The sequence below is a fragment of the Triturus cristatus genome, chromosome 1_2, assembly GCF_964204655.1.
Source record: "Triturus cristatus chromosome 1_2, aTriCri1.1, whole genome shotgun sequence".
Taxonomy (NCBI): domain Eukaryota; kingdom Metazoa; phylum Chordata; class Amphibia; order Caudata; family Salamandridae; genus Triturus; species Triturus cristatus.
Genome location: NC_140580.1, coordinates 229,902,551 through 229,974,639, shown reverse-complemented (window position 1 = coordinate 229,974,639; position 72,089 = coordinate 229,902,551).

The following is a 72,089-nucleotide window of genomic DNA, read 5'->3' as shown; positions in this document are numbered from 1 at the left end:
TGACACCACCATTGATAATAACAAAACTACATGTCCCACAACCCTTTGTCACAGTCCTAGGCCATACCATCTTATTAAAAAACAAAACAAAAACATTTTTCTTTAATGTGGTATGCTTACGGTACAAACCCATAAACCCACAATTAAAATGCATGTGAAATACAATCCCATTAAACCCCCAATTATACTAAACAACAAAGTGAGTGCGCACTAGTTCATCAGTCATGTGCTACACATTCCACTGGCTTTATCAAACGTAGATCAGTGAAAACACTCTGTAAGTGACTCGAACATGAACTGAAACAGCCAAGTAAATGATGATGTTTCCGTTGCCGGTTCTTGTGACTAGTCCGCTCAGAATGGGTGCAAACTGCTTTTTTGAAGGCAAACAATTGGTTTCAAACACAACAGTGGGGTCGCAGCATGCACACCAGTTTATCAATCTCTTCTTTGTTTGTAGATAAGGCTTGTGTTAGCGTGCAGATTAGAGTAGAGCAGGTAACATGGACGTTGACCAACAATAGCAGCAACGAGTTGATGCTTTTCCAATCGCACAGCTTTCAAAGAGAAATTCTCTCAAACTTTTCTTGTTTATACATTTATGTTTTTTCCATCTTTTTCATAGTTAGTCCTGTTTTCATATACTTGTTAACACACACAGGCTGTTCATACTCCCAATTTTTTCAAATTAAGTGGGGACAAGGACAATTCCTTTTTTTCAGCACTACATGAGCTACATGTCTGCCTAGATTCTGTACTGTGTTACCCTGACGTGCAAGAATGTGTACAAACCAGTGAATATCTTGCCAGTACAATTTCGGACCATGACCCAGTATTATTGGGGCTACTGTGGTCCCGTAAGAGACCAAAAATCCCGACCTGGCACCTGAGACCTGAAGCATTGGAGGGCCAGCTCTTCCACACAACAGTGGGTGCCGCTATTGGACAATATTTCATAGATAACGCTAACACTGCGACAAATCAACTAATAGAGTGGGGCACCTTTAAATCAGGTATTCGAGGGCGCTGTATCTCGGAGATGGTAGGAGTATGGAAGGTGCTTGAGAAGGAAAGGCCAGAAAGGAGAGACAAGCAGGAGGAGCTTCTGACAGCCAAAGGATCAGTGGCCGAGCAGGTGGAGAGGTTACATTGCTTCGATTATAAAAATTATGTGATACAGGCTTACTCCAAAAGAAACAAATTTGGGGCCCTGCTGGCCTGGTTGGCTAACCTGGCCAGGAGAGGCTCGGTAATATTAGAGCTGAAAGGACAGGGAGGAGAGACTCACCACATACAACAGGAAATTGATGGCCTGTTTCTGGATTACTACACTGACTTGTATAAGAGCAGACTGGCCCTGACGAATGAGGAGCTTGACAACTTTATAAGCGGCATAGAGCTACCGGTGGTGTCAGAGGAAATAGCAAGGGACATAGAGATAAGCGAGGTGAGGGGGGCCATCAAGAACATGGCCAGGAACAAGATGCCAGGGACGGATAGACTGTTGGTAGAGTTCTACTCAAATATGTTGACCTACTAGCTCCTAGACTGGTGGAACTATATAACTGGGCGAAACAGGTGGAAAACCTGCCTGGGTCAATGAGAGAAGCGGTCATTATCTCACTGCTCAAGCCGGGGAAGCCAGCATGGGACAGAGTGGCATATCGACGGCTCTCTATGCTTAACTTGGATTACAAGATTCTTAGCCGAATTCTGGCTACTCGCCTCCTCCCGCATATGACCACATTGATACACGGAGACCAGGCAGGCTTTATTCCCACCAGAAACAGGACACTGAATGTCAGATGACTACTGCATGTACTGGAGGCCGAATCCTAACTCAAAGAGGAGGCAACCATCTTTGCAGTAGATATTGAGAAGGCCTTTGATAGCCTTGCATGGTCTTACCTTTTCCAAGTGATGAGCAAATTCGGTTCGGGGCCTGAGTTTGTTGGGCGGACGGCACTCCTCTACAAAGATTCCACCACCAGGGTTAAGACGGGCGGTCTGATCTCTGAAGCTTGCAGAATAGAATCAGGAATGCGGCAGCGTTGTCGGCTGTCACCCCTGCTATTTGCCCTGGCTATGGAGCCGTTGGTGGCCCAGGCTAGAACGGGCCAATACTTCCAAGGCCTAGAGATGACCGGGCACATGCATCACATTGCATTGTATGCAGACGATTTGCTGCTGTTTCTGGCGGATATGGGGGAAGCGCACAGGGGGGGCTAAGGAGCTCCTAAACAGACTAGGGAGGGTGGCGGGCTTTAAAGTTAACTGGGCTAAGTCCTGTCTCTTCCCTGCCAGGAGGGGATAGGGTGGGCCCACAAGAGATGGAGGGTGTGCAGTGGGAGGACCATTGCTTGACATATCTGGGTACCCAGATATACCACTCTCAAGGGGACATATTGGAAGGTAATGTAGGGAGAGCCTTGAGGCAGATTCAGAGGGACAGAGGGCTAGGGAGACGCAACCAATGGCCTGAGGCTGATGTCGCGAGTAATACTGAGACTTCCTATTCAGGACCGTAATATCCCCATTGAACTGAAAACAGCACACAAATGCTGGAATAGGAGCTTACGATGAGCTAAGACTAAATGCCCCTATGCCCCAGAAATCCAGTTGATTATGTGCGAGGCGCTGCCTCATGGGGGTGACTGGCGCAGACTGGAGGCCTGGGGAGAACTGGGAAAATCTGCAATGGGGGACCTATATGAAGAGGGTACCCTGAACCCATTCAACGACCTTCGGGAGAGATATGACATACCTGGGGGGTATTTCTTGTTGCACACAGCCCTCATGGCAGCGATACGGAAACACTGGAGGGAGGGACTCACAGAACCACAGACATTGTCAGGGTGCCAATATGTGGTAACAGCGGCCGGAACCTTTAAGCCCGTCACATGCCTTTACAGGCGTCTTACACGTGAGATACTTCCCCCCCCCCCCGAGTGAGTTGCATCAAAAATGCGAAGCAGATTTAGGCAAACCTATAGCTGAGAAAGTGTGGGGGGAGTTGGTGGAAAGGGCATGGAAGAGCACTAGTAATGCTAGGTTCCAATTTGTAAATTTCTATATATTGCACAGAGCTTACCTCACTCCGGGCAAAATTAATAAATATTTTGATACGCAAACAGCACCTTGCCCACACTGCAACATGGAGGGAGCAGAATTCTTGCACATGTTCTGGAGCTGCCCGAACCTGGGAGATTTCTGGGAGGAGGTAACCACAATATTGGCAGATGTGACTGAAAGGGAGATAGCAGTAATGCCTGGGTATTGCCTGCTGCACTGGTTCCCCCACACTGAAAAAAATAAGGTGATGAGTAAGTCCTGGATCTGGGACTGGTCTTAGCTAAAAGGGACATCACCAGCCATTGGAAATCGAGGGGTGGCCTTAACATACTCAGATGGAAAAAATAGTTGGTAAAATGGGCAGAGTGCAAGGGGGCAGACAGGTTGCCAATAGCCAAAAAAACAGGGAGCGAGAAGACACTGGAGACAGCTAGGGTATGGGCAGCATTTGTGGAATTACTAAAGAACCCGGAGGATGAGAGGGGAGAGGACCCAGCAGGAGGGGCCCCTGATGGCGAAGGTTGAACCCCACACTTTATACCCTGTTGTACACCGAACACAGGAGCAGGTTTGCAGTGGTAGTTACTCTTCCACCGTTAGGCCATCAGTATAGATCCATAATGGGAGCCAGCAGGGCAAAGAGCAGGTCATTCCCAGTGTAAGAAACTGGCTCTATATATACTACACCAAAATGAGGTATAGTGTGTATAGAGTCCAAGTGTCCCCAGAGGTAGGCAGAGGTGAAAGTTAGATAGAACCTTACTCTCTGTTTGTGGTAGAGTGGTCGAGCAGTAAGGCAGTATCAGAGGACAGTGTTAAGCATTTGATGTACACACTCAGTCAGCAAATGAATTCACACACTCAATAACTGAACTCTAGGCCAATTGTTTTTGTATAAAAAAAATATTCTTTTATGTATTTTATTTCCAGAACCAAGCAAGCCTGGCACAGGTAAGCAATAAATACTTTGCAGTAATAAATGCTGAATGTTATACAGTTGTATTGCAATTGTATATGTACTTTGGTTTGACTTACAGTATTGTTTCAGGGAAATGCAATCACTGGTAAATACAGTACATAGACGTCAATGGGATTTTCAGTAAAATAGCAGATAAGTTACTTTTGGATTACTATTCTTACTCAGTGCTGTATGCCTGGATGCAGCACTGGGACAGTTCCTGTAAACAGGTGAGTATAAGCGTTTTGGTTAAATCGTACAATTTTAAAGCATTTCTTTAGGTTTGTAAAACTCCATACTTGGAAACTTTTTCAGGAAAAAGTGTCAATGTTATCCTATGGAGGAAAAACAGGTTATCGGTTCTTAGGTAAGTATTCGACTGTGGGAGTTAAGGTTCTGGGGTTAGACTCAGGGGTCCCACAGGGTCAGTGATGCACTGTTGTTGCACCCTCAGCGGCACTAGGGCGCTGGGTGCAGAGTGTTGAGGCCCAATGTTATCCTACGGAGGATAGGGGGTCTCCGGTTGGTGGCTGCTAGAAAGCAGGCCACTGGGTTGTGGGAGCAAAGCTCTTAGGGTTTAACTCAGGGCAAGTAGGGGACCAAAGTAGAACCAAAGGTGCACCCTCAGCGGCACTAGGGCGGCCGGGTGCAGGGTGCTGGTTTGAGGTTGGGTGCCCTGTTGTTTCCAATGGAGAAACTCCGGTACAAAGAAACACTGCAGGTTCGGGACGAGGATCTTCTGGGTGTGACCACCACTTCGAGGGGTAAGTTGGGATGTTGTAGATTGGTTAGGCACCGTCGGTTTGGGCACACAAGGCCGTGGGGCATCGAGTGCAGGGGTACCTTGGGACGTCAGAAAGCCTTACCCGCTCTGGTCGGGGTAGAGGGGATCCTCTGGATTGAGGCTGCAGGCATCGTCTGGAGGCTTGAAGTAGGTCAGGAGTCACCGGATCTTGGGTCAGGATTACCGGGGTGACCTCCTCGTGGTGTTTTTCCACTCGATCTCGGGCTGGGTTCAGCGGGTGTAGAGTTGGCTGGATTCACGGAATCCGGCAAGAAGCTGCAGTTTGAACAAGTCCGGTGTTCACGGGAGATTCAGTCTTTGAAGTGAAGGCAGGCAGGTCCTCCGGGAATTTTGAGGTTGCTGGCTGCAGGACACACCGGGGTTTTCGCAGGAGCAGATTCGAGGGGAGACAGGCCTATAGGGCTGGGGCCAAGTCAGTGGGCGTCCTCCTCTTGTTAGCTCTGCACGGCTCTTCGGTCCTTCTTCTTATCTTCTTTTCTTGTAGTTGCTGGATCTGAGGAAGCAAGGTTCAGGGTGCCCCCTAAATACTAGATTTAGGGACGTTACAGGTAGGTAAAAGGCAGGGACCAATAGGTCCCATCCCTGGGGTGGGTACGCCCCGTATTCTGCCACTCTCCAGTGGGAGGGGCGCAGGAGCCTGTCCCTGGTTGGCTGAGTCTCCCCATCCTCAAGATGGCGGGGACTCGAGGTTGTGCTTCACCTTGCCTCCCCCACCTGAGGGGTGGAGTTGGCAGAGGAGGGCACACCTCCCTTCCTCACTTGTTTTTCCCGCCGGTTCTCCCACCCAAAGTGGGGGGTAGAACCAGTGGGGACCAGTTGGCGAAAGCAGCAAATGGTCTGGAGAGGCTCACAAAGGCGGCATGCCTTTGAAGCTTCTTCTTCGTGAACCCTGCCCATCCTTGGGGAGTAGGCTTGGCACCTTGTCCCAGGATGTGCATTGTTTTAGGCCCCGATAGCAGCAGCTCTCAACCCATGGGTCCAGAAACATGTCTGGTAGTGGCAGCCTAAGCAGCCACTCAGTCAGGTCACTAGAAGTTGGTCGAGTTTCAGGGTGCATCTCTAAGATGCCCTCTGTTGTGCTTTTTACATTAAATCCCACACTGGCATCAGTGTGGGTTTAATGTGCTGAGAAGTTTGATACCAAACTTTCCAGTTTTTAGTGTAGCCATTATGGTGCTGTGGAGTTCATAATGACATACTCCCAGCACCATATACTCTTAATGGCAACACTGCATTTACAATGCCCAAGAATGGACTTGGGCACTGTAGGGGCACAGGGCTCATGCCCTCGTGCCCTCACCACTGACATAGTGCACCCAACTGAGGGGTGGCTGACCGAGACCAGGGCAGTGCTTTGTAGGCATGGCACACAGGTGTCATGTCGACTTTTCACTTTGTGTTGCACCAAAACACGCAGCCTGCAAAGGTAGTGTGTGAGTGTAGTGGTACAGGACCTCTAAGGGTGGCACAATAAGTGCTGCAGCCCTTGGAGGCCTTCTCTGGTCACAGTGCCCTGGGTACCTGTGGTACCAGTTACCAGGGGCTGACCTGTGGCCAGAGATGCCAATTGGGTGTGTTTTGGGGAAAGAACACAGGCCCTGGGAACCTGATTGGCAGGGACCCAGGTCACATCAAGTAAAAGCACATCAGTAGTCTGGCAAAAAGTGGGGGGTTACTGCAACAGAAACCCACTTTCCTACACCCAGATCAGATTGATAAGTGAATGGTTGCACGTGACACGCCTGGAGGGTGGGAAGGGCGGGTGCAAAGTTGGGGAAGATTTACAATGTTGTGCAGTGACTCTATGGACTATTAGCAGAGACCCTGAAGGACTGAATGTGATGTAAACTGTACTATTTGTATTATGTAGGTAGCGGGGGTAGGGGCCTTAGGCCACTGGCATGGCATTCCAGACCACCTTGGGTATGTACGTGAAGTTCATTGAAGAGTACACTTGAATGTATTCAATTTACAATATCGATGTGCCTTATTGAGTGTCTGTTTAAAACTCAATAAAGTCGGTTTAAAAAAAAATCATGAGGAGGAGGGCCTCGAGGACATTTGCTGAGCTGAGGAAATCACACCCACAGGACCTGTGACATCCTCAATCCAGCAAAGTTTAGCTCAGGCAACCAGGAGCCTGCTCATTTAGCGCATTTCTAGCTTCTGGCTGCCTGACCTGAAAATAAAGAGTGTCTGTCAGGGTGACATTTGCTCAGCCTGACAGACACTCTTTATGTCCAAAAGGTGTGGGGTGTGGCCCCTCCGCCCTTAAGGACGAGCCCCTGCGGGCAGTCACTCAGAGGCTGCTGAAGGGGGTGGGGTGCAACTGACATTTGTCCGAATGTGTCTACCTGGATTAGTCCAATGGCGATGGATGGCCCTGGCACCACTGTACAGGAGCTAGTTCTGCATCTACTGGCCCAACCATGCTGGTGAGATTGTCAAGGCAGGTGCAGTCCTGAATAAGCTAATATGGATAGCATGGCAGATGCGTCCCCAGCCAGGCTATTGTGAACACCACAGCCTTTCAGCTCTGATCGGGAAAATTCAAACATCACGGATATTGCAGCATTGACTGGGCCAGTGTGCATGTAGATGTTTAAATTTTGTCAAGGATAACCATAGAAAGACAGGAGACCCTATGCAGAACAAGCTGTGCATGGCTTCACTTTCAGACAGTCCACTTTCCCTAGGTGTTTTTCCAACTAGGAACATGCTGAGCTTCTCCACCTGGGCAGTCTTTCCTACTGCAGGGCCTAGCAGATGCCTTCCCTCTCTCAGCAAGTAGGCAGGCTTCCAGGCACTAGTAAGACCTTCACCTCCTTCAGCAGAAAGGGCAGATGTCAGATGATGTCCCATCACTCTGGGGAGACTGACTATCAGAAAGACAGCAGCCCTGACCTAACAGCAGTCATTCGAGTACTCTCTGGAACACTGCCTTTCTTGAACGGCGAACTAGGAGAAAGTGGAATGGTTTGCGTTTCACTTTTATTCACATTTTCTAGACAGGGGATGTGGATCCTGTGTCCCAAACTTCAAAAGCAGTTTAAGGTGGTTCTCTTTCAAGTGTCCTTCTCAGACTACTCTCTACAGACAGCACTGGGGCTGCCTCTAAACTGGAGCACCCAAAATATGGGCACAATGAAGTGTCAAGTTTCTGCACCAGGCTGCCATCAGCCTCTCTGAAGCAGTAATCAGAGATAAACAAAAGGACGGGCCTGACCCATAAACTTTCACACCATGAACAAAAGAAACTGCAGGCCCACCCTTCATACGTATGCACTACCAAACGGTAGAATTCAGGAAGAGCTAATTAGTAGCTCTTTGCTAACAAAGTCTTCAGGAATTCCTAAAGGTAGCCCTGTCTCCAGTCTTCGATTTCCTCAATTCAGATCTCCACCCCCAACCACAGGAAGTCAGGCAATACATGTTCACTGTCTGTTGAATCTATCATTATCTTCCTTACTGTGCCATGCTGAACCATGGGCAACCAAAATGGATCAAACTTGCTCAAGTGCTCAAATTCATACACACAGAGTCCTACTACTGCACATGTGCCATAAGCACACTAAGCTCACAAGCAAACAACATGCACACAGGTTCTGGGTATTCACATGACAGCTGAACTTTACACAAGAGTGCCTGTAGGCCACTGTCACTGAAGCAAGTAAAGGGTCCGGTTACACTATTAATTTCAAAACAGGATATGCTGCCATCATTGCTTCATGTGCTACACCAAGGATGGAGGCATTAGTCCTCTGTTCACTGTAAGGGCATGCTTGCTGCACCCCTCCAAGCCATAGGACTGGTCCTGTACCTCACTTAGAAAGGGAAAGCTTAGGCTTTCTATGCACACATTAGATCAGAGTGAATCTAGGGCCAAAATAAATGTCAGGATATCAGGCAGACACACGGTTAGGCACTGGGTGTAGGGAAACAGTCCTGTATACCATGCAGGGGACATTACCATCCCAATTAAAAAGCATAGCTTCTTTTCTATCAGATTCCTATCACTGTGCTGAAGTTTCAGTGGTAAAAGTTCCTGAAATGGTGCAGATGACTGCAGTTTGTTGCGTAGTCTCTGGATCAGAATTTGATGCAGGTAAAGTTTAAGACTCAGCTGCTTCTCCAATAGCTGAAACAATTTCAACTTGGTTGAACTCTTCTTGTGGTAACTGCAGAATAGGGAGAGGTTTTACTGGTCTAAACTGGAGACAATATGGCATTGTGGAGGAAATCTGAAGAGGATTGGCCACTTGATGCTTCTTGATGTGATCAGTCAATACTGTATTCTGCTTCTTGGCACCAGACAGTGGTGGCAGAAGAGCTGTACAAGTCCCTTCTACCCCGAGAACTGTAACTGGTAGTCACTAAGATGATCTGAACAGCATTTATTCAGGAATCTTCTCTTGGACCAGGTCTTCTAGTTTTGGGAGCCACCCTTTTTGCAGAGCAGAGTTTGTGTCAGAGTCTGCAGAGCCTTTTGTAGTGGAATATTTTACTTATGTTTTTTGAAGAATCTTCAACAAATCAACATATGTTAGTCTGTCTTTTCAAGAAACAGTAAATTAGGCACAAACAGTTGTAGTTCGAACAGCATTTCCTACGGTGCACGACCTCTTAGTACACCACTTAGCAAAGTATTAAGTGCTGTCTGAGCATGGTACAACTTGTTGTACCATGAAAAGCCTGTTTCTAGCCTTCCACCAGTCAAGGCTTGTTAAGTGTACCCTTGGCATGCTCAACAATTCCATTCAATTGGGGATAGGAGAGATGCAAGTATAGCAGGCAAAATCCCAGAGCAGACACAGCATCAGCAAATACTTCTGTAGCAAGCATTGGCATTGTTGAATGAAAGGTTTGCCCTAGTCTATCGCAACTTGGCACTGCACTGCAAGTCTTTTATGACCATTCAGACATTTGTAGTCTTTTTGTGACCTTACTCACAAGAATTACAAATGTAACTGGACTGCAAACAGTATATATTTAAACAGATTTTCAACAGTTAAATTGTCTATTGGGTCAAGGTATGTGATCACGAGGGGTCACTCAGATATCATAGGCATGGGAATAGGTCTTGAAGCAGCGGAAGTTTTTATTTGTTGATAAAAGGCACATGTTTGATATATTTTTTGTAGCTTTATGCATGTGAGGCCCCAATATTGTTGCAGTATCATTGATAATATAGCACTTATGTCAGCATGGGCAGGTGCTATAACCTCAAAGGTTACCTTGATTAGGTCAATCCTAAAACCTTAATTTGGGACAATCCAATGTGATACCCCTGAAAAAAACACCATAGGAATGTGATTCTTAGTAAAAAGAAATATAGGAATATTTCTCAGGAAATCCTTTGGTCTATTCTTCACTTGTATATTATACAAGGTCCTGAAGAGACACTACATCTTATATAGGGTCGAGACGCCGTCGACTGTTAACAAGGGCGAACCATTACTCAGCACTTATGATTGTATAAAGTGTTGTGAACTACATTGTCTTATTTCCTATGGTCGCCGCAATGTTTAAAAATTGAAACCTTGTACATATGTCACATAGTATGTCACCATTAGTTTAGGTTCGATTATTTATTTTTTCACTGGGACACCTTTCACGATTGTTTACTGATTTTTTTACTGTACTGAAATTCAACTCTAATACTTATGTATACACTGTTTATTTTGCCTACTTAATATATAAACAATTTTACTACCTATTGAAAAAAAAAAAAAGAGGGAGACGGACGCTCCTCTGTTCGAGCAGCACACGGGGAGTTGAGTAATCGGATTCAGCCACAGAAAAGCGCATGTCGGACTAAGTGCTAAATCAGAGCCCCTACCAGGCCACTTGTTTACGATAATTTAAAGCGCTCCAGCCCCAACGCATACAGAGCGTTATTACACGCACAATGGCTCTTCGCAATTGCCCTCTGAGATTCGCAATCGCTGCTGAGGTCCCACGCTGGTTCCCCTATCTTACTTGCCTGCCTGACAATACCCTCCCATGGGCACCCGGCTGGATTCCTTGTGAGTTGATTTCTTTCACTACATTCACGGTGCCACTGTCTTTTTCACATTAGGCAGCGCAGCCCACCCTTCAGGTGTCCCGGTATTTTAAGGTCCTGAAGAGAACCTACATCTTATATAGGGTTGAAACGCCGTCGACAGTTAACAAGGGCGAACCATTACTCAGCACTTATGATTGTATAAAGTGTTGTGAACTATATTGTCTTCTTTCCTATGGTTGCGGCAATGTTTAAAAATTGAAACCTTGTACATATGTCACATAATACGTCACCGTTAGTTTAGGTTCGATTATTTATTTTTTCACTGGGACACCTTTCACGATTGTTTACTGATTTTTTTACTGTACTAAAATTCAACTCTAATATTTATCTATACACTGTTTATTTTGCCTACTTAATATATAAACAATTTTACTACCTATTGAATTCCTGATGTGTACAGCCAGTTTTCTTTCTGACTTTATCCTAACCCTGTACATTGCCATCGTGCACATTCTTATTAGAAAACTCTTTATCATTCCACAGGAGCCATTGTTTCCCCACTAGAATACTTACCCAGGCTCCCCGTGAGTAGGGTTCCCTTGTTCCTTGTTCCCAGGCCTTAGCAGCTAAAGCAGCGGCACAGCTCCCTTCACATGAATCCTTTCACTTTTATGAGCCGTGGGGTATTGTACATTAACTAATGGTAGCTTATCCAGTACGACAGCCACCTCTCCCCAAATTAGGTTACCTTTCATTGATTTACCCTTCAATTTCTTGAATCAGCTCAAGCGCCAATGGGTCTACGTTGTTAACTTTGTAAACAGTGATAGGGCCAGATTCTTGCCTACCTGGTTATCTCCAAGAATCCTCAGCGGTCGCCAGGATCTTTTTATTTGCCAGATAGCGTGGAGGGGATGAACACAATTATCAAAATATAACTGCCAAAATTAGACTTCATTTGGAAAGGACCACTGACTCCGAATCTAAAATTTGTAAGATTTTATTACAACCAAAAACAACTGAACATACAAACACCTCAAAACGAGGTGTAAAAGGTAAATGGGTACTAATACAAAAGATAGCCTACGTAATATTCTCATCCGACTCAAAAAGAAAAGGATTACAGATTCCAAAATCATCAAAAAGGCAATCGTAAGGCCAATGTCTAAATTGGGAATCATTAGTCAAAAGAGAACGTTAGTCTGTCCCTACTCTATCTCTAATGTGACATCCCAATTTAACATTCCCTTCCCAGGCAAGAGAATCAAGGAAAAGGTGACAGAAGTGAAGACTCCTTTAAGGAGTACCTTCACTTAGTCAGAGCTCGTTCTAAAATGCTCCTTCTAGCTTCCCGTCTAAACCTCATCTGCTCAACCCACGGGGCACTGTCCCTAATACAAAACCCCAAAATCATAGAACACGCCCTTCGGCACACCTCCCCAGCCAGGTCTTCTCTCGGTAGTTTTCCACAAAGTTGTCTTGCATCCAACGACGGTTAGCTTGACCTTGGGTCCCAGGCACCTTGCGCAGCAAATGTATCTGTCTCACATTCCAATACACTCCCCTGTTGGCTTCCTAACTCCTAAAACAAAGATCTATTCTCTCTAACGAGCTAAATGTCCTTGCACCTGCAACAGAAACATACACGTAAGCTTTAACATGGCACACGTTTAGCCTAATACATTGCATTGTACGAAAACTAATGATTATTCGTTTTGTTGATTACATTCACAATAACTTGCAACGTTAATCCTCACAAAAGCATTATTATCACCTCTAAGTTAAACAATTACATCAATACATTTCTATGACACTTCTAAACATACATTGATTAATATGAGGGTGCTGACTAACGGTGAATATGATGCACCCCTACAAATTTCAGAATCTTGCAACGCTCTATCGACAGAAAGCAGGTTCTGACAAAATCAGTGTAAAACTAACAGCCAACTGTCACGCTACTAGCCACAGATCGCTCATATACGCTTCTAGCATGCACCCTGTGCCTTACATTCCTGTCGTACATCCCCAATGCCTGACGGCAGTCTGCAGGGTTACAGGAGATTCCCCCATCGCCCCCCCCCCCCATTCCGTGCACCACTAGAAACTTCCGACTCATGCCATCTAATTAGTTTTGTATGCTAGACTCTCTGGCTGCCCGACTGCCGTACTTCTGCAACCTTTTCCCTGGTGGCGGTGGTGAACCCTCCCTGATTGATGGTTGCCTCGCTTCCACAGCCTTTTCCCTGGTGGCAGTGGCGGCTACTTGGGTGTGGAATGCTACCTCTCAACATCCTAGGACCGTCCTGACACGTGGAAACTAACTGCAAACACACGCACCAAGATCTCACGAGATCTCAGGTCTGCAAATGATTGGTGGCCATCTTTGGAGCGCGGTTATTAATTCCGAGCTCCCGAGTACGAGGCTTTGCTTGGCTCCGTCTCCCTGCCAGCACACACTCTTTCTCTCACCTGAGCTGCTTCCTCACCTGGAGCACGTCCTAAGACCTCCCAGGAACCTGGAAAAGACAAAAGAAAAGGATACAAAATGATTGTAGGGTATGTTTTATATTATCTTCATGGCGCGCCATCGCTCAGCAACTGAGGTTGGATTGGTTAAGTAAAGACTGTGCACAAGCCTGAGCCAACTTTATAGAACATTTAGGTTGATTCGCTGAGTTTCCATCAAAACCCTGATTTAAGTTTATTCATTTAAGACTTCTTTCAACATCAAGGACTAAGTGTTTAGGTGTAGCATAGGGAGAGTTAGGACAGGTTCAATGACTAAGGAATGTGACAACACCTGCTAAATCGAAATTGTCCACAAGTAGCATGTAATTCATGACTGTATGCTCGTATACTCTAATCTACTAATGTTGTGAGTGAATTCATGGGGAAATGTATTAATTGTCTTTCTCATCAACAGGTAGTGTATACAGCAGCCATGTCATAGCACAACATTACAAAAGGTGAATCACGCAAGTGACCTGGAGAAGAATCCAAACTCATTGAGTGTCTACTCTCTTTCCAAGCCCCTTCTCTTTGTGTACAATCACCAGTGTAGTTCCTCTCTACTGCTACTGAGGGGTGTTCGCTGAATGATTGGAGGTACAGCTTCGCCGATGAGAATCACCTGGAGTTCAGGTGAGGGACTTTTTTGACCCCAGCCTTCTGAATGGTTTACAAAAGAACTTGGATTTCAACTGTTCATGCAGTAGAGTCACCTAACATTTTAGTATGAGACACTTCAAATTCTCCATCTTGATATTGTCACAACTATAGATACTATCATGCCTGAATTCCACCGCAGGGATATCATGGACTGCAGAAGTATATTCACACCTCAGTGAATCTCAACTTCCAAAAACTATGTCAGAGCACAGAGACCCCGAGGGAAAGTGGAAGGGACAGAAACACAGCAGAAAGTAATGGATCCAGTGGTTAATACCTAAACGAGAAGATAAATATTCATTGCTAGTATTTCTTTAGGGGTCATATACACCTGCAATAAATCCATCTATTAGTTAACACACTCTTTATTGGTTGTCTGTCTCTCTGTAGAGATGGGTATATACATCTGTATATCTAGAAAACAATTTATCAGGAAACACCAATGTGGAATATGAGAGTGACTTTAATACAGCCATTCAAAACATTTGTACAATAATTCTTGGGTATAGTTACCTGGTGATTAGAATATAATCATCAATGTCCATGACATTTCTTTTATGTCAACAAAAATTGCAGAACTGTTTTTTCACACTCTGTTATAGTTTTCTTCCTTTTAACAAATAGGACTGAATGCTGACTTGTAAGTTCAATGAAATAATTCCTAAAACAATTCTGCTTTTTGTCACTAGATGGCAATGTGAATCCTCCATGAACACAAATAGAATAATCTTGTGAGAAGTTGGCCTGGTATATTCTGGTCACTAGTTAAAGTGGCCACCTTGCACCAGTACAATTCGACTCTTATGGTAGATAGGTTTAAGACAACTTTTTAAAGAAAGCTATCCTAGTGGTAGCTGTGGAGAGCAGCCTTCAGGCTAAGTCTCAGAGGAATGTAAAGCAGCTTGTTTTACCTTATAATCTCTTGAATCACTAAATGAAAGGACACCACACAGGTATATATATAAAATATATATGTATTTATTACTAGACACACTCTACTAATCTCTTTATGAGATTAGAAGTCAAGGACATATGCACAAATCAACGTTTCACAACAAATGAAGCACTTATATGGCTGGGGCCCTAGGGGCGTACCAGACCATATACTTAAAAAGAGGTATAAGAAGAACGACTTGAGAAGGGAGAAGGCCTAAGGTCTTCAGAAGCGCTGGGGCCTCACTAATCCACCCAAGGCAGGTAAGTAAAGGAACACGGGAGACGCATGCAGTGTGAGAACACAGCCGTGGATCCCAATAGATTTCAATGGAGCAAGCCGCGGTTGGAATTGTAACGTTTTAGGATACTTCGGGAGAGTCTACAAGCAAGTCACTTACAGGGTAAGTAGTTCTAGAGCCAACACATACAGGAGCACCGTAGTGCTGGAGTTACTTCACCCAGGGAAGGCGGGTGCATAGGTGTCTTTTGGTGTCGGGTCGGGTCGCGGCGTCGTTTTCAATGGGAGCCAAAGAAGACTTGCTGCTTGTGAAGACTGAAGAAGTGTCCGGTGGAATCCAAGGCTGGATTCAGAAGAAAGGAGACCTGAAAGCAGAGGAGACAGTGTTCAAAGTCACTGGCCAGTGACCCAGGGCCAGGAAGCTGGATGCCCACAGAAGTCGGGTGATTTCAGGTGATCATGGGTGTCTTGACTCTTCACCCACGAGGTCCAGGAGGCATTGATGATGACCAGGAGCTGGATTCAGAGTGTCCCACAAAGACTGCAGCTTACTGAGGTGTCGGCAAGCCTTGGTAACAGCAAGTCTTGTGGAAAGTGAAGAAGGTCAGCGGTGCAGACCAGCAAGGTCTGAGGGACTCACCCAGCGAGCGTAAGTCAGGGCAGGCCTGGAGCAACCAGGAGAGTCTTTTAGTTCTGTAGAAAAGTCTTCTGGGGACCCACGAGCCAGCCAGCAAGGGGTTGCAAAGACACCTCAGGAGGATTCACTCACCAGGAGCCCACGGTCATTCGGGATGAGGTAGGCCTCTGATCATCAGAGGAAATCCTGCTGGATATTTGGCCCATACGTGGTCCAAAGCACAAGTTCGTAGAACATCGTGAAGGGGTTGCACTTGACAATAGTGCATGGTACCCGGGTATTGCTGTTCCTCATTACTGGTGGGGTTCAGTCACCTCAGCTTCGCTGGGGACTCACAATGGCCATCGAGAAGTCAGGAAATCTACTTCTGGGGCTGCAGGGACTTCGGACTCCGGCGGGAGCCGGAAAGTTTGCGACCGTTGATGCAAAGTTTTGGTGCCTGCCAAGCAGGGGAGTCACTCCTTGACTCCAAGGGAGATTCTTCAGTCTTCCAAAGGTAGTGGAACATCAAAGGTCCAGGATTCTTCTTCAGAGTGTCATCCAGGGATATCTAGTTTGCAATGGCAAGGGTTTCCTAACTTATACTTCAAGGAAGGGAAGGTCTAGCTCTATGACCACCCCTCTGGGAGGGTCAGGGGAGTGGGTGGCTACACCCACTTCCCTTTGTCCAGTTTCATACCAGAGCAGGGGCTGATAGCCACTGAACCGATTTGAGCTGGCATATGCACAGAGGAGCCTACTGCTCCCCCAGTGCAGGACTTCAAAGCACTCTAGGAGTGCACCCACCCAGCCCCAATACACTAAATCCTGTCTGGAAGGTGGTTACACCCCCCTGTGACAGGATGCCTATTGTCGGGCCTCCTCCACTGTGAGTTTCAGTCAGCAGCAGGAGGGCAGCCCAGTGTCTGTGCTGGTGGCATCCATTTTGTGATGCCAGGACTGTTCAGGATTCTACTGTGTTTCCACAGTGGATACATGTCTATCCCTCTAGAAGGATGGGATCATACTCCCACACCAGTTACTGTTGTGGGGGTATGATTCCAAAGCATTTGACACCAAACACGACATGTTTTGATGCAGCCATCCCAAAGATAGCATTTACCGCTAGGTTATAATGCACTTATGAGTATATGGTTTAACCACATCCACAAACAGCTACAGATAATAGACTCTGAGAACTGCAGAGGGGCCCTGATCAGGCAGAGGCACCCCCTCACGTGGAAACCAAGTACCATGCCCTCAGGATTGATAGGGCCTGCCTTAGGGGTGACTGATAGGTTCATATGTGTGTGTAAGGTGAGATATAGGAACCTATACCTCAGTGAGGAGTGCTAATACTACCTCACCCAGGCTGCAGTAGCAGGCCTGTGGTGTCAGATTTAGTCTGCTTCCCAGGGGTGGCATAATACCTGCTTCAGCCCCTGGTAGGCCTGTGAAGTACCTATGCCCTTGGTACCTAAGGTACCATATACTAGGGGCTCATAAGGTACCACAGTATCCAATCACTAGTGCATCTATTATGCACCCCAAGTTGTTTAGAGAGAACAGAGAGGCTGGGGCCCTGATTATCAGGGACCCAGCCAGACTATAGCCAGAAACCAGTGTAAACATCAGACAAAAAGTGGGGACAACATAAGTGCAGATCCTACTCTCCTACACATCTTGTGTCAACTTGTTTCTGAGTTCCAATCTGAAATCATGAAAGATAAATACAAAGAATATGCTTTGGTAAAGCTGCAACAATCCTTAAAGTAAGTAGCAACACTTTTGTGGGATTCTCTATAGGTGTAGGCATTAAAATTGTTTGTATTCTGTGGTGATATCCCTGCATGCTAAATAATGGTGTTTGTTCGGTAGTGCAGTGAAGAGAGTTATTATAGCTGAATTCCGCAAGCCAGAGATGTATTTTGATCAGTAAGATATCAACAAAGAGACTGTTCTAGCTCTTGATTAACTCGTTCTCACTTCCCATGTGTCTAGGGGTGATGAGCAGAAGACAAAGCTACCTCGATACCAAGAAATCACAAAAGGTTGCCCTGAATTTGGATACTAATTGCACTCCCTTATCCGAAGTCACCTTACAGGGTAAACCAAGAGGTTGAACTATATTCTGCAAGGATAACTGACTTGTAGTCTTGGCAGTAGATAATCCTTCAACTTGAACGAAGTGAGCCATTTTAGTTAAAGCATCAACTATCACAAAAATTGTGTCATGACCTTGGTCTTCTGGCATGTCTGTGATAAAATCCATGGTGACCACGGCAATGAAGGATTTTCAGTTATTTGTAGTAACCCACTAGACTGTGTCTTATCATTCTTTGATCATGCGCAAATTGCACAGGTTTTGACATACTTCATGACATTATCAACCATGGTGTTCCACCAGTAGGTACGTTGCACTAGATCAAGAGTTTTCTTAATTCCATAATGAACAATCAGACTAGAGTAATGAGTTTCTTGTAAAGTCAGAGTACCTAAGGAAGCGGTTTGTAAATACAAGGCAGTTTTATATTAAGGTAAGTCAATGACACAGTTCTTATCTTCGTCTTGTGGTACACAATCAAGCATGCCCTGTCTTTACATTGTACTTTTGATTTCTGCACAGACATCTTCTTGTCTAGTAAGTGCTATAATCCTCTCATGTGCTATGATAGAAACTGGGGAGACTGTTGTTTCTTCTCCATATAGAAATGACAAGGCATCCGTCTTCCCATTCTTCTTGCTAGGTCTGTATGTCAAAATGAATTCATATTCTGAATAAAATAGTGACCATCGTAATTGCCTAGCTGTCATGGCTCGTACGGATTTCAATAAGGTTAGATTCTGATGATCAGTGTACATTGTCACTTGTTCCTTAGCACTCATTAAATATTGCTACACTTTTAGAAACCCCTCCTTATGTCCAACATTTCCTTTTCAGTAATGGTGTAATTTAAGTCGAATGTGCTAAATTTCCAAGAATAATAGGCAATATGATGTATTTGCCCTGTCTCAGGGTGCTTTGAGACAGAATAGCCCCAATAACTGTGTCAGATGCATCATTTTTCACGTAGAAGAGAAGAGCAGTGTCAGGATGTCTCAGTGAATGGGCTGTGGTGAATGTTCTCTTTTATTCTTGAAATACGACGTCCTTCTCTGGTGTCCAGGAAAACACAGCCCCCTTCCTGGTTGTTCTTGTAATGGTATGACTAGATAGGAAAACCTATGAATGAAACACCTCTACAAATTGGCAACTCTCAGGAATCATTGTACGTCCTTCACTGAAGTGGGTGAGGGCAAGGCCAAAATAGCTTCAACTTTCTATGTATCTGTGTGGATTCCTGAGGCAGAAATAATAAATCCAGGAAATTCAATTTCATCTTCTTGGAAGCAACACTTCTCGGCTTTATCATAAAGACAATTTTGTCTCAACAGTTCTAATATTGTTCTCTCATGCTGCTGATGTACCTGATATGTTGTGGAGTACACCAACGCATCATCAAGATAGATAATGGCAAATTTGTCCAGAACCTTGTGTAGTACTTTATTGATAAAAAACTGAAAGGCAGCTGGAGCATTACAAATTACTTGATGTTGGTAGATACATAACTTGGCCCAAAAGGCAGTCTTCCTCGCATCATCCTGTCTTGTCCTGACCAAATGATAGGCCCCCTCCAATTCAATTTTGGGAATATTGAAGCCCCTATTACTTGATCCAGTAAGACAGGAATTAATGGCATAGGGTACCTGTTCTTGACTGTGATTGGATTTAGTGCGCGGTAGTCTATGCAAGGCCTCACCTTCTTTCTTGGGTATAAAGAAGAGAGGTGATGTTACCGGCGAACTAGTTGGTTGGATAAAACAGTTCGTCAGATACTCATCCAGGTATTTACACCGGTATATAGATTCTTTTTCAGTTAGCGCATGAATGCGACAACATGGCAATTGAGCCATAGGTATCAGATCTATCCCACATCATATGGGTGGTGAAGTGGTGAGGTTTCAGCCCCCTTCTTACTAAATAAATCAGAATAATCCCAGTATTGTGAAGGAACATGTGAAAGATCTTGTGTAACAGAACTCTCTGAAGAAAAAGTATTGCAATTTAATAATCTTTCTTCTTTTCCTGTTCTTTCTCTGTCAATCATACAGATTTACAGAAACTTGATGTAAAATTCACAACCCTGTGTTCCCAATCTATGTCTGGATTATGCTGTTTTACCATGGTAAACCTAAAATGATTTGATATTGAGATACATGAAAATGAATGCCCTCTTGATGACCACCCCTACCCCCATTTTTTTTACTGGGCAGACCAATTAGTGATAGGCTCAGAAGTTAGTTCTTTTCCATCAACTGCCCTAATGTGAAACACCTTGTCTTTCTTATTTTCAGATCACTCTGATTTCTTCGAGAAACCCCACTCCTCAAATATTCCTGTAACTCCACAATTTTCTAATGCAGATACCAAATATTATTTTTTTCTATCGAGGAATGAGAATAGTGTTCAGAACATATGAGTTGTCTACATCTGTGTAGCTGGTAACTCTACAACAGTAGGAGGAATCCCTGTGGTAACACTGAGATTCCTTTCAATGCTGGGCAGCCCTGTTTCCTGACCACTTTCTTTCTGGCTCTTTGTGCAGTTTTGAAAAAAATGTTTATCAGAACCACATTATAGACATAGGTGATTCTTACGTCTTCTTCCTTTCTCATCTTCAGTCAAATAGAGCCTTATAGCTACAAATTTCATTGGTTTTGGAGAGCAGACCTAGGTTTGGTATCAGTCTTTTCTGGTATTCAATAAAATATCTTATAATCACTTCGTCTTTTCTCCCCCTTTCTTTCATTGTGTCTATGATCAGTCTGGAGAACTAAATCCACTAATTACTCCCATTTAGTAGGTCTGTTTGGAAACAGCAATAACAAATCTTGGAATTTCTTATTCAACCCACAGTAGAACAGTGCACTCCTGTTTTCTTCTAGAAAATCTGCCTCAATCACTAAATGGTTAAATTGGGTCAAATAATATAATAAATCCTTCTTTCCTTGTCTTAACTTCAATATTACGATATCTAAAGATTAAGTTAGTGTTATTCTGTCAAAAATATTTTTCATTTCTTTACAGAATGCATCATCATTGTATAACAGATGACTGCCCTGAGAAACTAAAGGCATCGAACATGAAGCTGCATCTTCTGTAAGATAAGAGAGAATGAATGCAACGTTAGTGTCTTAAATTACAATTCACAGACTCTCGTGGCTGGCAGCTCTTAAGAACATCATTACGTCTAGAGCAGTATTTCCTAAACTGCAGGTCGCGACGAACTGGGGGGCCGTGAGTTGATTGTTGGTAGGTCAACAAAGTCCAAGCAATAAATAAAGATGCCTTTAAATTCTGTATTTATCTGATCACATTTGCTGTGCTTCAAAACACGACCCCACTGTCCCTTTTCGCCGCTGTGACAAATGCAAACCAGGCAGTCTCTCCCTTCCAAAACCCCCCGTCCCTCCCCCTGTCCTTAAAATCTCGACCCTTAACTGCAGATCACTTCCCAAACATGCCCTGCTTATCAACCATCTTATTGTCGACCTTAAACTGGACATACTTTTCCTCACAGAAACCTGGATTACGGAGCATTCCAATGCTGACGTCGTCCTAGCTCTCCCCCCGGGCTTCCTCATCATGTCTCAACCCCGTCCCCTAGGCAGAGGAGGTGGATTAGCCATTATCCACAGGGACCACTTTATCTGTCGATCCAAAGACTGCGCGATCCTAGACTCAGAGAGCTGCCTCTTCACGATTCAGCTGTCTTCGACGAACTCCCTGTCAGGCCTGCTGGTGTATCGGCCGCCCGGCCACTCTGGCCCCTTTACAGCCGCCCTCCTGGAAACCATTTCCTCCGCGGCATACCTGACTCCTAACTTCCTTATAACAGGCGACCTAAACATTCATCTCGAGGATCCCCTTGACACTGGGGCAACCGACCTTATTGACGACCTAGCGGCCTTGGGTCTGCTTCTCGCCAACTCTGAACCAACTCACACGAAAGGGCACCTCCTCGACCCGGTGTTTTCCAACATCCCTTCCCTCCTTTTCATTAACTCCCAACCCCTCCCGTGGACGGACCACTTTCTAGTCACGACCCATCTCCCTGGAGCTTTCAAAAAGCCTCAAAAACCCCCCACCTTCACCAGAGACAGAGCGTGGGCCAGACTCCCGGTGGAGGATTGGTCCACAGCCCTGGACGCTTCGATCCCCAGTCTTTCTGAGGACCCCTCCACCGCCGACTCCCAAGTCAGAGACTGGATATCCTCCACTCTCGATAATCTTATCCCCATAAAAAATCGGGAGATCAAAAACAGGATAAAAGGCCAGGCCCCCTGGTATACTCCTGACCTCAGGGATCTACGCAAAGAGTGCAAAAAGGCCGAGAGGCAGTGGAGAAAGGACTGGCTCCACAGTAACAAAGACCTCTACAATAGTGCAGTTAGACGCTACAAATCAGCTCTCAAACTTGCTAAGGCAGGATTCTATGACAACAGAATACAAAACGCCACCAATTCCACAAAAGAAGCGTACCTGATTGTCAAAGAACTCCTCAACATTCCATCAGCACCCACCGTTTCCCATGCCCCCCCAGACAGAAGTAATGACTTTGCCTCCTTCTTCGACTCTAAAATTGCGCGAATATTGGACTCTCTCCCCAGCATCACCCCCCACATCTCCACTGATACTGAGGTCTGTATCAACAGCCCGCGGCTGTCCTCCTTTAGAGCAACCTCCCTCATTGAGGTCTCCGCCACGTTAGCCAAAATGAAAAGCGGCTCTCCTCTTGACCCAGCCCCGGCCAGACTATTAAAAGCTGCCGCCCCCAGCATAGCCTCCACCATCAGGGATCTCATTAACATCTCCTTGCGCCAAGGCACAGTGCCGCCCAACTGGAAATATGCGGTTGTCAAAGCCCTGCTAAAGAAACCCCATCTGAATCCTGACGATATGTCTAACTATAGACCCATATCACTCCTTCCCTGCATCAGCAAGATGGCGGAGAAACTAGTTAATTCCCAACTCTCCCAATTCCTTGAGACCAACAAAATCCTGCGCCCATCTCAAACTGGCTTTAGGCCCGGCCAGGGCACGGACACAGCCCTCCTCTCCGTCATTGAGGAATCAAGGCGCATTCTGGATTCAGGAGGATCAGTGGCAGTGATCCTCCTGGACCTCAGTGCCGCCTTTGACACGGTGGATCACCGTGTCCTTCTACATCGCCTGGCCAGGGCAGGAATTGTGGGCTCAGCACACGCCTGGATTAACTCCTTCCTATCAGGCCGTTCATTTCAGGTGTGGGACGGCAACTCTCGCTCAGACCCCCTCCCACTGACTTGTGGAGTCCCGCAGGGGTCCTCGCTTAGTCCCACCCTGTTTAATGTTTACATGGCCCCCCTGGAAGACGTCGTGACCCCCTATGGGATCAAAATTGTCAACTACGCTGACGACACCCAACTTGTCGTCTCCCTCTCCCAGCTGGACAAACACCCAGACAGCCTGCGGAACTGCCTCCAAGACATCTACTCCTGGATGTGCGAATCTTCCCTAAAATTGAACGGTTCTAAAACCGAAATTATGCTCCTGGGCAACAAATGGTCATCAATCCCCGCCTCGGTGTGGCCGGACACCTTTGGTGAGATACCCACTCCAAAGTCAGAAGTTAAAACGCTAGGCGTTTGGCTGGAACCAAGCCTCACCATGAAGACCCAGGCAACCAAGACCGCTGGATCATGTTTTGGCCTCCTGCGGTCAACCCGAAAAATTCTCCCTCTCCTTCCTCCAATATCCAGGAAACTGCTAGTTCAAGGGCTCATCCTAGCCAGACTCGACTATAGCAACGCCGTCTACCTCGGTGCACCGGAGTTTACCTTAGCCAAACTCCAACGGGCACAAAACGCCGCGGCAAGGATTATAATGGACCTCCCCCCCAGAGCCTCTGCCAAATCAGCCCTCAAGGCCCTGCACTGGCTCCCTGTCCGCCAACGAGTTGAGTTTAAGGCAATGTGCACCAGTCACAAACTCATTAATGGTGCCGGCCCTGCCGCCCTGAAAGACCTTGTCGCCCCCTACAAAGCCCCTAGGGCACTGCGCTCGGACGACGAGCATTTGGCCATCGTCCCTAAATTTAAGAAGGCTCGGACCGGTGGCCGTCGCTTTTCGGTCAAAGCCTCCTCAGGCTGGAACGCACTGCCTCGCCACTTGCGTCTGGAACCCTGCCACGCCCTCTTCCGGAAAAAACTAAAAACTTTCTTATTCCCCAAATAATCTTCCGGTCCCCCCTCCTCTTGGGATATCACAGCTCTATAGCGCGGGGATGCCTCCGGGTCACCAGGCGCTTTATAAATTTATAAATAAATAAATAAATAAATAAAAACAGTGGTCAAAAGTATTCTGTTGCTTATTATTTTAACATGAGGTTTGGTGTTTACAAACTCATCTCTTTGTGACAATCTTGCTGGGGTATATGAAGTATGAAAGGAAAGGCAGTACTATGTTATTTTTGAAACACACAACAAAGTGGATATATCTGTGAATAAACTGTACATATTCAGCAGTTAGGAAAGCAAAAACAATGCATATTTATTTTGTGATTCTGAAGTGTGAGGGAAACAAAGAATTTATTAGGATTAGAAAAAAATCAAGACACTTTACTTGGTGATGCAAATGTAATAATGTTCACTGAAGCCAGTTTTCTACACATTATCATTTATGCGCAATGTCGTTTTATCAGTAAAACTGTGTGTCTGAGCAAATGTAATGACCATTTCAATGGAAAGCAGGCTGTCTGTAAATAACAATGTGCTACCACATGATGCTTTAGTTACATTAAAAAATTGCCCACCTCATGTCCATTAAAGCTAGGTGAGGCAGTGGGCTAGAGCACTGCCCGTCAGAGGTAGGACTGGGACCTGAAACATGGCACTTGTTAGCATGCAGAAAAAGACTTAAGAGCCTGACAGAGTGACTTGGTTGTTTACCCTCACCTCTGATTCAGGGCCTACTCCTGCCAGCCCTGGGGAGGAACCACCAATACGCCCCTGTGACTGAAGCTGCTGTTTTACGGTTTGTACAAGGCGTGCACTATGGTATGCAGCAGGTGGGCAATCACTGTTTCTTTCCTATCGCCATTCCAACTTCCCCTTTCTGCAAAGGGGCTTTTCATGAATGCACGATATCTCAGCTAAAGGATTTCAAGAAGCTGGTCAAGAAACAAAAATCAAAAAGATGTGGATAATTAATTGTGTGAACATTTGCAATGCTTTAAAATGTTTTTGTTTTTCAGAATAGATTATTAGAAAAAAATGTAAAATGTTTACATCGAGACCTGTAAAACTATATTGGTGTATTGCTCATCTGAATTACATTGCTACATTTTAATCAAAACCAAAGGTTTCATTGTTGTTGCTTATATGTGTCTGCGTCCTGTACAATTAATGTTTACCTGGCAAAGGTGCAGAAGTAACAGTGGGTTTATGAAAAACCAATCTCATTTAATTGTTTGTGTGCTGAAAGAGCAAAAACATTGTATTGATTCAAAGTCAATATGTAGGGTTATAAACAGGCACTTCTGCAGCTGCGCCCGTGCAGGTAAGAGCGGTGGGGCCGGGTGTTGGGGGGGGGGGGGGTGATTAGACAGACAACTACGAGTAGAAATTAAATAAATAATAAATTATCCCTCCTCGGCGTGCTCTTACCTGCTCGGGCCATGGCTGCACTTCCGCATTTGGAGTCATCTCCACTTGTATGTTAGAACTGGGATGCCTAGTGAAAAACAAAGCTAATTGTCCCACTGCAATGCACAAAGGGGTCTATTTCTTTTATTTATCTCATTACATGGACATAACTGCTTTGTTCTACTCGCATTGAAGTATCACACGTGTTAAAAAAATGTCAGACATATGAACACCGAAAACAGGGATATGTCACACACTGTCAAAATCAAAACTTGACAGCTATGTGTGGATGATCATTAAACCAATGCTTCCTGACTGTAATGAAAGCGTTCCTTGTTTCTGCGTGCGCTGTGCATATCTGTGAGGGAATGTGAGGAGGAAGCCTTGCCCTGCTGCACTGCCAACTGAGCTGTACATATTCTGCGCAAAGCACGTTTGCACTGCTGTCGCCTCTGTTGATCGTTTATGTGATTGAGAATGAGGGAAACCTGCCCTGCTGTTGCCTGTGCTGTGCATGTTCAATGAGTAAGAGTGAGGGAAGTGTGCGGGGCACTGCTCATGCTCTAACTATGCCATCTTCCATCCTGCCTCTCACCTAGGGCTGGTAAATCCCGCTAGATGTCCATGCAGAGCCTGTTGCAAGCTTGCACTGATCCTGACAGGTGTGAACACAATTAGTGTGTGTCTATCTATCTATAGTAGAATGGCAAAGTTTGTCTTCTGGACCCCAATAAATGTATATAGTGAAAATCGCAAGCTGGTATTTTGTGGGAAATTAGCAGCCGTGGTCCCTGCAGGTAACAGCGGTGGGGCCACGTTGGGGGGGGATTTCGAGGGACGATGCAGAGGGAACATTAATTATTTATTTCATTTTCCCTCTGCATCGTCCCTTGAAATCCCCCCCAACGCAGCCCCACGGCTGTTACCTGCACGGACCACGGCTGCAAATTAGTACACTTCCAAAGTACTTGAAACTGGTATCTGAGTTCTTGGTCATGGTGACTATTAGGACAGAAAAGTCCCCTGCATGGTAAGGGACGTGCACCCCTGTCCTGAGTGCACAGGTGCAACCATATCTGGATCCCTGGTGCTGATTTTCTGGTCATGGCTGGACACAGATCAGGCGTGTCATCACCTATGCTTGTCTCACAGATTGTGGTCTTGCTTAGACTCTTATACTGTGAAGGGCCCCCCAAAACGTTTCCCCCATGTAAGGAAAGAGCACTGCCTTTCTCCAGGACTTAAGTAGCACAAACGCAGTTGTGGCAGCATGCTATTATTTAAATATCAGTGATCAATAGAGTGAACATGCCTTTTTACATATTTCATTGGAGGGCAGTCTACAGGCCCACTCCTGTAAAGTTCTGCAGCTGTGTGATTATCTCACCCTTTGCCTACATCGGGTTGAATGCAGCGCTGGCTGCACAGTGTGAATGGGTTTTGCATGTGCGCTCTGGGATGAATGTGCAACGTGAGCCAGTGCGTGTGTCTTGCGTGTACTAGTGGGATGTATGTGGACCGTGAGTGCTGCAATACAGAGATGCCAGCACATGGGCCTTGCAAGTGCACAAGGGAATGTGTGTGTACTGTATGTGGTGTGATACAGTAAAGCCAGCATGCACATCTGCATGTGTGCGCTGCGATGTATGTGCGCCTGTAAATGATGTGATACATGGGAGTTTGCATGCATGTTTAGCACATGCGCGCAGGGATGTATGTGTGCCTGTGGGTTCCATATTGGGGACCCAGGATCATTTGGAGAGGCATGTGGAGTAGCCTACCCAGACAGATTTGTGGATTGCTACATTCATGGGAGCTGAGTGGGATACCCACTGGAAGAAGAAAGAGCCAGGCTTTTCAGTACACTTCAAAAGAGATCTTTGATTCTGAAAGAGTTCACTGGTCAAAAGAGCCTAGGCATTTCTCAGGAAGGAGATGGGGCTGCTGAAAGTATCATAAAGAGCAGGCCTGGGACCCTTTGCTAACCTCTTGTTAGGCGTATATCTGTGAGACTGACATTCAGGTGTGATCCTCGAGTCACTCCAATGGCCTGTATTGTGGGGTTATCTGCAATGGAGTTCCTCCTGCTGTGATAGACTGATTCCTGTGTGAAAGGGTAGGGCAGAGCAGTCAGCACTTTAAAGGATGCAGCCCCCAACCAGAACTTCAAAGACTGACACACCAAATCACATTAACGTTCAGAAATGAACTATAAAAATGGCTAGATCTGTCGTCTATCAGTAAGCTAGCTGCGGAGAGATGTTTACCTGATTCTAGTACCAATCAATAATACCTAATATAGCCTGCTGCCCGGCGCAAAGCACTTCGACGACTCGTCAGGGGTAGTAAGCGCTATATAAATGTATGTACAATTACTATGAAAAGAGGAGCTTGGAACGCCCAGGTTGTCAACAGTCACAACCAATCGTAGCTGTACCTCAACATGGAGAAGCTCAGGAAGAGTTCTGCCTTGTATGACCATGACAGGGGAATCAAGGTCTGCCAGTGTCCCAGCTGGGTGAGGGGATACCACCCAGGAAACTCAAGACCACCTGCCCTGGAGCACCAATGTCTGCCTGCCTGTCAAGATCTGGGGAACCCTTGAGGGAGCAAAGGTTCAGTGGAAGTCCTGGTGAGTGGTTGCCCACAGCGACATGTGTGAGGGGATTGCAGTTTCACCGATGAGGCTGTCCACCCATGTGCTGATTTAAATCGTCAGCCCAATATGCCAGAGACAGGCTGCCCTGAATACACACCGTTGTTGCACCATCGGGCCTCCCTTCCTTGTGCTGATTGAAGTGAGTGACCATGTATGCCAGAGACAATAACTGCAAAGGTAATTGTGGTTGCACAATTTGGGCCATCCACCAGTGTGCAGAGTCAAACTGGTGACCTAGTATGCCAAAGGGTGCCACCATGAATCAACACCGCTGTTGAACTGTTCAGATCTTCCACGCATGTGTTGCTGTAAATCTGAGACTCCACAGCCAGAGGGATGATGCCATGAGGTGACTGCTGCAGCACCGATCAGGCTGTCTGCCGTGTTCAGAAGAAAGTCAGCTACCCCGAATGCCAGAGGAGGCCACAGTAAAGACTGCTGCTGTGCCGCCAAAAGTCAGTGACCCCGTGTTCCAAGAAGGGGGCTGCCGTCACCCTAGCTGAACCACCTGCCAAGAGAGAGGGCTACCCCCGAGACCACGACGACCCGTGGGAGTTGACCCGTGTGCCTGGAGGCTCGACTGAGGTCTCGGAAGTTGAGCAACCCCCCCTACCCGCCAGTGAGTTCAGAGGAACTTACGACTTCATCCAAGGAGAGCCACAGACACCCAGCTGTTCTGCCAGCCGCAACGAGACTGCCACTCGGTGTCAACACTGCCTCTGATCCATCGCGGTGCCAGGGTAACTAACGCTCCTGGAGTCTTCTATCCGGAAACACCAGTGGGTTAGACTGGTCGCAGGGCTGAAGGGCCATTGGGGAACTTGCACTGCCTCATAGCACAGTTGCTGGAACACTTTAGCTTTATAAAGCCATAGTGGGACTTCTAAGAATCTGAAGGTTGCCCACTGTAAACGGGAACTAAATACCACCGGTAAACAGGGAAGAGGAACCTAGAACAGCGCCTGGACAAAGCGAGAGTGCCGGCCTTAGGATGGCTTTGTGTATTATTTGTGTGTGTTATATTTCACGTTGTATTCATATATATATAATACTATTTTTAACATAAAACCTAGTTTCTAGCTGGGTGTTCATTTATAGTGGTTAGTGGATGTATTTTGAGTCTTCGGCGTGTCTGTACCATGCACGCTACCACTGAGAGCCAAGTGCTGAATGAGTACCAGGCCAGTTGCTCTGGACCCATAGTAAGTCCACCCTGGGACATCAGGAGTGAAAGTCCTCAACCCTCAGGGTTGGGCCCAGTAGCCTCTGCATGCCCCGTGGCCCTCTGAAATGGGTTTTGACAGTGAGTTAGGGACACCTATTCATTACGTTATGGAAAAATGTAAATTTAGTATTTGTTGACAACATTTGTGCGATTTTTAGAAACTGATATGCATTTTTTTGGGGAAAAATGCTTATTCACTAAAGTGAAATTCTGAAAGTGTGGAGGCGAAAGGAGTATTTTCCGTAAAAGACAAGCTGATTTTTGAGAGCAGAATGTGTACACGTACTAAAAAATAAAGAGATGTGATTTGGGCACAACTTTGGTCAGATTCAGGAAATAGCCGGCTGGTATGTGTGGGCAAAGGCAGCTTCTATATAAGCAAAATATTAACTCGTATTTGTGGCAGAATATATTTCTTTTCCGAAAATGGCAAATATTTTGTGACAAAATGGGTTTATTTACTTTATTTTACATGATAGAAACTTGTCTTTTGAAATAAAATGTCTCTTGACTGACATGAAAAGCTGATAGTTTGGGACAAACAGAATCATTTTCCAAAATATTTCATGACTCATCTTTGCGTCATGCTTATTTCGAAATATGTATTGTTGATATGGTGATATGATGACCTTGGTGCATGAGGGCTCTATCTTGCTGGAGTGAGATGGAAGAGCTCGCAATGCTGCTGGCACAAAATTACTTTTGCTTAAAGCCTCTTCCCCCAGAATCAGTCTGCTGCTGTCTTATACTGACCACATCATGGCGGCCCAATGTATTGCCTTCTAGGTGCCCCAAAAGCAACTTTCATACTGTTTAGGCCTCGTCACATCTCTGAGCGCTGGTCAAACCTTGGTTGGTCATCTGCGGAAAAGAGGATCAGTGGACGGATAACCGATAGAATGGTAGATGAGTGAGACAATTGGTGAACACCGGAGCGGATGAGTGAATGAGTGTCGGGGCGAGTAAATGAGTCTGTGCATGAGTAGATGGGTGAGTAATGATTCATGGATGAATGGGTAGGTAGGAGCACACCACACACTGACAGTATCTGTTAGCACATTGATCAGTCAAAATGTTTTTAGAAGTTTGTGTAAAGACTGGAGCACAGTGCTAAGTGTTTGATTGTGGCAGCATGACAACAAACAGGCTGTAAAAACACAGTGCAGAGTGGCCAATCATGGGTAGCCCAGTGATAGTCTGTGGAGAGCACCGGGGATATAGACACATTGTAAAAGGACAGTGAGAGGCAGCGAGAACACCCCACGGAAAAAGAGGGAGCACATTGGCAGGGTTTCTGTGGCAATAGACAACAGCAGGAATTACATTGCATCTGTGAGAAGTTGGCCTGGCATATGCTGGTCACTAGTTAAAGTGGCCACCTTGCACCAGTCCAATTTGACTCTTATGGTAGATCGGTTTAAGACAACCTTTTAAAGAAAGCTATCCTAGTGGTAGCTGTGGAGACCAGCCTTCAGGCTAAGTCTCTAGAGGAATGTAAAGCAGCTTGTTTTACCTTATAATCTCTTGAATTACCAAATGAAAGGACAACACACAGGTATATATATAAATATATATGTATTTATTTCTAACACACTCTACTAATCTCTTTATGAGATTAGAAGTCAGGAACATATGCAAAAATCAACAGTTCACAACAAGTTAAGCACTTATATGGCTGGAGCCCTAGGGGCGTACCAGACCAAATACTAAAAAAGAAGTATAAGAATATCGACTTGCGAGGGGACAAGGCCTAAGGCCTGTAGAAGCGCTGGGGCCTCACTAATCCACCCAAGGCAGGTAAGTAAAGGACCTACGGGAGACGCATGCAGTGTGAGAACACAGCCGCGGATCCCTATAGACTTCAATGGAGCAAGTCGCGGTTGGAATTTTAAAGTTTTAGGATACTTTGGGAGAGTCTACAAGCAAGTCACTTACGGGGTAAGTAGTTTTAGAGCCAACACACACAGGAGCACTGTAGTGCTGGAGTTACCTCACCCAGGGAAGCCGGGTGCATAGGTGTCTTTTGGAGTCGGGTCGCGGCGTCGTTTTCAATGGGAGGCAAAGAAGACTTGCTGCTTGTGAAGACAGGAGAAGTGTCCGGTGTAATCCAAGGGTGGATTCAGAAGAAAGAAGACCTGAAAGCAGAGGAGACAGTGTTCAAAGTCACTTGCAAGTGAACCGGGCCCAGGAAGATGGATGCCCACAGTCGTCGGGTGATTTCAGGTGATCATGGGTGTCTTGACTCTTCAGCCACGAAGTCCAAGAGGCGTCAATGACAACCAGGAGCTGGATTCAGCGTGTCCCACAAAGTCTGCAGCTTACTGCGGTGTCGGCACTCGGATTGGAGCCAACAAGCCTTGGTAACAGCAAGTCTTGTGGAAAGTGTAAAAAGTCAGTGGTGCAGACCAGCAAGGTCTAAGGGACTCACCCAGTGAGGGTAAGTCAGGACAGACCTGGAGCAACCAGGGGAGCCCTTTGGTTCTTTAGAAAAGTCTTCTGGGGACCCACAAGCCAGCTGGCAAGGGATCACAAAGACGCCTCGGGAGGATTCACTTCACAGGAGCCCACGATCACTCGGGACAAGGTAGGCCTCTGAACTTTGGTGGAAATCCTACTGGAGGCTTTGACCATACGAGGTCCAATGCACAAGTTTGTAGAACGTCGTGAAGGGATTGCACTCGACAATAGTGTATGGTACCCGGGTATTGCTGTTCCCCGTCACTCGTGGGGTCCACTTGCCTCAGCTTCACTGGGGTCTTACGATGGCCATCGAGAAGTCAGGAAATTCACATCCGGGGCTGCAGGGACTTCGGACTCCAGCGGGAGTGGGAAAGTTTGCGACTGTTGATGCAAAGTTTTGGTGCCTGCCAAGCAGGGGAGTCACTCCTTGACTCCAAGGGAGATTCTTCAGTCTTCCAAAGATAGTGGAATGTCGAAGGTCCAGGATTCTTCTTCAGTGCGTTATCCAGGGATATCAAGTTTGCAATGGCGAGGGTTCCCTAACTTATACTAGAAGGAAGGGAGGGACTAGCTCTATGACCCCACCTATGGGAGGGTCAGGGGAGTGGGTGGCTACACCCACTTCCCTTTGTCCAGTTTCGTGCCAGAGCAGGGGTAGGTAGCCCCTGAACCGGTTTGAGCTGGCATATGCACAGAGGAGCCTACTGCTCCCCCAGTGCAGGACTTCAAAGCACTCTAGGAGTGCACCCACCCAGCCCCAATACACTAAATCCTGTCTGGAAGGTGGTTACACCTCCCTGTGACAGGATGGCTATTGTTGGGCCTGCTCCACTGTGAGTTTCGGTCAGCAGCAGGAGGGCAGCCCAGTGTCTGTGCTGGTGGCATCCATTTTGTGATTATATCACAAAAGAGGGGGGGACCGGGAGCGTAGTTAGAAAAATAGGTCCAGTACCCGTGCTCCCTCAGAATAACTAGTATATTACGAGAGGGTAACTGTTCCTGAGGAATTATGGTTGTGTTTGTTCCCTCAAAGTGGTGTGGGGAATTTCTCCTTTTGTAAATAGTGCCCTCACACACCCTTTCGGGTGTCTTGCTTCATCATAGGGCGTTGCTCCTCGTGGGGGTGGCGCTGCAGTCCCCCACGGGCCCCGCAAGAGGGCTCTTTGGCGGAGATCTTTTGATGGAGACGCCGCAGTTGTGCATGGGTGTATGTGGGCCTAATGGAAAACAAGTGGGTGGTGCGGTTTAAAAATTGCTGGGTAGAGTTTCAGACCTTTATTCACTGCCCTACCTGGCAAATAATTAAAAATGGTTATCCTGGAGCTACTCTTAATGAAAAAATAATAAAAGAGGGCAGATCCTGGAAAGTAACTGCTGCTCTCAGGAATGTGAGTGGGGAGCCTACTGGTGAGTGGTCAACATGTTTCGCGCTTACGAATGGGTCCTTAAGGGATCCCAGATGCGCTTCGTCAGGACCTAAGAAAATAATTAAATAGTGAGTGAAAGTGTTTGTGAGTGAAAATAGAATAACAGGTTTCAGTGAGGTGTGATACTGTAGACCTGTTCAACCTAAATATTAAGGTTAGTCCAGCGTCTTTGCGCTGAGAGGTTTACCTGTCTTTTCTGGAAACCTCTACCCAACCTGGATTGGTAGGGAAAAAAAGGGTGGGGGAGACAAACACAGGGACAGGGGAGAGAAAAAAAAAAATGCAGAGACAAGTAACAACAAAGTAAGTATTGGTACATTTATCTCACGAATGTCAAACAAGCGACATCGGCTAGTAACACTGCACGCCATGCTTCTAAAGTAAACATAACATGCGTATCAGACGGTCGTGATGACTATGATCCCAAAATATTTTGAATCCGTTACTGTGTAGTGAGAGTATCATTGCATCCGTGTGTTTTCACTAGGCCAGTTGTTCGTGTGAGGCAGTGAAAATTGCCCCGTAGTAACAGAAGCTCGTTATATCGTGGCCGTTTAACAGGAAAGAGCAATATCTGTACCGTGGTATGTTCGTGTGTATCAATAACACAACTAACGTTATCGGTGAAACTCAGGTGAAAAATCAAGGATCGGCGACTAGATTAGTAATTAAGGCCTACCCTCAAGTTGTAGGGATTAGGGCCCCATCAGCGTAGTGGAGTTGGCACTAAAGAGAAACTAACAGACGGGGAGACAGAGAAGTTTTTTTTAAGAATCGGAAATTAAATCAGACTTTAAAGTTGCGTGGCTCGGCTCACCTCTTTCATAGGGAAATACTCACTCGTGCTCCTTCGCCTAGGACGTGGTAACCTACCCCCTCTCCATCTATCGCTGGAACGGATAGTCAAGGAGCGAACAGTTACCGCTTATATCCGATCTTTCGTGCTGCACTAATCCGATTGGGGACGTGTTGGTGGGCGCAGACCGATGACGTCACTACGTTACGTGACTCGGTAACTACGGTAACAGGTAGGACGTTGTTCACAGACGCGGTAGCGTCTTGAAAGCGATCGCCAGTCTAGTTGTTTCATGAGTGATTGTCATGATACTTCTGGCAATAGATAAAAGTATATCTGAAAGGGATCGTTGTACAGAATACAGTTCATGTTCGCTAAGGTATGCCCAGCATGAAGGAGGAGTGGCTCCATTTTTCGGGGATCTGTTGCCAATATGTCATGTTTAGATTACCCCCTGCATTGATTTAGAAGTTGTTCGTATGTATAATGTTGTGTCAATAAAGTTATTCGTATGTAAAGACCATTGATCGTAGCTAATGTGGATGTGGCGGTTCTCTTTTTTTATAGGAAAACTCGTTACACTAGAATCCCCTGAGTAGATTAAAGTTATTGAAACCGATCTGGTTTCCCGTTCATTAAAGATAAGTGTAAATATTTCACACGTAATGTTGGGTGACTGGGGGGTTTGTTTTTATGCCTGTAATCAGACAGGTACAAAGGGGCTATTGTTTTCGCTACTAATCACATCGAAGCTAATCTGATCGTATGGATGAGGCAGAGCGAAATAACAATAATCTGATCACGTAGTAATGGTGGATATGTGGCTATTATGTCAGCTCTACCCATGGAATTTCGTCGTTCAGACCTATTGTATCGCTTTTCAGTCTATGGACCCATCTTTGTTCTTGTCTGAATAGGGACTGTTTAGTCCAATGTGGATTGGAATCGATGACGGTCCATCTCAAACTGTTAGCGGCATGCCCTTCCTCTGCAAAGTGTGTCAAAAGTTTGGTATTGGTCTTGCCTCTCCTGATGGTGCTCTTATGTTCCCCTATGCGGACCTTAACTGCTCTAGTAGTCATTCCAACATATCTCTTGTTGCATGGGCATACAATGGTGTAGACACAATTGGTGGTGTTACAGTTGGTGTGTCTTAGTTGGCGCCACGGTGTGTTGAGGCCCAGGTCGATTTCTTTGGAAACCGTGGTCTCTGCACAGCTTGAGCAGGAGCCGCAAGGGTAGTGGCCTACTACAGGTGGTAGAGACCAAAGTGTCGTTTGTTGTGTGGTTTGGGGTTTGGGCCTGGTATGTACTAGGTGGTCTTTCAGATTCATAGTGCGTTTAAAAGCAAACAAGGGTGGTGGTCCTGGTTCAAATGAACCGGAATTTAGTATGGACCAATGTTTTCTGATTGCTTTTTGCACATTATTCGAGTTCGGAGTGAACGTAGTGACACAGGTCATTGTGTCTAGTACTGGTTTGTCTTTGGTCTCGAGCAGTGCAGCCCTAGAGCTGTTCTTTGCCCTCTTGTGTGCCTGACGAATTATGCCCTTCGGATAATGCCGTTTCTCCAGATTGTCTCTGAGGAGATCTGACTGTGTTTCAAATTCTTTTATGGTGTCACAGTTTCTTCGGAGGCGTAGGAATTGGCCAACCGGTAGGTTGTTCCTAAGTGCCCTGGGGTGGTGACTATCATAGATAAGGAGATTATTCCTATCCGTGGGTTTTTTGTAGTTGGTGGTATGTAGACACCCATTGTCCAAGGAAATGAGAAGGTCCAGAAATGGGATGGATTGACGTGACCTGGTGCTGGTAAATTTTAAGTATGGATTCAGGGTGTTAACCCAGTTGCAGAATTCCGTACATCGGTCTTCAGTACCTTGCCAGAATACGATTACATCGTCTATATAGCGACGCCATAGCAGAATATGCTCTTTAAATGGGTTGTTGTCTCCCAAAATGTGTCCCTCTTCAAAATGAGCCATGTAAAGGCAGGCCAGACTCGGCGCGAATGTGCTTCCCATGCTCGTGCCTTGTATCTGATGGTAGAGGTGGTTTTTAAAGGCAAAGAAGTTTTCTTTGAGAGCCAGGGAAGCACAGTCGCAAATGAAGGAGATCGGTGTCATGTAGGGCCATGGTGTGATTTTCCGGAGAGTGTCTTCTAGGACTTCCAATGTGGCATCCTGCGGGATATTCGTATACAGGGCTTCAACGTCCATGGTCACCAGAAAGTCTATACGGTTGGCATCGGGGAATTGATCAATGAGATTTAGGACTTCTGTGGTGTCTCTCAGGTAAGTAGGCGTCTGGCTCACCAAAGGGCGTAGGTAAAAATCACAAAATTTGCTCAGTGGTTCTAACACAGAGTTAATGCCAGAGACAATCGGTCTGCCGGGAGGGGGGGTGACCCCTTTGTGGATCTTGGGGAGAGTGTAAAAGTATGGGGTCCGTGGTTCGTCTGTCGTTAGGAAGTTGGCTTCTTGTTGTGAGATCCAGCCTTCGATGGACGCCTCATTGACCATGCTCTTGATCCTCGTCGATAGACGTTGGGTGGGGTCTTCTGTAATCACTTCATAGTAGGTAGTGTTGTTCAATTGTCGAGTGCATTCTCTGTCATAAGAATCTTGATCCTGGATGACGATGGCACCTCCCTTGTCTGCTGGTTTCAGTATTATCTCCCGATCATCTGTAATGGTACGCAGGATGTGTCTCTCCTCCTTTGACAGATTGTCGTATGGTTGCCTCCTGTTAAGAGTCCCTATGTCTTTCAGGACCGCTTGTTCGTAAGTAAGGACCTCGTGGGGTGTCATAGCCACGGTAGGAGTGAATTTTGACGGTTTTTTCAAACCCGTCTCCGTAGGAGGATTATCAGGTTTCCCTTGGAAGAAAGCTTTAAGTCTAACTTTGCGGAAGAACTGGTGAAGTTCTTGATGTAACTTGAAAGAGTCCTCTTTCGGTGTGGGAACAAATCCTAAACCCTTTTCAAGTAGCATGGTCTCTTCTTCTATAAGTTGTCTGGAAGAAAGGTTCACCACTAGGGTCTCTGGCCTCTCGCTTGGCTCCGTAGTGTCATTGGTTCCTGATCTTGCCACTGTACCTTCTTGTAGTTTCCTCTTCTTCTGCCTCTTCCTTTGCCCCTCCCTCTGTTGTGAAAAGGTGGGTTCTGGAATTGCTGGAATTGTGTAGGCAGAAGATGATGTGTTGGAGGTACGTGCCACATGGGTGGAGGGCCCATCCATTGTCCCGGATAGTTCGGTTGTTGAAACGATGGGTGTGTAAAATGAGGTGGTGGTGGAGGGTTCTGAAATAAGGGAGGGCGTCCTTGTTGATGAGCCCCTCTGGCGTACTGTGTGTACCGCTGTCCCTCATAACTAGAATCACTGCCAAATGACCCTGTCCTACTAGACCGGGTGCTGCTTCCTTCATCCGAGGACGTGTCATGGTTCTGGAAAACATAATCTTCCTTCGTGTAAGGGTATACCTTTTCTTTATTGAACCGTTTTAGATCTTTTTGAAGTTTTGTGATTTTTTGTTGTGTCAGGAAGTCTTTATGTTCGTTCATTTCCTCGTTGATTTCCGCGAGTCTTGACTTGTACGAAGAAATAGAAATGCCTGTTTTTAAACCATTTTCTGCTATAGTGATCTGGATGAGGAGCTCATCTGAGAGACGTTTAGCCGTGTTGATTATTAGCACGAGCCAATCTCGTGTACATTTCCATGCTATTTGTGACCATTCCGTCCGGAATGTCAGGTCTTCTAAAAAAATTCTAGGGGGTAAGGTGACTAGGAGGCCGTTAGGTGCAACGTTAGCTCTCAGATATTCCGTCATCATTAATCCATGTAGGGCTGTCTTGATCTGTAGTTTCCTAAGTGCCTGTAGAGATTTCCAGTCGTCTGCTATACTGCCTGTAGCAGCGCTGCCATCCTCTCCTAATAGTGAGGGTGCCCGAAGTATCTCAGCTATCGTGTCATCATCAAAGCTGAGGCCAACGGTATCCATGGTGAGTGTAAGTGCTCAGGACAGAACAATGGGCTGTCTAGAGTTTAGGGAAATAGGAAATGGAGATAGATAGGTCCCGCGGCTGGCTGCCGTACGTTAATTATATCACAAAAGAGGGGGGGACCGGGAGCGTAGTTAGAAAAATAGGTCCAGTACCCGTGCTCCCTCAGAATAACTAGTATATTACGAGAGGGTAACTGTTCCTGAGGAATTATGGTTGTGTTTGTTCCCTCAAAGTGGTGTGGGGAATTTCTCCTTTTGTAAATAGTGCCCTCACACACCCTTTCGGGTGTCTTGCTTCATCATAGGGCGTTGCTCCTCGTGGGGGTGGCGCTGCAGTCCCCCACGGGCCCCGCAAGAGGGCTCTTTGGCGGAGATCTTTTGATGGAGACGCCGCAGTTGTGCATGGGTGTATGTGGGCCTAATGGAAAACAAGTGGGTGGTGCGGTTTAAAAATTGCTGGGTAGAGTTTCAGACCTTTATTCACTGCCCTACCTGGCAAATAATTAAAAATGGTTATCCTGGAGCTACTCTTAATGAAAAAATAATAAAAGAGGGCAGATCCTGGAAAGTAACTGCTGCTCTCAGGAATGTGAGTGGGGAGCCTACTGGTGAGTGGTCAACATGTTTCGCGCTTACGAATGGGTCCTTAAGGGATCCCAGATGCGCTTCGTCAGGACCTAAGAAAATAATTAAATAGTGAGTGAAAGTGTTTGTGAGTGAAAATAGAATAACAGGTTTCAGTGAGGTGTGATACTGTAGACCTGTTCAACCTAAATATTAAGGTTAGTCCAGCGTCTTTGCGCTGAGAGGTTTACCTGTCTTTTCTGGAAACCTCTACCCAACCTGGATTGGTAGGGAAAAAAAGGGTGGGGGAGACAAACACAGGGACAGGGGAGAGAAAAAAAAAATGCAGAGACAAGTAACAACAAAGTAAGTATTGGTACATTTATCTCACGAATGTCAAACAAGCGACATCGGCTAGTAACACTGCACGCCATGCTTCTAAAGTAAACATAACATGCGTATCAGACGGTCGTGATGACTATGATCCCAAAATATTTTGAATCCGTTACTGTGTAGTGAGAGTATCATTGCATCCGTGTGTTTTCACTAGGCCAGTTGTTCGTGTGAGGCAGTGAAAATTGCCCCGTAGTAACAGAAGCTCGTTATGTCGTGGCCGTTTAACAGGAAAGAGCAATATCTGTACCGTGGTATGTTCGTGTGTATCAATAACACAACTAACGTTATCGGTGAAACTCAGGTGAAAAATCAAGGATCGGCGACTAGATTAGTAATTAAGGCCTACCCTCAAGTTGTAGGGATTAGGGCCCCATCAGCGTAGTGGAGTTGGCACTAAAGAGAAACTAACAGACGGGGAGACAGAGAAGTTTTTTTTAAGAATCGGAAATTAAATCAGACTTTAAAGTTGCGTGGCTCGGCTCACCTCTTTCATAGGGAAATACTCACTCGTGCTCCTTCGCCTAGGACGTGGTAACCTACCCCCTCTCCATCTATCGCTGGAACGGATAGTCAAGGAGCGAACAGTTACCGCTTATATCCGATCTTTCGTGCTGCACTAATCCGATTGGGGACGTGTTGGTGGGCGCAGACCGATGACGTCACTACGTTGCGTGACTCGGTAACTACGGTAACAGGTAGGACGTTGTTCACAGACGCGGTAGCGTCTTGAAAGCGATCGCCAGTCTAGTTGTTTCATGAGTGATTGTCATGATACTTCTGGCAATAGATAAAAGTATATCTGAAAGGGATCGTTGTACAGAATACAGTTCATGTTCGCTAAGGTATGCCCAGCATGAAGGAGGAGTGGCTCCATTTTTCGGGGATCTGTTGCCAATATGTCATGTTTAGATTACCCCCTGCATTGATTTAGAAGTTGTTCGTATGTATAATGTTGTGTCAATAAAGTTATTCGTATGTAAAGACCATTGATCGTAGCTAATGTGGATGTGGCGGTTCTCTTTTTTTATAGGAAAACTCGTTACACTAGAATCCCCTGAGTAGATTAAAGTTATTGAAACCGATCTGGTTTCCCGTTCATTAAAGATAAGTGTAAATATTTCACACGTAATGTTGGGTGACTGGGGGGTTTGTTTTTATGCCTGTAATCAGACAGGTACAAAGGGGCTATTGTTTTCGCTACTAATCACATCGAAGCTAATCTGATAGTATGGATGAGGCAGAGCGAAATAACAATAATCTGATCACGTAGTAATGGTGGATATGTGGCTATTATGTCAGCTCTACCCATGGAATTTCGTCGTTCAGACCTATTGTATCGCTTTTCAGTCTATGGACCCATCTTTGTTCTTGTCTGAATAGGGACTGTTTAGTCCAATGTGGATTGGAATCGATGACGGTCCATCTCAAACTGTTAGCGGCATGCCCTTCCTCTGCAAAGTGTGTCAAAAGTTTGGTATTGGTCTTGCCTCTCCTGATGGTGCTCTTATGTTCCCCTATGCGGACCTTAACTGCTCTAGTAGTCATTCCAACATATCTCTTGTTGCATGGGCATACAATGGTGTAGACACAATTGGTGGTGTTACAGTTGGTGTGTCTTAGTTGGCGCCACGGTGTGTTGAGGCCCAGGTCGATTTCTTTGGAAACCGTGGTCTCTGCACAGCTTGAGCAGGAGCCGCAAGGGTAGTGGCCTACTACAGGTGGTAGAGACCAAAGTGTCGTTTGTTGTGTGGTTTGGGGTTTGGGCCTGGTATGTACTAGGTGGTCTTTCAGATTCATAGTGCGTTTAAAAGCAAACAAGGGTGGTGGTCCTGGTTCAAATGAACCGGAATTTAGTATGGACCAATGTTTTCTGATTGCTTTTTGCACATTATTCGAGTTCGGAGTGAACGTAGTGACACAGGTCATTGTGTCTAGTACTGGTTTGTCTTTGGTCTCGAGCAGTGCAGCCCTAGAGCTGTTCTTTGCCCTCTTGTGTGCCTGACGAATTATGCCCTTCGGATAATGCCGTTTCTCCAGATTGTCTCTGAGGAGATCTGACTGTGTTTCAAATTCTTTTATGGTGTCACAGTTTCTTCGGAGGCGTAGGAATTGGCCAACCGGTAGGTTGTTCCTAAGTGCCCTGGGGTGGTGACTATCATAGATAAGGAGATTATTCCTATCCGTGGGTTTTTTGTAGTTGGTGGTATGTAGACACCCATTGTCCAAGGAAATGAGAAGGTCCAGAAATGGGATGGATTGACGTGACCTGGTGCTGGTAAATTTTAAGTATGGATTCAGGGTGTTAACCCAGTTGCAGAATTCCGTACATCGGTCTTCAGTACCTTGCCAGAATACGATTACATCGTCTATATAGCGACGCCATAGCAGAATATGCTCTTTAAATGGGTTGTTGTCTCCCAAAATGTGTCCCTCTTCAAAATGAGCCATGTAAAGGCAGGCCAGACTCGGCGCGAATGTGCTTCCCATGCTCGTGCCTTGTATCTGATGGTAGAGGTGGTTTTTAAAGGCAAAGAAGTTTTCTTTGAGAGCCAGGGAAGCACAGTCGCAAATGAAGGAGATCGGTGTCATGTAGGGCCATGGTGTGATTTTCCGGAGAGTGTCTTCTAGGACTTCCAATGTGGCATCCTGCGGGATATTCGTATACAGGGCTTCAACGTCCATGGTCACCAGAAAGTCTATACGGTTGGCATCGGGGAATTGATCAATGAGATTTAGGACTTCTGTGGTGTCTCTCAGGTAAGTAGGCGTCTGGCTCACCAAAGGGCGTAGGTAAAAATCACAAAATTTGCTCAGTGGTTCTAACACAGAGTTAATGCCAGAGACAATCGGTCTGCCGGGAGGGGGGGTGACCCCTTTGTGGATCTTGGGGAGAGTGTAAAAGTATGGGGTCCGTGGTTCGTCTGTCGTTAGGAAGTTGGCTTCTTGTTGTGAGATCCAGCCTTCGATGGACGCCTCATTGACCATGCTCTTGATCCTCGTCGATAGACGTTGGGTGGGGTCTTCTGTAATCACTTCATAGTAGGTAGTGTTGTTCAATTGTCGAGTGCATTCTCTGTCATAAGAATCTTGATCCTGGATGACGATGGCACCTCCCTTGTCTGCTGGTTTCAGTATTATCTCCCGATCATCTGTAATGGTACGCAGGATGTGTCTCTCCTCCTTTGACAGATTGTCGTATGGTTGCCTCCTGTTAAGAGTCCCTATGTCTTTCAGGACCGCTTGTTCGTAAGTAAGGACCTCGTGGGGTGTCATAGCCACGGTAGGAGTGAATTTTGACGGTTTTTTCAAACCCGTCTCCGTAGGAGGATTATCAGGTTTCCCTTGGAAGAAAGCTTTAAGTCTAACTTTGCGGAAGAACTGGTGAAGTTCTTGATGTAACTTGAAAGAGTCCTCTTTCGGTGTGGGAACAAATCCTAAACCCTTTTCAAGTAGCATGGTCTCTTCTTCTATAAGTTGTCTGGAAGAAAGGTTCACCACTAGGGTCTCTGGCCTCTCGCTTGGCTCCGTAGTGTCATTGGTTCCTGATCTTGCCACTGTACCTTCTTGTAGTTTCCTCTTCTTCTGCCTCTTCCTTTGCCCCTCCCTCTGTTGTGAAAAGGTGGGTTCTGGAATTGCTGGAATTGTGTAGGCAGAAGATGATGTGTTGGAGGTACGTGCCACATGGGTGGAGGGCCCATCCATTGTCCCGGATAGTTCGGTTGTTGAAACGATGGGTGTGTAAAATGAGGTGGTGGTGGAGGGTTCTGAAATAAGGGAGGGCGTCCTTGTTGATGAGCCCCTCTGGCGTACTGTGTGTACCGCTGTCCCTCATAACTAGAATCACTGCCAAATGACCCTGTCCTACTAGACCGGGTGCTGCTTCCTTCATCCGAGGACGTGTCATGGTTCTGGAAAACATAATCTTCCTTCGTGTAAGGGTATACCTTTTCTTTATTGAACCGTTTTAGATCTTTTTGAAGTTTTGTGATTTTTTGTTGTGTCAGGAAGTCTTTATGTTCGTTCATTTCCTCGTTGATTTCCGCGAGTCTTGACTTGTACGAAGAAATAGAAATGCCTGTTTTTAAACCATTTTCTGCTATAGTGATCTGGATGAGGAGCTCATCTGAGAGACGTTTAGCCGTGTTGATTATTAGCACGAGCCAATCTCGTGTACATTTCCATGCTATTTGTGACCATTCCGTCCGGAATGTCAGGTCTTCTAAAAAAATTTTGTGATGCCAGGGCTCTTTCAGGAATCTACCGTGTTTCCACAGTGGGTACATTTATATCCATCTAAAAGGGTGGGATCATACCTCCACACCAGTTACTGGTGTGGGGGTATGATTCCATAGCGTTTGACACCAAACACGACATGTTTTGATGCAGTCATCCCAGAGTTAGCATTTACCGCTAGGTTATAATGCAACATAAGTGCAGATCCTACTCTCCTACAGCATCCCTAGGCTGTGATGTGCATAAAGCCTGCATGTGAGAATAACAGTGATAATACGTGGGCATATAGTGCACACTGACAGCTTTTGTGATGCCAAGTGATAGGCTCAGTTAATACAATATTAGGCTGTGCTCGGAACAACTCTAAATTTATTATCCATTTTCCCATAGATCCCACTCGTACTCTATCGGACCTAGAGGGGAACCACACTTTTAATCGACCTGGACAGACTTCATGCATTGATTATATTATGGTAGAGGCCAAAACATGGTCTAGGATTATGGATTTCGTGATTCACCCTCGCCACGATAGCGACCACAATGCTTTGATCCTCGACCTGACCTTATTGATGGAGAATTGTCCTACACAAAATAGTGGGAACAACTTTAGACCCCTATTCCTCTCTGGTGACAGAAGACGGCTCAAGTGGCCATTGATTCTTAAATCTCCGGGTAAAATCAGTTCTGTTTATTCGGCCACATATAAAGCCCTCACAGAAATATGTTATACTCTTGACCAGGACAGTGATAACAGGGAAATTTATCTACTTCAAATTCATACAGATTTAGTTACAACACTGGGTGATCTTTTGAACCCAATAGTATCTAAGTAAAAAAAAAAACCTGAAAGTCCTTTCCTGGTTTAATATTGAATGTAGGAGGGCCAAACTAGCTCTTCTGGTTTCATTAAAATCTGGTGATAGGACAAAGGTGGCTATGAGGAGAATCGAATATAAGCAGGCTGTAAAAGTGGCCAAGCAGAATTGGGAAAATAATAAATGGGATGATATCAAAAGAGCTCTAATCAAAAAAGATATGAGGGAATTTTGGGCAATCATTCGATCAGACACAAAGGAGGGTCTAGTGGCCGACGACCCTAATATTGCACCGAGCCAATGGACTGATCATTATCAGAGTTTACGCTCCCTCGGCTCCGGCCACTGAGTCTTTACCTCTCTCTAACTCGAATGATGAAGCCATTGACACCATAACCCTCAAGGAAGTAGAAAAGGCTGTAAATAGGCTCCCAGTAGGAAAGGGGCCGGGCTTGGATAAAATTCCCGGGGACCTATATAAGCACCAACCTGAGGTTTGGATCCCCTATCTTTGCTCCCTTTATAATGCTGTACTCCATGGCGCACCTATTCCCAACACTTTGGCAGGTGCTGAAATAGTTCCTGTTTTCAAGAAAGGCTCTCCACTTTTGCCAAACAATTACCGTCCGATAAGTTTAATTGATGTTAGTCAAAAGCTCTTTGCACGTATCATCTTAGATCGAGTGCAATCCTGGATGGATGAAAAATCAATTCTGACCCCATACCAGGCCGGATTTAGAGAGAAGACATCCACGGTGGACCAACTTTTTCGCTTACAACTTCTTTATTGGAAAACCGTGAGGGTAGAGGGTGGCAGTCTCTACCTTATCTTCGTCGATCTCCAAAGCAGCTTTTGACTTAGTTCCTCGGCAGACTCTTTGGGCGGTTTTGGCTGAGATGGGGATGCCTGCCTGTTTACTTGGGATTATAAAACGGCTCCATAAAGACAACTTTGCCCAAGTAAGGTGTGGTAAGAGGGGCAATTTGACATCAAAGTTCCCTGTTAATCGTGGAGTCAGACAGGGATGTGTGCTGGCCCCAACCCTATTTTCCCTTTACACTAACGCATTAGTGGCCCACCTGAGGGGAGTCAAGGATATCGACGCCCCTAAACTTAACAACGAGCAGGTGGTGGCACTAATGTTTGCTGATGACACTCTTTTAGTGTCAAAATCCCCTATGGGGATTCAGCGTGCCCTTGATAGTTTTTCCGAATTCTGTTCCCTTAGAGGGCTCGAGGTTAATCCCTCGAAAACAAAATTTATGGTATGTAATCCGCCTAAAAAAAGCGGCCCTAATCCTTCCCTTAATGGTGCTACATTGGAAAGGGTAACAGTGTTCGAATATCTTGGAGTCACACTCACAGATAGGATGGAATGGGGCCCTCAGTGAGCAAAAGCCAAATTACGACTCACCCAGACCTGCGGTGGGATCCTCAAAATGCACAGAGCATCTACCTCCAAACCCACAGCATCCATCATCGAGATCTACAAAGCGGGGTTGAACTTTGGGGGCACTGCCCAACTGGAGACATCGGCAGGTTTGAGAATTTGTTTCTAAGGTCTCTATTGACCCTACCACCCAGCACAACACTTAATCCACTTAGAATGGACTTGGAAGTTAGATCCATTCAAGAAGAAATTGCACTAAGGCCACTATTGTATTGGCGGAGGCTGTGGGCAACACCGGAGTTAGTGAATTACCCAAACGACCTAAAATCACTAATGGTCCTTTCTGGTCTAGCCAATATACCGTGGCTAGCATACATTAAAAAAGAGCTTATTAGATTGGGAATTTCTGCTCTATGGCATCACCCCGAGATAACCGCCCCAAATTTCTCTAGAGCTGAATTGGCTAATGCATTTCGGTTAAACGGTAAAAATATGATGCTAACCAATAAAAAGCTAGGCCCACTGACTATGGATTTTTTTAATATAAAGGAGGAGTTTAAAATAGAGCCTGTTCTAGATCTGATTGAGCCAAATGTTTCTAGAAAGCTTTATATGCAATTCAGATATGGTACACTGCCCTTGAGAGCCTTCTCAGGAAAGTGGTTGGTAGATAATACTTCTGATTGCCCAACTTGTGGAGCTACAAGTGAAACTGACCTACATGTCCTATTTTTTTGCCCCACATACAAACCAATCAGAAAACGTTGGCTCCTTCAACTTTGTAGGAATCTGGGCACTACACACTGTAAGGCTGCCTACAGAATCCTGAAGACTGATACATCATTACCTATAGTCTTCTCGGTATCACGTTACTGGCATGTTGTGTGGTGGAGGAGATGTTCCCTTCTCCTATCCAATTCTTAGGTCTACCCAAATAGGTACTGACTTTTGGTCACCACTGTTTCTACAATTATTTTAACTCATTATTCTTTTCTTGTCTTAAAGAATTGTTTATGAACTAATGTAATCTTTATTGTAACACACCTTTTATGAATTATAAATATCTATTTTAACAATGTATGTTTTTAGGATTGATTATCTTTTATGGTCTATGACCGAAATAAAGATTACTTTGATTGATTGGTAATCATTTAGTCAGTTAGCATGTAGTCTTTTAGTGAGGTAGGCTTTAGGGCATGAACTGCTTCAAAGTAGTATGCACTATGCATGTAGTGTTTTAACCATCGTCACACTTGTGGTTCAGGGACATAGTTTCTTAGTCAGTATTTATATAAAATGTGTTTGTACAGTAATGGAATAGTATAATTTTGAAAGTTATTAATATACATTTATTTGTGATTCTTTTTTACAGATACAGAATAGGAGTGTTTCTCATATGTTTGCACTCTTCTCGTGCAAGATTGTTCGGATGAAGGGTCCTTAGGTGTTCCATCATACTTGCCGTGCCGCATGAGTATTTTTTGTTAGGATCCCCTCGTAACAGAACTCTTTGGCAAATCTTGCGAGTGATGAAGGTGGCATTGGTCTTTGTTTGCCCCTTGGGAAAAGTAAAACATTTCCTCACCACTGAAGAAAAACGTTGTGGGCGTGGTGCCCTCTGCAAAAAATTTTCCTCAGATTCGGTAAATATTTTAAAGCGGCAATATTTACAGTTTTTGTAAGTTAAACGTATACAATTTTGTTAGCTGTATGCATTTTATATATCTGTGATTTGTTTCTTGTGGTATTTTGTTGAGAATACCATGTTGTTTTTTTTTTAACAATCTTTCTGATTTTCCAGGTCTGTCGTCGACATCCATGATTCCCACAGGAGTGTTCCGCCTTGTTGTTTTGTATTATTGTTGTTACATTTTGTTTATTAGTTTATTGTTCATATATATGTCAATAAAAAAATAAAGTTTGAAAATAGTTTATCGTTTATATATTTATTATTATAAAAAATAAAGTTTGAAAAAACATTAATAACGTTTTGGGTTGTTCTCTTAACTGCTGTGCGACTCTTTCTTGTTCTTATTACTGTTATTTGGTGGAGTCCACCATGGTGTTAAATTTTGGGGCACTTATTGCTGGAATACTGGTGATATCTGCAGTTTGCACCAACTTCTGAATAGTGTGTTAGATTTATCTCAACTTTACTTCCGTTAAAGTGCTGATAATGAAATGGAGAGTAGCCGTTTCCGTGCAAAAAGACACGAGGTGCACCTTTCCGATTTATTCTAAATACTAAAATCCTGTATTGAATTGCACTGAGGTATTGGCTGCACTTACAGTGTACACACAAAATCTATTAAGAAATCTCATTGTATTTATATTGATTGGGAATAGTGCGTCAGTGGCTGGATCTTGACGAGATACACTGCTCAGTTCGTATATTGTTCTGCACACAAAAAAAATCACATCACAACTTTCACACCAATTGCAATGCGAAACAAATTCCGGCGATAAGACACGTTAGCACCAGGGATTTTACACCTGCTTTCTGCTGGTGTTAGGCAGGACAACTACCTGCACCATGAAAGGGAACACAGCCAAGAGGCACACCAGAACACCCACAGGTGCCATAGAGTCAATGAGCATGATACAGGGATACCCATGAGGGCCACAAGACTCATCGCAACAACTTCAGGACCGCCAATGCCCCCCAAACCCGCATCTGTGCAAGTGTGTCCCTGTGGTCATTGTGTTAGCATGATAGGCACAAGCCCTGCAATATCACTGTGTGCTGTCACCTCAGCTTTGGCAGTGAGCCTGGACATGTAGCTACGCATGCATCCTCCTGCAAATACAACCGGCGTGTGTTGGTCTGGGGTACACAGGTCAGCGCAGGGGTGTGCCTATTCGGCAAGGGGAACAGGGTGTCTCAGACATGTCCATGTACAGAAAGTGCGGTAAGTGTGTCTCTGTGTTTTGGTGTGGCCTGCCACAAGGGCCGCAGCAGTCGATGTTGTAAAGTGGCATGCACCACCTCCAAACGGCACTGTGATGGTGTAGTTGGAATGCAGCAGGACATGCACGAATAGGCATTACAATGGTGTGCCGTACGAGTGCACGAGATACAACAGCGCACCGTACATAAGTGTGGGGGCTCGTGTGAGGGAGGAGCAGCTGTTTGGCAACGTAACAGACAGTGAACTCGTCCATGTGCCACGTGCTGGGCATCTCATCCATGATGACCACGGTCGCAGACATCCCACAACACCAACGACTGGCCTTTGTACACATCCTGTATGAATGCAGCGTGGTTTTCACTTCTATGCTCGTTCAGTGGTGTGATGTTGACAGGTTGTGTGACGTTTGCTCCTTGTTGGTGTGTTTCATTTTGGCCATTGTTAGTCTATATGTGTGTTGTACTTAATTGTGCATGTGTGCCATTCTGCCCATCTCCCCCCCTCCCCCCACTCTCTGCTTCTTCCTCTTCCTATTGCTGTTGTGTCTATAATTTTGTTGCTGCACACATAAATACATGTAAAGAATAAATTAGAATAGTTCCTTGATTCTTTTAGGTTTCAAAACTTCTCTATTGGTTTCTTTTTAATTTTCCATATGAACCGTTTTTTAAATATTCAACAACACATATAAGTCAGAAGTGCAACGTATTCTATCAACACACTTTCTAGAACATTCTACAATACGTGCAGGTTAAAAGTTCATCAATTTTTTTAAACTTTACGATATTGTTTTGTAACATTTTCTTGAACATTTAATGACACGTGCAGGTTAAAATTTGACGATTGTTTTAAGTGCGAACAGTGCCTTCCAAATGCAAGTAGCAGGTGTGGTTGAGCTGAGCAAATTTTATCCTATGATATGTACTCCACGTTGAAACTGCTTTTTCTTAACCAATCACAAAGATGCTTTTCCACAAAACTAATGTGCACCCTACTTTTAAAAAAGAATGCGTTTCATGATATCTTTAGAGATCAGTTATAGATAGGAATTAGCATTTAAAAAACCTTTGAAATTCACTGAAAAAAACATAGGTTTCAGGGGTGTTATAGTTAGGAATTGGCATTTAAAAAACCTTTGAAATTCACTGAAAAAACCAAAGGTTTCAGGGGCATTATAGTTAGGAATTGGCATTCAAAAAACCTTAGAAATTCACTGAAAAAAACATAGGTTTCAGGGTGTTATAGTTAGCTGGACATTTCCCTCGTACAAAACCCTAGAAATTCCCCTGTTATAGTTAGTTCAGCTAACTATAACTCGCGCCCCCGCAATGCACTGCTGATGACGTCACATATTACATCACTCATGACATGGTCAGTGACATCACTGATGACATCACTGATGACATCTCAAATGACATCACTCATGACATCACTGATGACATCATCTATGTGATAAATTACTGCATCTTCTCACACCCTAATTTAACCGTTGATACACGAACTCAAAATTTCAGACGTCCATTCTCAAAACCATAGATACTCCAATACCAATAACTACATACCCACTTATTAACTCTTAGGTCTACATACACCTCCACTCATTCACATGCACAGTCACTCATACTTACAGTCACTCCGTACAAGACTATCATATGCATATATACACCTACATAGACACTCACACACCACCAATCATCCATAGAGGTACTGTCACACCTAGTCAGTCATGCAAATAATTAATCACACTCCCATTTACTCACCTATGCAGTTATACACACTCAAGTTCACTTACTCATAAAAATAGTACCACATTCTTACGCTCTTATACAATCATTGATACAAGCACACACTCATCCATACAGCCACTCTCACAATCACACACTCTCACATATACCCACTTATATACTCTTACACGCATATATACTGCCTTTCACATATGTAGTTAGTCACAAATGTACCACTGAGATATACATTCAATCCCTAACACACCCATACATACACTCACTCAACCATACAGTTCATCACAGATGCACTCTTAAAACCATGCACCCATAGAATCAGCCACTCACACATCTATGCACAGAGTCACACACAGCCTACCCACACAAACACTCAGGCACCCATACAGATACTCAGACAACCAATCGATAACCCATATAGACACTCATATAGCTATTCACAAAACCATGCAGCCACGTATACACCAACAGACAGAAACATACAGACATTCACACAGTTTAGTCACTAGTCTGCAGTAAGATACATTTAATGACTCACTTATAGAGTCAGTTACGCACCTAGAAAATCATCCATTCACACACTTGTACAGCCACTCATTCTTCCACAGGCCTTTCACTATAAATATATAAAACATATTTAAAATGTACAGAAACACACAGTCACTGGATGATGTCATCAGTGATGTCATCAGTGATGTCATTTGAGATGTCATCAGTGATGTCATCAGTGATGTCACTGACCATGTCATGAGTGATGTAATATGTGACGTCATCAGCAGTGCATTGCGGGGGCGCGAGTTATAGTTAGCTGAACTAACTATAACAGGGGAATTTCTAGGGTTTTGTACGAGGGAAATGTCCAGCTAACTATAACACCCCTGAAACCTATGTTTTTTTCAAAGAACTCAGAAACAGAGAGGGAAGTTGCAAAAGCAAAAATCAACGACAATGGAACTTATCCTTGAACCAAAGAAAGGCAATACAGAATTTACAACAGGATGCTTCTATAATTATAAAACCTTCAGACAAGGGCGGTAATGTTGTCATACAGACTTACACAGGTTATTGCAAAGAAGCTCTCCGTCAATTACAGGATGAAGCTAACTATGCCCTAACAACTGAAAAAGAGTATAAGATCAGCATTCAGAACTATGCCAATTTGATTCAAAAGTGGTTCGAAAGAGGAACGTTGTCCAGGGAAGAATTATTGTTTTTACAAAACAAAAATCCAAAGATGCCTACATTTTATCACTTACCGAAGGTGCACAAAGACACTGTGAATCCACCTGGAAGGCCAATAGTGTCCTCTATTGGAGGTTTGACTAAGAACATGTCCAAATTTATCGATCATTTTTTAGCACCTTTGGTTGTTCAGACAAGTTCTTATACGAAGGACACTAAGGACTTTCTGAAACAGATGCAGGGCATTACATGGGAAAATGATTTTCTGATGATAACTATGGATGTTTGTAATTTGTATACGAGCATAAAACATCAGGATGGTCTGATGGCTGTAAAATTCTTCTTAGGGCAACGACCAGCGAGGTTTCTAGATCACAATGAAATGTTACTGGAGTTTATTGATTTTTGCTTGAACAATAACATCTTTGTTTTCCAAGATCAGAGGTACCGACAGACAATGGGTACTGCAATGGGCACCTGCTTCGCCCCCAGCTATGCGAATCTTTTCATAGGCTGGTGGGAGAAGCAGGTAGCCTGGGCAAATGACAATAGCAATTGGGTGGACCAAGTAGTCTGCTGGCGTCGTTACATTGACGACCTCTTCGTTATTTGGAAGGGGTCCAAACAATCAGCAGAAGAATATATTACTGCTCTCAATGTAAACAACCTTAACCTGCGATTCACCCATGAAATGAGTGATAACGAAATACACTTTCTAGACATAAAAGTCTTTGTAAAAGCAGGTATGATTCAGACATCATTGTACAGAAAGACCACAGCAGGCAACTCTATTTTGCATGGCGGGAGTAGCCATCCGAGAAACCTGATAAGTAGCATTCCGTACGGCGAATTGCTACGAATAAAAAGGAATTGCTCAATGGATGAGGATTTTGACCAAGCAGCTAATGACAGCGTTAGACGCTTTAAAGCTAGAGGATATTCACAAAAGGTATTGAATGAGGCACAATTGAAAGTCAAGGAAGTGACAAGACTAACCTTGTTAAAAGACAGTCCCAAGAAGAAAGATGAGGCAGGAAGCCTAAGGTTAATTACCACTTATTCTTCATCAGCCATGAGGATAAGGTCGATATTACGAAGGCATTGGAGGATTCTCAAAATGGACACTACTATAGGTAGTTCTCTGACTAATTATCCTCAGATTACTTTTAGGAAATCAAGATCCCTAAAAGATCTACTAGTACAGAGTCACCTAAAAAAAACATCTGTTTCTACCTTGGGACTGAGGGACCTTCAAGGTTCATTTCCCTGTGGGAAATGTAAGGCGTGCCAGGCAAGTAAAAAGACCATCATGTACACTATTCCGGGATGTAAAATTCCAAAAAAGATTACTAAGTTCATAACTTGCACTACACCTTTTGTGGTATATTGCCTCGAATGCCCCTGCAACTACCGTTATATAGGCAGTACGGTAAATGCGGTTAAGATGCGCATCCTAGAACATCAAAGGGCAATTGCAAATAGAGATGTCAATTACCCTGTTGCACAACACTTTGCCTCTCACCACAATAGTGATAGAACTCTCCTCAGTTTTTTCAGTCTGGATTGTATACCTAAAGATATCAGAGGTGGAGAAAGGGAAAAAGCTCTGAGGCGCCTGGAATCCAGGTATATTATTGAACTCCAAACAAAAACACCCGAGGGACTGAATTCAGGGGAGGAACTAATTACCCATTTATGAGAAACTATCTTGTCACTGTGTTCCTACATTTGAGCTGAATAGAAATTAAGGAAAAACTGTAAAACCTGTATAAATGTGATTAATGATGTAATGAGATGTCTCGTTTAAAGTGCACTAATGATATTGTGAACATGCAATCTTGGGGTATGCCCATCCAGGGCTTTATACTTTTGGTATATGATGATAATGAGATGCCTCATCGAGAATGAATTGATGAATTGACAAACATGCAATTTAAAGCTAAAGAATTGAATGAATTATGAGTTTAATTTGATTATAAGGAACGTGCAACATGAATGAAATGTAATTTTGCATGTTTAAAGATGGCGACCAAAGTTACAATGAATTGGTCCCTCGTTTATGTTTACAGAATAAGATATAATCAATTTCCGTTTCTGAACGCGAGCCAACACTGACGAAAGCTACGGCTGAAACGCGTCTGTTTGCACCAATAAATCCGAATGGGGATTAAAATCTAACCGGAGTGCTGGTCCTTTGTTCATTTTGTGGAACTTTGGAGCGTTATATATATATATATATATATATATATATGAAGTAAAGCCGTCCAGCAGATACACTCTCGCTCTGGCCAATAGACGAAGCAAACCCGTTAAATGGTGCAAAGTGATTTATTTCATGCCCGACACCATCACCACCATGACGCGTTTCAGCCCACGTGGGGCCTTGATCACATGACATGGAAGAGGAAGAACATTGTTATTTAAAGTGCAAAGTGCATGACGTCCTGCCTAGGAATCAATAAACATGGAAAACATCTTGAACAAATGCCAATGGAGGTACAGATCCTGCATACTCCAATTGTGAGTAAAATACAGTAGTTGGAGACAGTCACCTATAAATGTCATATGTTAAATAATCACAATAGACAAACAGTAAATAGATTAATTAGAATAAATCTAAAAATCTAAAACCACATCAATATTTAAATATATAAATATATGAATATATAGATAAATAAATAAATGCATAAATAGATAAATAGCTGCATTTGAATACAGTACTGATGTAAAACTGGAATTTTTAAAGATGACTGATATTATGGCATAAATTAATATTAGTCATACTGGAGAGTTCTGAGTGAAAACATGTAAATACAATTATCCTATAAGAACATCTCTTAGCCATATCATGAATATGTGCATTTCACAGGATGCCTTCTGACCTTTCCATGTTAATTTAAGGGGAAGATACTTAAGCCCATGTGGGCCTTCTAATGTTCAACCCCCGAATAAATCATAATTTCTATGTGCAAATGTAGGCAGAAAGCTAAAAAATAAAGTGCAAACCCAGTGCAAAAAATTTATCTGACTTTCATTGCATAAATATTACTAAAAACATTAAAAGGAGATATGAGGCAGTCTAAGTATGCTGGTGATTCTGAATCGCCTAGTGAAGATAGGTGAAAAAATCTTCACTAGCATTAAGTCCATTGGGGGCTTTGCAATCCAATAGAATAATGTGCCTTGTCTCAAGTTTACGCAATTGTGCATCACGATCCCCACCCCTTCTCTGAGGTGGGACTGAGTCAATCACAAAATACTTAAGACCTGTAGGATTTTTGGCATGCTTTTCCTCAAAGTGTCTAGCCATAGGATACGTGGTGTCGCCGTTGGTAATGGCGTGTATGTGCTGGAGTATTCTCTTGTGGACCTGAAGCTTGGTGCTCCCTACATACCGCAGGCCACAAGGACACTCCAGCACATACACCGCGTATTCAGTCTTGCAGGTCAGTTTGTATGGTATGTAAGTAGGTGTACTACTAAGGGGAGTCTTATATTCAGTTTTACTCACCCCATATCTACAACCTTTACAAACTGAACATCTGAGGAAACCCTTACTGCTATTCAGCCATGAGCTGTTGATTCTAACCTCTGGGCTGCTAGAGACTAATAGGTTACTCATAGATTTAGCCTTCCTGTAGGTAATACTAGGGGAATGGGACAAATGTTTACGCAATACAGGATCACTAGCGATCAGTGCCCAGTTCTTGTTTACAATTTTACGAATACTCTGATGCTGATTGTTATAAGTTAGAATTAAACGTGTTTCATTTTGCTCTGTTTGCTCTTTTTCTTTTGTATCTTTTTTATATGGTGTAGCCAACCAACTGCCAGAATTGTTAGCTTTGCAAATTGCCTTATCTAACATCTCCGGGAAAGAACCTCTTCTCAGAAATCTTTCCCTGCAATCAATCTGAGCCTCTATACAGTCCTGATCAGTGCTACAGATTCTTCTAATGCGGAGCATTTCCCCGTACGGTATGGTTCTGATCAAGTGTGCTGGATGATGACTCGAGGCATGCAGTAAAGCATTACCGGCTGTTGGTTTTCGATACATTTTAGTTTGTAATTCATTGTGCTGAATGTAGATTTCCACATCAAGAAAACATATTGAACTATTACTGATCTGGCTTGTAAACTTTAAGTTCAAATCATTTTTGTTAAGGTTCAAAATGAACTGCAAAGCATCACTCATGGTTCCATTCCAAATGATGAGAATGTCATCTATATACCTGAACCATTTCACCACTTTGTTGGACAAAATGTCTGAAAAGGTAGGTATGAGGACCTGTTCCTCCCAGTACCCCATGTGCAAGCAGGCGTAACTTGGTGAAAAACAGGCCCCCATAGCCACACCCCTAACCTGTTGGAATACTTGATTAGAGAACAAAAATAAATTATTTTCCAGGCATGATTTGATCATAGATAATAACATTTTGTTATGTTCACAAAAATTTATAGACCTCATGTTTAGATAATACTCTATTGCTCTCAGTCCATCTCTGTGATGAAAACTGGTATACAGGGATGATACATCCAAGGAGATAAGGAGATACCCAGTTTGCCAATGAACTCCTTGCAATTTCTGCAATAAGTCACCAGTATCTAGTATGAACGACGGGAGTTTTTTGACATGTTCTTGCAAAAAAAAGTCCACATACTTGCTCATGTTCTCCATAATACTTTTACAAGGAGAAATAATGGGATGCCCAGGTGGTTTCACAATATCTTTGTGGATCTTGGGGATGAAATAGATTATAGGCATCACAGGGTGTTCAATTTTCAAAAATCTATATTCATCCATTGTGATTAGTCCCATACTGCCCAATGTCATCAGATTGGTATAAAGCAAGTTCCATGACAATTTGACCTCCGCCATAGTTGTTCTTTTGTAGTACTCTCTATCATTAAGTTGTCCGAGGGCCTCCTCCATGTACATCTCCCTCGGCCATAGCACCACATTCCCACCTTTATCTAATTGGTGGATGACCACATTAACATTCATTTGCAATTTTTTAACCAATTGATGGTATATGAAGTCATGATATTGGTATCTCTTATCAGCATTAGCCTCCTTGATATGTAACAGTCTGAGATCATGGGCGACCTTGTCATGGAACATGTCAATGTTGTTCTTTATCATCAAGGGGCATAAAGTAGATTTCGGTTTGAACGGGGTGGATGCTGTCATGATTCTCTGTCCCAAATCAGGATTACTCATTGACTGTGTATTCTCAGCCTGCATTTGAAGTAGATCATTAAGTAAGTCTGCTGTTAAAGGTGGAGAACTTAAATGGGGTAACAATGGCGGTGTAATACGGTCGGGTCTGTGTAACAGATGAAACTTGCGCAGTTTTAATTTGCGAGCATACTTGTAAAAGTCAACCCGGGTCCCTGCATAGTCAAAGTTGCTTCTGGCGCTGTATGACAAACCCAAAGCCAAGATGTTCATTTCTTTTTCAGAAAGTACAAGTTTAGTAAGGTTAACAACCGACTGTGAATCACACCCAACATTGATGCCACTTACTTGTTCTTCCAATGTTTGCGTGCTTTTCTGTGCGGTGGCTTGGTACTCGCATTTTCGCTGTTTGTGACATCTCCGCCTCACGCTCCGTTTGCTGTTGGCGCTTTGTTTGAATTGGCATTTCGCGCACCAGACCGTAGGGTCTGCCGGCGATCCTGGCGCATGCAGTCTAATTCCTGCGCCAGAGTAAGCTTGCGAAACCCCAACCGATGCTCCCTAAGTTGGTCATTGTCTGACTCGCTGTCCACGTTGGAACTCAGTTCAGACACCGATTAATTCTCTGGGGGGTCACTGGGAGTCGGTCTCGCAGTATCTGGCAAGTCCACTGTCTTAATGCTTTTCACCCTGACATTATCATATTTTTTGGCAAATGTAAATATCTGCCCACTTTCATAGTCCAAACAGTCTCTTTGGAATTTGTAAGTCTTTCTTTTTTTGATTATTTCCTCCTCCCGCATTAGTCGCACTGCCATTTCCTCACGATACTTGGAAATGAGAGGGGTACTAGGTAATTTGTCTATTTCCCCATTTAATGCCTCTATTTGATTCTGCAAAATCACACAATCACTCTCGGCGTATTTAACCAAGATTTCTACTAAACGCCGAGAGGACTCCAAATTGCATTCTGCCCATTCTAGAAGCATGCGGGGATCTGGATTTTCGTATGAAGGTGCCGCCATTATACGTAACCCCCGCGGGATCCTTCCTAACTCCAGGTACCTTGTTAGCGAGCGGTGCTCCCACCACTTCGCTTGTTCCGACTTGCTGGCTTTTTCTAAGGCTTTGAACAGGTCTTTAAGGTTGGGTTGCGCTTCCAACGTGCTAATGGATGTCCGATTCAGTACACTCTCCCCAGCCAGGGAAATCGGTAAACATACTGGAGGCTGCCTCCTCCCGGCTCCTCAACATGTCAGTGGACATGGTGTCAAACAATGGGCTTGTCAAAATTCAAAATATGATTCGGACCGCCAGTAAATACCCCGGTCCACTCCTTCACGGGACTCTCCGCGGGGCTCCTGCCACAAAAGGGCGGTACCGGCAAGCAACACAGGTCCTCCGGCCAGCCGACCTTTGAACCCGCTTCGCCAAACCACTCCCCTGCAGTCCGTCGCACTTCCGCTGTCCCGGGGCAATCGCGGCTGTTCCTTACTCGGAAAGAAAAAAAGGCTCCAAAAACCAATTCAGAGTCGCTGCTTCATGCCGCACAGCCCAAATCGAAGAAGGGGTATCGCTAATTTCTGAGGAAGCAATCTCAGAAAATATTTGAAGTAAAGCCGTCCAGCAGATACGCTCTCGCTCTGGCCAATAGACGAACAGAAAGCCGTTAAATGGTGCAAATTGTTTTATTTCATGCCCGACACCATCACCACCATGACGCGTTCCAGCGGGGCCTTGATCACATGACATGGAAGAGGAAGAACATTGTTATTTAAAGTGCAAAGTGCATGACGTCCTGCCTAGGAATCAATAAACATGGAAAACATCTTGCCAAAAGGAATCCCACAATGCCTTCACGGAGTAGGAAAACAGGCCCTCCAGTCGGGAGTGATTAATACCAAAGTTCTTTATTCCAATATATATATATATATATATATTCACTTGAAAAACCATAGGTTTCACACATGTTATAGTTAGCTGGACATTTCACTCGTAAAAAACCAATTAAATTCCCCCGTTATAGTTAGTGCAGGCAACTATAACTCACGCGACCGCAATCCTCTGCTGATGACGTCAGATATTACATCACTGATGACATATGTGTCTTTATGAAAAATAAATATTTGTAATATATGTATAGCTAAAGATTAATGGTAGAAGACATGGGTAAATAAGTGTCTAAATACAGTGATGTAATATCTGACGTCATCAGCAGAGGATTGCGGTCGCGTGAGTTATAGTTGCCTGCACTAACTATAACGGGGGAATTTCATTGGTTTTTTATGAGTGAAATGTCCAGCTAACTATAACATGTGTGAAACCTATGGTTTTTTAAGTGAATTTGCAAGGTTTTTTAAATGCTAATTCGTAACTATAACGTGTGTGAAACCTATGGTTTTTTCAGTGAATATATAAACATATAAATATAATCTGCATATCTATATAAATATAAATTCATGCAAACATATACATATATGCATACATATGCATGGTATGTACATGAAAGTTTGAAAAACTCTAATACAAGCAAAGCTAAAAAGCCACCTAATTACAAACAGAATTGCTTTAACTTAAACGAGGGCGAGACCTATTGCATTTTCAATGCTTGTTTACTTTGATTCCATCAAGAAGGCATTCAGATGTGTCCCACATTTTCCATAAATTCTGAATGGTAGCACTCTAGTTGCTCATTAGATCACTGTAGTAAAGCTACTGCTCACCAGGGAAGTCTGCTGCTGGTATTGAAAGTGCATGTTTCAGTCTGCATGTCAGAATTTTTTAATGAAATAGAAGAGGATTTGATAAGTCACTCAAAATGTGCCCTAATTTTTCTTTTTTCCTCACTAATCATAATTTCTATGGCAAAATGAACCTCCTCATTGTGTTCCTTTTAAATTAAACTACTCACTCTCTACTACTCACTCGCTACTACTTTCTACTACTCACTCTCTACTACTCACTTTCTACTACTCTCTACTACTCTACTACTCTCTACTACTCACTCTCTACTACTCACTCTCTACTACTCTCTACTACTCTCTACCACTCACTCTCTACTACTCTACTACTCACTCTCTACTACTCTCTACTACTCTCTCTCTACTACTCTCTCTCTCTACTACTCCCTCTCTACTACTCTCTCTACTACTCACTCTCTACTACTCACTCTCTATCACTCTCTACTACTCTCTACTACTCTCTACTACTCTCTACTACTCACTCTCAACTACTCACTCTACTCTCTCTACTACTCACTCTACTACTCACTCTACTACTCTATCTACTACTCACTCTACTACTCACTCTACTACTTCTCTACCACTCACTCTCTACTACTCTCTCTCTCTACTACTCACTCTCTACTACTCACTCTACTACTCTCTACTACTCTCTCTGCTACTCACTTTCTACTACTCTCTACTACTCACTCTCTACTACTCACTCTCTACTACTCACTCTCTACTACTCTACTACTCTCTACTACTCTCTCTACTACTCACTCTCTACTACTCACCCTCTACTACTCTCTACTACTCTCTCTCTACTACACACTCTCTACTACTTGCTCTCTACTACTCACTCTACTACTCACTCCCTACTACTCCCTACTACTCACTCTCTACTACTCTCTACTACTCACTCTCTACTTCTCCACTACTCTCTACTAATCACTCTCTACTACTCACTCTGTACTACTCTCTACTACTCTCTCTACTACTCTCTACTACTCACTCTCTCTACTGCTCTCTCTCTACTACTCACTCTCTACTACTCACTCTCTACTACTCACTCTCTACTACTCTCTCTCTACTACTCTCTACTACTCTCTACTACTCACTCTCTACTACTCTCTACTACTCACTCTCTACTACTCTCTACTACTCACTCTACTACTCATTCTCTACTACTCATTCTCTACTACTCTCTCTCTGCTACTCAGTCTCCACTACTCACTCTCTACTACTCTCTACTACTCACTCTCTAATACTCACTCTCTACTACTCCCTCTACTACTCACTCTCTACTACTCTCTACTACTCCCTCTACTACTCACTCTCTACTACTCTCTACTTCTCACTCGCTACTACTCTCTACTACTCACTACTACTCTCTCCTACTCACTCTCTGCTACTCTCTCTACTACTCTCTACTACTCTCTCTACTACTCTCTCTCTACTCTCTACTCTCTATTACTCATCCTCTACTCTCTACCTCTCTACCTTTCTCTACGTCTCTCTCTACTACTCTCTACCTCTCTACCTCTACCTCTCTACGTCTCTACCTCTACCTCTCTACCTCTACGTCTCTACCTCTACATCTCTACCTCTACATCTCTACCTCTCTACCTCTCTCTACCTCTCTCTACACGCACACATATGCACATATATGCATTTATATATATGTATGTGTATATATATGTATATACATACATATATAAACATATATATAATCTGCATATCTATATAAATACAAATATAAATGCATGCATACATATACAGATATGCATGTTATTTACATGAAATTTTGAAAAACACTAATAAAAGCAAAGCTAAAAAGCCACCTAATTACAAACAGAATTGCTTTAACTTAAACGAGGGCGAGACCTATTGCATTTTCAATGCTTGTTTACTTTGGTTCCATCAAGAAGGCATTCAGATGTGACACATTTGCCATAAATTCTGAATGGTAGCACTCTAGTTCCTCATTAGATCACTGTAGTAAAGCTACTGCTCACCAGGGAACTCTGCTGCTGGCATTCAAAGTGCATGTTTCAGTCTGCATGTCAGAACTTTTTAATGAAATAGAAGAGGATTTGAGAAGTCAAAATGTGCCCTAAGTTTTCTTTCTGCAGCACTAGTCATAATTTCTATGGCAAAATGAACCCCCTCATTTTGTTCCTTTGCAAATTAAATGTTTTAAATGTTACCACTTTATTCCAATCAAGATGGCTTCAGGTGTGCCATACCTTTGTCATAAGTAAGACTGTTAGCGCTCTAGTTGTTCTTTGGAACACTCTGGGAAGCTGCAGTAGAACACAAAGGAATCAACTGACAGTCTCTGCCCTTGTTGGATGTACATGTTTTACTGAGAATGTCAGACTTCATTCTCACATGACTGAGAAAGATAATGTGAATTTACAGAAAATATCCTCTCAGTTTAGCTTATAGATCACCTTCCAAACCTCTGTGGGAAAAGCATGTGAAAATAGTTTTCTCTCAAACATGATTCATGATATCCCAGCAGAAGGCTTTTTCACATGGTAAAATCACCTTAGAACATACTACAATTCCTAAAATGAGTATGGTACCATCAACAAATGATTTATAATGTAACTAAAGTCTTAAAACCTTCTATTAACTGCAATGCTTTTTAATGAGGTGCTATCATGTATATTGGTCCCAAGATGGCTGCCAACACTTCTTGGATGAAGTGCTGACAGCCAATCAGATCTCACAATGAGATGTGTGGTTAGGCTCCTCCCAGATATGTATATGATTTTACTTTTGATTTTCTCAGGAACTACTGAACGGATTTACACCATATATGCAAAAGGCACATGCCTGACCTGAGGACTACCTCTTAGCCAAATTTCAAGTACTTCTGTTCAGCCGTTCTGGCTGTAGCTGTGTCTAAAGGTCCTATGGAAAAATGCATGGGGAAAACGCGTTTTGGGACCCCCCTTTTTTCTCGGCCCCCGCTTGACGAATCACCCCGAGACTTTCAATGTAGGAGCTGAACGGAGCGCCCCATTAGTTTTGAAAATTTCGCGAGCATTCGTCAACCGGCGCCAAAGTTATTCAAAATAGAATTTTGAGATTTCCTATGGAAACTAGGTTGTAACTATAACTATCTACTGGCGACCGCCAGTAGATAATATAAATATATATATATATATATATATATATATATATATATATATATATATATGATCCAAATCTTAGGTTCCAGAGAATTCAGGAATAAGAAACAGCACACCAGGAAACGGCACAAAAACTTTATTGTGCACTAACTTTCGAAGGACGACGCGTTTCGGCGTTTGCCTTTGTCAAGTAACTTTCTGTATGCCCATCGGCCATAGAAATACGAACACAACATTCATGAACATAAAGAAAATACTTCAAAAATACATTGTTTCGCAACCATGATTGACACATCAATTCATTAAATCGAGTGAATAATTCAAAAACTATAATGAGTATGAATGTGTTAATTTCAAAGACAATTGTCTATGGAACATATGTAATTATCGTGCTTTAGAATTTGAAAAAATAAATTTGGTTCAAAATACATGAACAATAAAGTTATATTGAATCAATCAATTTAGCACATTTTTACTTTCTGGCATGCTAGAGATCCCACAAATAAATTTATGTGGGCTGCCAGAATTTAATCGATGGGGGTAATCACTCTCCCTGTTCTAAAAAGACATGCTAATCATATGACGAATTCATACTTCTGAATTAGAAATAACAGTAATAATATACGATATAGTGCCTAATCAAAGGGAGAAAGAAAGAGGTTGCGCATTTTAGTGAAATAATAACTATCCTTCACTGGCACTCAATTACGGAGTAAGCATTACGCGCAATTGCGCAGGTCCTCTGATAAGTCAGAGGATGAAAGTGAATTGACTTAGCTCATATCTTTATTGATAATCCTATTATCATGATATGCAACCAGGGTTATACTGGAGCCTATAAATGAGATAAGTGAGTCGTGTACTTTCTTATTATCAAATCAAATATGTGATGGGCAAGAAACGGAAGTATCCTATGGTGAAAGTTGGAGATTGGGGAGTGAAGGGAAAGTGGTGTATATAAAATAAGTGATGGATAAGGGATATGAGAGGCACAAGGGAGGCTCATGGGTATATCCAAAAGCAACCGCTGATACGGACAATGTATGTATACCATCCCAAATGAGGAAAAAATGTCTCAACCTGAGTGCAACAAAATCCCTATCTTAATAAAAGTGCAATAAAAGGTGAAAGAAATAAGACTACGGTAATTCAGACTTAAAATCCCAACAGAAATGTTGGGAGTGCTCATGTTTGTCTTGGGACCATGTGGCAGAAATCAGATTGTCTACGAGGCCATAAAATGATCAACTACAAGCCTATATGAGTTGCCAGTTCCTCCCCACTGTTAAGTCCTTTCGGGATCTTAGAATCCAGATCAATAATGAATCTGGATTCAAGTATTCTTAGGTCTTTCTCCCGGTCCCCACCTCGAATATGTTTGGGGATTCTTTCCACTCCAAAGAAACGCAGGCTACTGTTATCACTGTTGTGGAGTTCAGTGTAGTGACGGGCTACCGGATAATTATGATCACGGTTTGTGATTGCACGTAAATGCTGCAAAATTCTCAGTTTGAGTGGCAATTTTGTACTGCCCACATACCTGAGGCCACAAGGGCATTCAAGTATGTAGACAGTGAAATCGCTATTGCAGTTAATTTGCTGTTTTATAGGCCGTCGGTGGTTAGTGCCTACACTGTATTCTTTGCAGTTGACGCCATTGCGATCTGCCTTGCACATCCCGCAGGTGGTGAAGCCGTTAGGCCTTGCGAGCCAGTGTGGTTGCGTGGTCTCATCACGGTAGCTATGCACCAATGTGTCCTTTAGTGATCTCGCTTTTCTGTATGTGATAAGCGGTCTGGTGCCTATTGATTCACCAATGATGGGGTCTGCTCTTAATAGGTTCCAGTGTTTTTTCATGATTCTGTCAAGGGTCCATGCTCCCCTACTGAACTTGGTTATCATTCTGGGGATAATTCTCTGATTGGTGTCAGTGTTGATTCTTTTAATTGAACTCAGTGAGGGTTTAAAGAGTATGTCACGCTGATTAAGATCTTTGACTTTATTTTGAGCTCTTTTTAGAGTATCGTCTTTATACCCTCTAACCCTGAAACGTGTAAGCATGGTTTTCTGTTCATTCATGAAGTCCCCATTTGTGCTGCAAGCACGACGTGCTCTAAGAAGCTCACCATAAGGTATGCTTTGTTTGAGGGGGACTGGATGATGACTTGCAGCGTGTAGGAGTGTGTTACCTGCGGTTTGTTTTCTAAAGAGACGTGTTGTTATTTTATTCTCTTTAATTTCAACTGCAATGTCCAGGAACTCACAGTAGGTCGGGCTGATCTTGTGAGTAAACTTAAGATTTAGGTCATTGATCCCCAATTTGTCAATGAACTCATTGGCAAGCTGTTGGGGGCCATTCCAAATTAGGAACAGGTCGTCTATATACCTGATCCATATAAGTACATGGTCGGTATACATTTTCCATTCATCAGTCCACACTATCTGTTCTTCCCACCAACCTAGGAACAAATTCGCTAGGCTGGGGGCAAAACAAGTCCCCATCGCAGTACCTGACCGCTGGCGATACACAGATTTTTCGAAGAGAAAAATATTTTGTTGAAGACAGAACAACATCATAGTCTCCAGCATTTTGTTATGTTCATAGAGGTCTATATGTCTGCTCTTTAAAAAGTGCATGCAGGCTTCTACCCCTTTGTGTTGGTCTATGCAAGTATACAGCGAGCAGACATCAAGACCGATCATAGTATAGGTGTCTTCCCATTGTATGTCATGAAGTTGTCGTAGGAAGTCTGAGCTATCCTTACAGTATGATGCTAAATTGAGAACATATTTGGACAAGAAGGAGTCCAAGAAAATAGATGTGTTTTCAAGGAGTCCACCATTTGATGAGACAATAGGACGCCCTGGTGGTAAAGTGGCGTGCTTATGAATTTTGGGTAAAAAATATATACATGGTATTCGTGGCTTATCAGTTCTTAAAAAACTATATTCGTCAGTGTCGATAAGACCCTGAAAGTACCAATCACTTAACAATCTATGGTAATGTTGGATAGTTTCCTTATATTGTGCCCAATCAATAAGTTCATAGCAGCTTGCATCTGAAAGCTGTCTCATTGCTTCAGATCTATAATGCTCCATGTCCATCACAACGACATTGCCTCCTTTATCCGAGGGCTTAATTATGATTCGGGTGTCAGATTCCAAGGTTTTAATAGCTTCCCGCTGTGTTTTTGAAAGATTGTCCCATTTGGATTTATGGAATGACTTTCGTGATTTCTTGAGTTCAAGAATGACTGCTGAGTTGTAAGCTTCAATGTTGTCAAAAGGCACATTAGGGTTGAATTTAGATTTCCTTTTGAGACCACTATGGGTATGTTGTATGCTGGTAGTTCCACATATTTGTAGCAACGAATTCTCACTGCTGCAATTCTCTTCAGTTTCTAGATCATGCATGATTCTGAGTAATTCCATATCTTGTATTTGTAAGTTACATGTTTCTGGATCATTTAAGTTCGTTGTTGTATCTCTGGATTTAGATTTTGAACGTGTCTCGAACATTTTCATCAATTTTAATTTCCGGATGAATAGGAATAGATCAATTCTAGTGTCCATGTAATTCAAATTGTTGCTTGGACAGAAGGATAGGCCCAGTTGTAAAACTGAGATTTCAACGTTGCTCAGACTCCTAGTAGATAAGTTGATAACTGTTTGATTGATTGTTTGATCTTGAAATTTTGAGTTAGAGATCTGAAATTGTTTTGATCTTCTCTTACTTAATCTTTTTCTTTTGTGGTCCCTCGTCCTCTTCCTCTTCTTTGCCCTCTTCCTCTTGTCTGTCCTCTCGTTTGGGGCTTGTTCACTTGAGTTTGGTCTTTTTTCTGCTTTAGAATCTGGAACTCGTGTAAGAAGGTGAGAGGACGTGTGGCTAAAGGGACAGCTGTGCTAGGAGTTTCTGAGTCGGTGCTGATATCAGAGCTGGAGCCTGTTGACAATAGTTCGGTTGCGCGTTCAGTGGTGGTGGCTCTTAGGTTTCTTTGGGCCCAGTCGTACTTCTTTGCATACGTTAGAATACGTCCCTCAGCGTAGTCACGCTTATCCCTGAGGAATTTGCGTTGTTTCTTTAATTTGATTGAATCCTCGTATTCCTTGAGTTTTTTTGGAAGGGTTTTGAGGAATTCCTCTGATATATTGTCGTTCTTGTATTTATCCAAGTCGGCTTTCAGTATCATCAATTCCTTTCTAGTAGATTCAAGGTCTATTTGGGCATATTTAACGAGCATCTCTAGCATTCCTTTGCAGGTTTTGGCCATAAATTGAGCCCATTCAGCTAGAAGATCTGGATTCGGATTGTCATATGTCGGAACAATTGTAATCCTTAAACCTCTGGGGACGCGACCAACTTCTACATAGTTAGTAAGCGATGCGACTTCCCACCATTTATTTATTTCCCGTTTGCTTAGTTTCTCTAGCAGGAATAATTTTTGTTTTAATGAGGTTTCACTTCCCACGGGGACAATGCTTGTCGTGGGTTTTACTCCCAACTCATCTTGCTCTTCGTTAAACAAAGATATGGCCTCTGCTTTTCTTTCAATGTCCCAATCACTCATAACTCCTTTGTATCCTGACGCCACAATTGAAGTTGTGGCAGTCACGTTTGTTCCCGTACTCAAATTTGTACTCGTTATACTCTTCGGGGCAGAGGCACTGTGCAGAGTATTAAGAGTGGACCGTAAAGATGAACAATCCGCGTTCTCCAACCCGGACCATTAACCCCCACATACACCCCAAACGCAAATGCCCAGGCTTACCCACAAATGTTGATTTTCACGGTGTCAGCCAGTCAGTCGGGAACGGCGGGAGCCACTGCAAAAGAGTTTTGAATCCGTAGCTTGCTGCGAAAGCAGCCCCCAGGCCTGCAACGTTGGTGCTGTCAGTGGCGGCAGCGGCCACTAAGATACGATCCAAATCTTAGGTTCCAGAGAATTCAGGAATAAGAAACAGCACACCAGCGGTCGCCAGTAGATAGTTATAGTTAGGACCGTGTTTCCATAGGAAATCCGCAACATTCTATTTTGAATAACTTTGGCGCCGGTTGACGAATCCTCGCGAATATATATATATATATATATATATATATATATATATATATATTGGAATAAAGAACTTTGCTATTAATCACTCCCGACTGGAGGGCCTGTTTTCCTACTCCGTATATATATATATATATATATACATTTTTAATAAAGCCTTACGCTGCTCCAGCATAAGAAAAGAGTCGCACTCAGGATTCAATTTGGCGAGAAAACAATTTTATTGACTCTGACGCGTTTCAACAACAACCGTCTTTGTCAAAGAGTCATTGAGTAACCCGGAAGTGGTCATTGGCTTTAAAGTCCTTCCTCATAATTCAATAGACATAGAAAGCAGGGTGAGTTACAAAATAAAGCTGCAGTGTAAGTTCAATGAAAAACAGACTATCACAGCAGATAAACGTGAAATCCATACATTGAAGCACATTAATGCAGTACACATATACATAATTCTGAAAAGTAAAATACAATGAATAAACGTATATGTATGACACAAATTAATTGTTAAGTAGAAATAAATGCCAAGTGGCAAAGAAGGCCATCATCGTGAGGTCCGTTGCTATCTTATTTCTAATGAAGTGGTATTCTGCTAGTGCACAAATTACTAATGTCTCACCCAAAGTTGACACAAATTAAGGCAAGTGCCACTCCAAAACACAGAAAAAGATAATTAATCTTTATCGTAGTCATCTACTATGGGGGAAAAACTAAGCCACTCAGTCCGACCACCTGGGGGTTACTAATTCAACACAAGAATATACAGGGGCGAAATGCTCCAGCAAGTTCACAACATCATACGATGAAAACTAAAGTCACAAAAAAAACCTAGGCCAACCCAGACACACCTCGAGCAGCCGCTCTAGGGGACTATAAAAGGGTCCAGGCATTTGTGCATATATCCATCATGGATACAGGCAATTCAAGACCCATAGTTGCCAGGGCAGATGTGAGAGAAGGGGAATATGGAGGGGATAGGAGGACACGGAGCTGGGATAGAAAGAAAAGAAGAAGGGAGAGAAAAAGAAAGAAAAAGATGAAGGTAAGGATGACAAGGGGGTAAGGAGGGAATTAGGTTCCAGGGAAAAGTATGTGTATATATATATACTCTCTAAGAGGCATTGGAAACTGTAATAGGTACGTTATATGCAAAGACCCCAAAGTAGGATGGGGAAAGGCCAGGAGTGATAATGCTGGACAAAAAATACCAAGAAAATCTACAATTCCGTTGCAGACACAGGAGGTGATATCATGCTAATCATAAACAACAGAAAATGTAGTCCAGCTATCCAAGATGAATGTGGAGATCCTCCTCCTGATTAAGCCCACCAGGGAACTTGCTGCATAATTTAATAATATATTCTGATTCTAGGCATCTCAGTCGCCGTTGCCGGTCGCCACCTCTAGCATTTGCAGGAACCCTGTCAATACCAAAAAATGCAATCTTAGTATTGATATCTTTGATGTTTCCATGCATTAAATGACAATGTTTCGCAATTGCATATGACATGTCACCATTTTTCACTGCACGCAGATGTTCCAAAATGCGTTTCTTTACAGGGAAGATTGTACTCCCCACATAGCGTAGGCCACAAATACAGCTGATGACATATACAACATACTCGGTGTTACAGTTGATGAAATTCCGTATTTTTCCTTCATTACCATTAGGGAGAGAGAAAGTTTTAACATTGGAACTGCAGCTACAGGCCTTACATCTGCCACATTTATAAAACCCTGGGAGTTCCCTCAACCAAGATTTAGATGCAGAGCTGGGTATAGTCAAGTGACTGTGAACTAGGAGGTCTCTTAAAGATTGACACTTACCGTAAGTGATGTGCGGAGTTGGACTGACCAATTTACCAATAATAGTATCACTTTTAATAATATGCCAGTGTTTGCGTATTATCTGATGTAAATCTCGTGATGCAGAGTTATATGTAGTGATCAGTCTTACTTCCTGCTTGTGACTATCCTGAGGTTTAGGAGTTAATAAACTGCTTCTTTCTCTTGTGTCCACTTTCTGAATAGCTGTTTTTAGATTATTGGCAGTATAACCTCTACTCCTGAATCTTGTCTGCATATTAGTGGCCTCTTTCTTAAACAGCTCATGGGTACTGCAGTTCCTCTTTGCTCTTAAAAACTCACCATAGGGAATGCTACTTTTTAAGCCCACTGGATGGTGACTTCCAAAATGTAAAATACTGTTGCCTGAAGTAGGTTTCCTATACAATTTCGTTTGCAAGGTACCCCCTCCTACTTCAACCTGGACATCTAAAAATTCAATAATCCGAGGATCGGTTTTACTCGTGAATTCCAGATTCAGTTCATTGATGGACAGGCCCTGGATAAAACAATCAAGATCATCCTGTGGACCGTCCCATATCATAAAAATATCATCTATGTATCGGGTCCACAGGATGACATTTTCCTGATATTTTGCATTACCATCATGCCACAGATGTTCTGCCTCCCACCACCCCATCATGAGGCAGGCGTAACTTGGGGCAAAACAACTGCCCATAGCAGTCCCTGTGTATTGTTCGTACCACTGCTCTTCAAATAAAAAACAGTTATTATGCAGACAAAAGTGTAGCATTTGTAATAGGACAGTGGTATGGTCAAACAGTGTAAGCGGTCTGTCCCTCAAGAAGTATTTACATGCTGCAATACCAACATCATGTTCAATGCAGGTATATAAAGCGACAACATCAATTGTTGCCAGAATGTATGTATCCTGCCAGGGGATCTCCTGTATTTTTGACAGGAAGTCCATAGTGTCCCTACAATAAGAGGGAAGGTTGCATACATATGGACTAAGAAAATAGTCCAAATAGATGGAGGTATTTTCTAGAAGGCTCTGGTTCGCTGCAATTATGGGTCTTCCTGGAGGGTCTGTCGGATGTTTATGCACTTTGGGCAAAAGGTAAAAGACTGGAACCATGGGCTTCTGTACGAGTAAGAAAAGATATTCATTTTTACTCAATAAGTCGTTTTGTTGCCAATCATTTAGCATGCTGTGGTATTCACATATGGTTTTATTATATCTGCCTATACTGGAACGTAAATAACTTCCAGAAAACTCCAATTGGCGCTTGGCCTCCGTACGATATTTGTCAATGTCCCATAGGACCACATTCCCTCCTTTGTCAGAAGGTTTTATGACAAAGTTTGTCGCTTTCTCAAGGGACAACAGTCCACTTCTCTGAGTGGGTGTCAAGTTCTGTGCAAAAGTATTCTGTTGTCTCTTCCACAAGTCAAGCATATCCTTAAGAATGACCTCATGAAAGGTGTCGATTCCGTCATGCAAGGTTATAGGATTAAATCTTGATTTCGGTTTAAAGTCATTCCTGGACTTCCTGCTGATCTCCATATCCATATTAATCAAAAATTCTCGGTCCGTAGACCAATCCTTTGTGCCTGTCTGAAATTCCCTAAGGATGGACAAAGTCTCAATATCACTAATAGATAGTATTCCCTCAACCGGTTCCGAGGTGATAGTACCATCATGTTTGGGATTACCAATATTGATATTACGTGCAGTGTGAATTTTGAGTAGTTTCAATTTACGCATAAAAAGAAACAGGTCTATTCGTGTTTTTGCATAATCAAAATTCGCAGTAGGGCAGAAAGAGAGGCCCAGCTCCAATACTGATCTCTCTTCTGGGGTGATTTCGTGGGAGGAAAGGTTAATGATAGAGAGATTAGTTTGCTCACCTTTCATTTGCTCCGTTTTGATCGCCTGGAGCCTCTCCCACGTGGCGTTTCGTTTTCGCTCCCCTTCCCCACCTCTCCTGCACCTTCTTTTCCTCGATCTCTGCCTCCTCCTTTGCCTCTTCCCCGAGCCGGTTTTTTTGTTGAATTGAGGCTCAGTTGGACAAAACGGTATTCCTCAAGTGCTGTGAAAGGACCTCTTTCTGGGCCCCCTCGACTTTCATTCTCCGACGAGGGAATGGAACTGGACCCGGAGGCCTCCGATTCCTGGATATGAAGTGCTTCAACGTTCTTGTAATCCCGTCTGATGGCATCATACTTACGGCTGAAGGTCAGAATGCGCCCTAGTGCATAATCGTTATGGTCCCGGATGAATTTCCATCTTTTTCTAGCTTTAATCCCATCTTCATACTTTGTCAGCCTTGTCGACATTTCCTTAATGAAGTTGGCAATTTCTTCCTGAGACGTTGATTTGTTTAACTCTTCACGAAGCTGTATTAACTCCTCCTCAATCTGCTGAAGTTCGATGGCAGCATATTTGGAGAGGAGCCCCAACATTTGTTTGCAGGTAGTCGCCATCAAACCCGACCATTCCTCCAATAGTTTCGGATTTGGGTTTTGATAGGTGGGGGTCACCAGGATTCGCAGCCCCCTTGGTACGCGACCCACTTCTATATAGTTGTCGAGTGATATTACTTCCCAACTCCTATTTATTTGCTTCTTGCAAAGTTTCTCAAGTCTATTAAGGTCCTGACGCAAGGTTCTTTCCCCACTGGACTCAGTGCCCTGGTCACGCGTGGGTGCTCCTTGAAGGTCCCCATCTGTTTCTGAAAACAAAGTTTTCGCTTCATCAAGTCTACTCCGAATAGACTCACACATCGTCCTGTAACTGCAGGATGTTCAATACACTTGCTGGTTTGTATTCACCTCAATCGCCATTCAAGAATCCTCTCCAGT